Source organism: Juglans microcarpa x Juglans regia, chromosome 5D (genome assembly GCF_004785595.1).
Source record: "Juglans microcarpa x Juglans regia isolate MS1-56 chromosome 5D, Jm3101_v1.0, whole genome shotgun sequence".
Classification (NCBI taxonomy): domain Eukaryota; kingdom Viridiplantae; phylum Streptophyta; class Magnoliopsida; order Fagales; family Juglandaceae; genus Juglans; species Juglans microcarpa x Juglans regia.
In genome coordinates this window covers 19,190,720-19,262,808 of record NC_054602.1, presented here as the reverse complement: position 1 = coordinate 19,262,808, position 72,089 = coordinate 19,190,720, and the positions used below count along the sequence as shown (strand labels likewise).

Sequence of the window (72,089 nt, the reverse complement as noted above, 5' to 3'; positions counted from 1 at the left end):
TTGTGGAGTTTGGTTTTATTGGCATGCCAGCTCAATTTGATGATCTGACCTGACAAGTATGTGTTATGGGATTTTCGCAGATTTTAAGTCCTTATGGGGGGTCTAGGGGTAACGTTCCCTGAAAAAATTTTGGCATTGTTTGTGATCGAAAAAACATCAGGTAGAAAGTTCGCTCGACACTCACTCAACAGGTTGCTGGAGCGAAGCTCATAAAGAGAGTTCGCTCGACACTCACTCGACATGCCACTTGAGCAAAGCTCATACAGAGAGTTCGCTCGAAGTGCGCTAGACACTCTGCTCAAGCGAATAACTCAAAAAAGTGAAAATAAGGATTTATGCTATGTGACACTATAAATATGCACTTAATGAATAGTTTAGTAAGCTTTAAATGTTCTTAATAGTGGAATTTCGCCCCAAAGTATATTTTGTCATTCCTCAGCATAATAAAATCCTCTGCAGCTCTGTTCACATAGGCACATTATCGAACCATATTAATTTTGTGTCGTGTGATTGATTTGCATGTGTTTGCTTTACTTTATTTGTCATCGTTGTGTGGTTTTCACAACAAGAAGTGCGGCCCTGTAGTGAAACTAGAATGGGCCACCCAATGTGCCACCCAAAGCACCTATCCTTTCTAGCAAGAGGGAGCACTAGGATTCTTGGAGCCTACTATTCGGAGTTCATTTTTGGATTTGAGAATGATCTTCTAGGGCTCGTGATGGGAAACATAATTGAGTTTTCTTACATAAAGGAGACAATTATTTTCAATTTGTCAATCATCATCAATTAATATTTTGTTGCTCTGGATAAGTCAGTATCAATTTAGCAGTATTATGTGTAAGATGTCCCAAGTATCATCCCATGTTAAAGTTCAACCATAGTTTCCCCTTTTTACCATTCATTCTGTGGAAGAATCTGTGAGCTAGTTTGTGGTAATACTGATCATGGGTGCTTGAGTACTAATGCAGTGACACAGGTGGAACTCAGGCTTGTACAGAGATCAGTTTCCGTACTCAGGCCTTCAGTAATCGTCATTGGGAAGGTTTTGAAGTTTGTGTTAGGAGTCATCACCCCAAACCAGTTCTTGGTGTTGTGGTAATGCCAGTAATGCACACGAGCAACAGTGCCACATTAGATTGGACCTTTATACATACTAAACATCAAATGTATTTGAGGAAAGGGACACAATTTCCTGTATCTCAAATCTACATTAGCAAAGATACTGTCACATGCCATGCATTTCTGCTTCCATTGATAAATCGACCCAAAACTCATTATAGGAACTACATGGATGATATATGGGGTCTTGGAGCCACACTGCTGTAGTTGGACAGACAAATCCAGGATCTATCTCTGGCATGAATATGTCCTGCTCCTGAAATGATAGTGTCTGCTCCCATGAAGTTTGGAGCTCTTCAAATGTTTTAGATGAACCAAAATTCTCCTCTATCGGTTGTTTTCTATCGATTTCAACAGCAGGGTCAGTGCTTAAAGATGATAGATCATGATCTGTTGACAGCTGCGGTGACATCGGTATAATATCTCTAGTGCCATACAAGTTTGAAACTTTAGGGGCATCACAAAGTAAAAGATCTTGAATCCTAGATGAATTATTCTTGCTAACATCAACAACCGTTTGTGGTACAATCGTTGATAAGGAATTATTCTTGAGGCGCTTTTTCAAGTGCGTGTGCCAGTAATTTTTAATTTCATTGTCAGTTCTTCCAGGAAGCTTTGCAGCAATAGCAGACCATCTGAAACATATGAAACACAAGAAGGGCATTATAAACACCAAGTATAATCAAGAAGTTCCTGGCTATATGTTTCTTTCATCAAGGTTAAATGCTCTGAAATGATTCTACGATATCTTCATCATTAGCATTTCTTTAACAGGAATACAAGTCTAGAAGTTTTGATCTTGAACTACCTACCTGGAGAGAGAGAGAGAGAGAGAGAGAGAGAGAACTCAATCTCCTTTGCCTTACATCTATCTTTACTCCATGTATTAATCATTGTGTGTATAGGCTGGAAAATTCTTTGCTTGATCAACATTAGAGGCGCTATCTGAGTTCATATTACAAAAATAAAAGAGAAGTTTGAAGCTAGATCATCTACAGCCCCTCGGTTTTGTAAACAGTAGAACACCAAATAATGCTGCCACTTGCCATCTCAGAGAAGATGTAATTTTGTGAAAACTGTTTTGGGTGATTTTGCAAAATCTAATTTATAAAATTAAGTATTATCATCTCTGAAGTAGTTCTAAAGACATTGGAAATTACTTAAATGGCCAATGTCCTCCCAGGAATATATGACTTTTGTGGAATGGAATACGCAAATGTGCAATCAAAAAACACTGCTCCAATGAAGAAATCTTAAATACACCATTCGAGTACTCACCGGTTTCCCAGCACTTCATGCCACTTGAGTATAGTTTCCTCGTCTTCCTCGCTGAAGTTTCCACGCTTAATATCTGGCCTTAGGTAATTCACCCAATGGAGCCTGCAACTCTTCCCAGACCTTGCCAAACCTACAAGAAACGAAAGAAAGAAAGAAAAAGGATGATCAAAGTATCCTTCCCAGAATCATATTTACTCCAAAAAGCACATCCGGATGACAAAGTTCATTGAAATTGAATTATGTTCATCTTTTTCCAACCAGCAGGTTTTGGCATCCGACTCCAATTCCAAATGCCGTATCGCTCAATGTAAGTTTTCAGCTTCTGATCTTCTACAGGACTCCATGCACCTTTTCTGAATAGAATTTTCTCCCCGTCCGGAGACTTCACCATCTCTGTCATAAGTCTAGTTTTTTTGTTTTAACTTCCACGTTTTGAAACACTATAAATAGGTGCGTAATTAATGTGTATTTAATTCTCATAAAACTCTGGTTTCAAAGTAAAAGAACGTGTTCCGGGTTTAACTTTCAAGTGGCAATGATTTTCAAAGATTAAGAGCAAGCATATATTCAAAGTTACGTCCCTCCAGTACAAGAATACCTCTTAGGGGTACATTAAAAACTTGAGTCTCTTACTATTTTTGCTTTAGTTTTCCTTTAGTGTGATAGGCAAGCTTAAATGTTTTACTCGGTCGACAAGCAAACAGAATGATGTCAAGCCAATCACAATTGCTTTTGGCTATACATTCATACTGTTGGGATTAAGTGGTTATAGTGGCTAAGTTAAAGTGAAATAGCAGAAGCAAATCAAAAGAAGATAATGACAATCACACTCAGAACACCAAGATTTAAGTGGTTCGGCTCAGTGTGAGCCTACGTCCACTAGCGGGGTCAGTCTCAATGAATGTGAATCAACAAAGATGAAGTACAAGAGATTAATCACAAAATCTTCAATCTTAGAATCTCAATACACCTAATGAACTCTCAGGAATCTCATGAAATGATCTCTCTCTCTGTATTCTGGCTTCTCAAAGTCATAATACAATGAAAAATAACATATATTTATACTGTACAACACAGAAAATCCTAATTATGAACATTCGCTCCAACGACGTGTTAATCGAACAATTTGTCTAGGGTTTGCTCGAACGAAATGTCGAGCTATAGTTCACTCAGTCTCAAGTGATTGTTACTTATCAGAATAAAAATTCTAAATTTAAGCTATGACTTTACATGACTTCACTCAATTAATTACATATCACTTATTAAAGAGTATAGCCCACACCTGAGAGAGTATTAAGATAAATATAAATTATTAAATATACAGTTTTCCATTAACTTAAACTTTTGAAACAAGTGATAATTTGGTAAAATTCCATAAAACTTCTAGCAATTCTTTTATGTTTTAGTGTGCAGATCTTAATTATGGAATTCAGTTCACATTAGCGCATATATATATATATATGAAAAATTCTATACACCATATATACTACCATCCTACTTCCATCCCACTAAATATGATGTGGCACATTTATCATCATTAAATGATCATTTATTGCATACTTCTTTATCATGTAATAGTGATAAATGTGTCACATACTAGTTAGTATGATCAAAATAAGATGAAAGCGTAGTGTATAACATTACTCATATATATATATATATATATATTGGAAATGATAAGAAGACAGCTTCTAATTAATAACAAAACACCAATGGATCAATGTGATCATCCCTCCAAATTGGTCATTATTTAAAGGTTAAGATTGCAACATGCATGATTTACAATGTAATATGTGACATCTACTTGCTTTAGTCACCGAGTAGTTTTGGGCGGCGTATTAGAATATATAGGAAGATTACAAAATTTAGAAGAAAAAAATGCAGCATTTTGTGTTTCTTCCAACACTAACGATTTACATCAACCATGGTGCAATAAAGGAGACAGAGTACACCAAGTTTGAACTAAAACTTGCCTCTAGAGCCAGTCCAGATTTACTAGACAACTTCCTTAAAGAAAATGATTATTAAAAGCAAGCTGCAAGAAATATATATATTATATAGCCTGGCAATGTGAGATTGCAAAGAGGCATTCCAGGAGGCTATCATCATTAAAAATGTCCCATTTGGGATTGTTAAAAAGCTCACAATTAATTTGATCATTAAATGATTACAATAAAAGAAACCAAAGTCCTGATCCTGCTTCAGATTTTTATGACTAGTGGGGTAATATTTTTTTTACTTAAATTAATATTATAATTTCAACAAAGTAGAAGACGACTTTTAGGAACAAAAATGCAGAACAGGACAAGTCGAGGCGCATATCACGTGTTGATAAATAATCTGAAATAAAATTTAAGTATTTCAATTTTGGTTCATGAAGTTATCATGATATGAACAGCCAATTAGTCAAAGTCGCCCTCCTTGCTTTTTGTGTTCAATTCAACCCCTCATGTCTCCGTTTCATACTTCCATTTCAAAGTAATATTATACATTTGTAACTCCATCTCAGCTTTAGTCACTAATCACACTTCGATTTTTGTATGAAAGTCAAATTGAGACCGATGTAAATTGAGATGGAGTCTTTTTTTCTCCAAGTTATCCTTACAACAATTAAATTTGAAGTTAAGTTTGTCAAATAAATATAATACAATTTATTATAAGCAAAATCAAAATAATAAATTAAGAGCAATTACTGCTTCCAGATTGATCAAAATTCCTCGTAGCTCTCTATAAAGTCTACCACCTTCAAAACCTAAATTGAATTCTCTTTGATCCAATTCTGAGTACAAATCAAAGCATCTACAGTGCTATGAGACGATGAACTCTAAAATGGATCCAATATGCGTCCATCAATGCTAAATGCAGATTCTAAAGCTACAATAGAAATAGAGATGACCAAAATACTATAGGCTATCTTTTAAAGAATGAGATACTTGACGACATTGACCGTTCACCAAGCTAAGATATCAAATTGCACCGTATATGGCTATATATGGCTGCTGACAAGTATCTGTCTTAGACCGATTGGTTGTCTAAATTCTTTCAAAGCTTAAGGATATCGTGAAAACTCTCATCCCCACTTACGCTTTTTCGGTTTATTAGTTTTGGGAAGATGCAATGTGGTGGATGGTGGAAACTCTATATTAAGAATAATATAGAATAATAGCCACAAGTCAAATCCGTAATAGCCACATATAGAAAAACGTTGATCCTATTCAAATCTCCCCAATGTTTCTCATACTTGAACCTTATGCTCAATGTCATAATCCATAAGGTATGATCAACACTTTCAAACATTTTATCGAATTGCTCTTTCACTTGAAAGACTTGCTAATAGTATTCACTAGATGTTATATAAAAGATCTAAAATTGGTGCATGTCGCCTCATAAAAAAACCTTAAAATTTCTACAAAAACCTGGATATTTTTCCAATCATAATCATTGGGCCACCCCGATCCCCCTTTGTCCTCTTTAAAGTGGCAGACATATTGCTTATCCTCCTCACCCATGGCATCAAAGGTCTTTTTATACTCCTAAATCATTTCTAACATCAAAAAAGTTGAGTTCCATTTTGTAGGGATATCAAGACACAATATCTTCTTGCATTTAGTGCCTGCAGCATGAACAAAGATCTTGATCTTCTCAAGCCAAGTCGGTGAAGATCTCACAAACCTCACCGCGTTTCTTACTCTTGCAACTGACTCATGAACATCTTTCAAACATCGGTCACAATAAGATTAAGGATATGTGCACAACATCGAACATGAAAAAACTCACCACCCAATATTGACATAGAGTCATCTCTAACCTTGTTCTTCAAATACTCAAGTGCGATATCGTTAGTCGAGACATTGTCAACTGTTATTTTCACCACCTGCTCCAAACTCCATTCCTTTATTGTAGACTCCACTGCCTTCCCAATGGTATCACCTTTGTCATTGAAGATTAAATAAAACTTGAGAGCCTTTTTGTGTAAATACCAATCACTATTTACAAAATGAGAAGTTAAAGACATATAGTTCAAGTTTTGGACCAATCTCCTTGTATCAATGGTGAGGCAAACTTTTTAACCCTTCAATAAGTTTCTTAACAAAGCTCTTTGTACACTGTATAATTAAGAAGGAATGTTAAACCTAGGTTCCAAGTGCTTAGCAAAAGTTTGGAACCCTTCGCCCTTTACAAACTGAAATGATAGCTCATCTATTACAATCATTCTAGCTAAATGAGTCCTACACCTCTCCGGTTCATACTTCACAAACCCCTTCAATGTACTCCCCCACTACTCTTATCTGCCATCTTCTTAAGTTCAATCTCCTATCTAGGCTGACTCTTTTCAAGTAAAGAACATCTTATTAGACACTTTTTACACTATTATTCTTAATGGTTCTTCAACTGGAATGTACCCTATCGTTTATAGTGACATCCATAAACCTTACCACAATGATTACGCTTTACTTGTTGGTCATTAGGGTCACCACCCTCTAACTTGGTAAAGTGTTCTCACACAATAGAAACAGATTTTTTTTTTTTGGCGGCCCATGGGTGTAGGGGTAGGGCAGCTAGTATTTGGACTTGATGAACTATCCATGGATTGAAAGATTCGGAAAACAAGTAAACACCTAGCGATGACATGATGTAAAAATCATACAAAATTATAATAATACAAATCACACAAATTGTTTTGGGGTTTCACTTTTGAAACCCCAAAATAAATTAAGTTAATGGTTTCATAATCAACCCACATCCAAACGGTTAGTATTTCATCTATAAATTTTTAAACTCATCTCAAATATCTTAAACAAATCCTAAAAAGTCAAAACTATATCATCTCATTTTACTATCCAAACATATATTTTTTTACAAACTATCTCATCTTATCTTAACTCAAAAAATTTTACTACTATTCAAAATATTTTATCTCATCTCATATGAACTACCTATCCAAACTGGGCCTTAGGGTTACAATCCAAAAGCCTAACATAAATGGGGTTTCAATCATACAAAGTAAAAACTAATTTAGAGGTTCATTTTGAACCCCTAATTTTGGGTCCAATCTGAAACCTTAACATAATTTAGGGTTTCGGATTTAAACCCTAAACTAATTTAGGGTTTCGAAATGAAAATCTAAAATTCACATCATCCAACCTCAATTGAAACAAACATAAACGCAAAATAAACTCCACAGCATCCAAAATACAACCCCATCCTCTATTGAAACAATCACATCCTTTATAGTCCATTGCGGGAAAACAAATAATAATAAAGAAGAAGAAGAAGAAGAAGAAAAGGAGTTTCAAGAGATACTTACAAAGATGAAAAGAAAATGGCTTTTGGGCCTCAATGAAAGTGACGATGAAGGCGAGTGAGACAGTTGAGAAACAGATTGAGAGGGTCTAAGAGTGAGAGGCTGAGAGTGAGAGGCAGGGAGTGATAGGTGTTAAGATAAATATAATGTTTCACTAACTCTATAATGAAACAACGTCTTTTAGGGGTACTTGAAACAACGTTGCTTTGGGATACCCAAAAAAATGTTGTTTCATTACAAATCTATATATATATATATATATATATAAGCCTTTACAGCGTGCTGGCAGATGCTACCTACCCCATGTAGGGGCCGAACCGTGCAGCTGCAGGTGAGACAGATGTGGGGGTTCGCTGGCCACCCCTATTTGATGGTTTAAAATCACCCTTTTTTTTAACTCCAAGTTTTTTAATTTTTGTAATGGATTGACTCAATGATAATGTATTTTTCTATTCTTTAATAAAATACTTATGTTTTGGCTTTCCATTGAAGGTAGGTCTATTAGTTTTTTACATGACTGCAAATCCAACACAAACTCAACACATAATAATAGTGTTTAAATTGTACATAATCCTTTTGCAAGTCAATTTGAGTTTATCCAAATTTGACTCAATTAATAATCAAGTCGTGTCAGCTCAACCCAAGTTCATCGTTTACCCGATTGACCCGAGTAACCCAATTAACCCACCACATATATTTGTTTTCTAGAAATTAAGTTTTAGATTGAAAATATGGCACTTATTCTCTTTTTCTTTTTCTTTTTTGCTTAAAATTTATTGTATAGTCCTTTTCATGTATCTATTGCAAAAGGATAAAAGATATATGAATAGTTAAATTTTATTTTTTTATTGGTCAAGCACTTCATGTTGAGCCAACCCATAAAATAGGTGTGTTAGGCTCAGGTATAGGTTTAAATTTGGATGTAGATTTGGGTACCTAGCTATACCTAGATCCACATTCGGGTTTATAAAATGGTCTGGCTACCCGGCCAAGTAAACATGGCCAATACCCAGTTATAAAATGCAGGTATCTCGTTACCCTCGTTATAACCAAATACTTGGATTTGTGAAAAGAATATTTTAAAGAGAAGTGCAACAAACACAAAATGACATCGTTTGAAAATCAAAACGGCATCGTTTCATCTATAAGGTAAATGTTTTTTGAAATGTGAAACCCGATTACTGATATTGGATATTAACTTGGTACCCACATTATATAACTGAACCCCCATTTGAATAGGGAAAAGTATGAAATCTAGATACCCACCAAACATAAAACCCCTTTTGAACTTTTTATACAAATAGGTACTCCACTACAAAACCTTCAGGTGTGCGGGGCTACCTTGTGTCCACCCTTACAACTGCCATAAGCTCAAGTAACGTTCTTGCCTCAACCACAAATGCTCAACCACAAAGGGTATCATTGACTCAATCTCTTCAATGGACATATATACATCTCCTACAACGTCATCTTTGATGAGATGTGCTTTTCCTTCACCGAATCATCCTCCAACACTCTCCAAGACTCCGATTCAACCACTTTGCAATCATCTATTTGTTGACCTAAAATTTTTGTCACGTCTAATGCACATACCTCCTCAATCCCTCCTCACCCAACCTGTGTCAAGACCTCACCACAGCTCCCTCTCCCATTACCATCTTGAGACCAACTCACCAATGGGCTCCAATATCAACTGCCACCCAATGTAGACACGATCCAAAAATAATATTTTTCAACCTAAACAAATCACTCAAGACATGGTCTGCTATCCACATAAACCTCTACGAACATTATCTAATGTGTCACAAGTTGAGCCCACGTGTTTCTCCACAGTAGTCAAAAGCCAAGTCTGGTACAATATTTAGACTCATATGTAGGAGTATAATTTTACGAAATGAATTGCACCATCTGGTTTAAATAGATGTCAAATCAACATGTAGGATGCCCAAATCTATTTAGGATCACTAGAAAACTTTTGGACACATGGCATAATCTTAGCCATCTATTTGGAAATCCAATGGACACTTTTCATACGGAGTACAAGTGTGTAAGTGATGGAACGTAAGCCAACCCTTGTCATCATGCTCTCTTACACCATTTATTATTTTATCCACTCGAGTACTTTTTGGCCAACCAAAAAGAGAATTTCAACTCTAGTGAAACCCCAAAAATTGAGGGAAAACTGAAACCCTAAATCTCTAGGGTAACCAAAACCGCAAATGTTTCCAAATCTTAAATGTCACTCAATTTTGACAATGTGATCCCCCCTGGTTTAAGCCACTTCCACAAGCAACCAAGCACTCAATTTTTAGCCATGTCATGTCTTATTATGATTCTATATGATTCACTAATGTCATAGAATGAATTTTGAAAGATTAAATTTAAGGTTGAAAGCATGTCATGATAGGTATAAATTCATATCTTGTGTTGATCATCTAGCGTGCATTGGTTTTGGAAAAGCCTTGTAATTGGGATAAGAATGAAAATGCATAATTTAGTTAGGTTTTAAGCATCTCTTGGTAAAAGAAAACTAGAAACATCATGCATATGCTTAATGGATGGTTTAGTAGTAATTTGGTCTTAAGCCATGTTTAAGTATTCGGATGAACTTGTGTGACCTGAATCTAAGTTTTAAATTGTCCCTAAGGTAATATTCATGGTTGCCACTTGATGAAATTTGAGCACACATGCATCCATAGAAGTTTTAAAGTTGAAATCACATATAGGCCCATAAGAGATGCATGCCACAGGATGGTTAAGTTTGGCATAATTGTATTTTGATTTTGCAATTGTAAGGGCATAGATGACTTTAGAACATATAAAATATGAGGTTTGTGAAATTTGGTGGAATTTGGAGCCTAATTGCAAATAGTGAAAATTTAGGTTCTTAGTGGCAATTTTGGAAAGTTTAGGGCAATTTTGTGAATACTAATTTTTGAACCCTTTTAATTATGAGCATCTTCGTTAGTGATTCAAATCCTAACTTAGAATAATTTTTATTACAGTCACATACTAACTTACACTTTGATAATTTATTTTTGATTTATTGATAAATGCTACATTCAAGTTATAAATGTCATTTTGAGCATGAAACATCATGTTATATGATAAATTGAGTACTTGATTATTTGCGTACATGACATATGTAATTTCAACCATTTTAGCATATCATATGAAATTGTTATTTTCACATGAAGCTAAATTTACGAGCTCATATCATGAAAAATATTTTCAAGCATTGCATGAAAAGAAATTTTTGTCACAACCTAAAGGCTAGGATGAAGAATTATTCTAATGGAACTCCTCTATCCACTCTGGAGTGTAAGAATGGGGTGGAAACCCCTGAGTTGACAAATAAATGTCGAGGAGTTTCGAATATATATTTTTTAAAGAATACCAGAGCAAAAGTCATTTATGGCACTCAACGCTGGTGGGTGTATACGTTATAATGAATATTATGATATGATAAAATGATATATTATGTTACCAATGCATTGAGAACAAGTCTACAAATAACGTAGTTTTAACATAAGTTGTACTACGGTCACCAGCAAGTACTCACAGTGCATATGAGGAACTGTGAGGAACTGTGATGATACTATATGTTATGATATTAATGTTAATGTTAATATTAATGATGAAAAGTTATGTTTTTGGAAAGATGAATTGGAATATGTTCTCTGTAAGAAAATGTGCATCAAATTTTTTATGAAAATGTTGAGGAATCTGGATGGGAGACAAATACTGATTTTCTGCATGTTTATCATTTGTCATGTATAATTTATCTCTGTACACGTTGTTTGTTAACTTGCTGAGATTTCATCACTGTAGTAGTCTCACTACCATTCCTACCAGAATGATAGAAATTGTATTAGGTCCGGAGGAGACTAATCAGAATGGACTACTGGATACGATTGGTTGAAGATGAGCTGGACCTGGAGCGAAGATTAGACTTGATTTTGTTGTTCATAGCCCTAACTCTTCATGCTTTAGACCGTATAAAAGAGTTTATCTAACTATGGAGACTTGTTATATTAAGTCTTTTCTATTGCATACTGCTAATTGTATACTAGGATGTATCGCATATTAACTATCATGAATAGGGGTATGTAACCATGTGTTTCATGTCCCAACACTCCAAGTCTCTATTCCATCTCAAATAGAGGTTAGGGACGTCACACCAGATATGGATAGTCATCAGATGGTGGAGCTGAGAGGGAGAAGGAACTTGAAGTTTGACATATATAGGAACTGTAAAAATAGAAATTCACTCTATCTTCTCATTGACTCTGATACCATGCTATCTCACGGGATTTGAGATAGAGAGATGCTTTGTATTTCTTATATACGAAAGTCACAAAATATATGAAAGCTCATTACACAACTATACACCTTTTTTTTTTTTTTATACACTTGTTATTGCAGGGACGTCACACCAGATATGGATAGTCATCAGATGGTGGAGCTGAGAGGGAGAAGGAACTTGAAGTTTGACATATATAGGAACTGAAAAAATAGAAATTCACTCTATCTTCTCATTGACTCTGATACCATGCTATCTCACGGGATTTGAGATAGAGAGATGCTTTGTATTTCTTATATACGAAAGTCACAAAATATATGAAAGCTCATTACACAACTATACACCTTTTTTTTTTTTTTTTATACACTTGTTATTGCAGCAAGAAATTGACTTTTTGCCGCAACATGTTGTCGCCGTAAGATGGCTAGACTTTCTAAACATAATACTTGTTATTATTTCAACATTGTATCTTTCGGATATTGTGCTAGTGTCAGGGTGCATGATTTGAGGCAGAACTTCTGTTTTGCAAGAATTATGTTGCTCGATTTGTGGAGCCGGTTCAACCTTGCTAGAATCATGGTGCATGGCTGCGTCAGTTAAATTCTATGAATATATTGTTCGTTACAACGTCTATATTTACTAAACTATTTCAGCATAATGCATTGAATGGACATGTTTTTTACAAGAAAATTGATTGTACTATAGTAATTTAAATTATATAACTTCTTGTGAGGTCAAAGTATGGTCACACATAAATTCCCATGTTACATAACAATTAGCCTTACCTTACAGAAGATTACCCCCCAAAAAGGCAATCTCCCTTCAATTGCATGACCCAGAGTTTGTACAATCTTTCTTACTTGGCTAAGAGCAACCTGGACGCACCCCACTATTCAAAATGCTTTACCAGATACTAACAGGACACATGCATGAGGAGTTTGTGCCTGAAGTTATGGTACTTGTTGGCAAAATAACGAAAAACTTTCGGCATTCCTGGAGTATTAACACGTGATATTTTCATCTTTTCTTAAAATGTCATGTCAATTTAAATTGATGCTTATAACTAATAACCCAGCACCATATCCAATTTGAGCATCAGGTACAAGCACAACACCACAACCTCCAAGTCCGAAGAGTTTGGAAGAAAATAAATCTAATTAAGTTACTCTCAGGGGAATTTCCTAATATGCACGTGTGAGGGGTCCAAGTAGGCATTATTGCAAAGAATGCTACATGATCTAATGGTCCCAAATTCAACCATTCAACAAATCCGGACTAAATAAACCAAGTAGCAAATCAACCCAGCATGCTGGATGATCATGAACTCCATTTCACTAATAACAATCATATTTGTTACCACTGAAATAGTAGAGAATTGGGGAGACTGTAAGGCCCCCCACTAACATGTTTCCTTTATGTACATGCTTCTGTACCTGCAAGCACCTTCCTTGTGCAGGTCAATATTGTAGATCCACGGAGCCTGCACTCCCACGGTGGAGCAAAGCTTTAGTCTCCTATGCAAGCAACCACCAAATCCTGAAAACAAACTGGCTAACACCATGCAGCCTGCGTTACATCTCTCTATTAGCAAAGAAATTAAATAGGAAGCTGACATCATTCATAGGGCTGATAATTATTGGGGTCAGCACATCAATATATCTGAATGCCCAAGTTCTTAATTTGAAGCATGATCACTCCCATTTGCACTTTTTTGCATGCTGCAGGGTTCAGGGGACGTTTTTGATGCAGGAGAAGGTTGATTAAGTTCAAAGAACGCTTTGCTCCCTTCATGAAAGCCACCAACGCATATCGTGTCACCCCGACCATGCCAAATTCCATCTTGAACATTGTTCATCTCCAATGTTCTAGACTCCTATTGCAAATTAATAGAATACTAATAAATTTAAATAAATATAAAGGTTTTATCCAATTTGACTGAAGTCCAATTGTTCGTTGTGACTTCCACAAATTAAAGTTTAACATGAAGCATTTTCCAGACTTCAAATTAATTGAAACAGTCAAATTATGTAGACAAAATATTTGCAAGGAAAAGGACCTGGCATAACATGCAGCACGGGCAGATAAGATGGGAGATGCAATCATCCAAGGAACTATCACTGCCCTGAAAACAATAATGATTCCCACAAACTCAGTGACAGTCATTTAAATGGAGAATGAAACCAAAGAAATGGCATCAGATATACAGGGTAGAAAAAAAGTTGTTATTAGGTTATTAACACCCTTCGAACAATTCATCTTATAAAAGATGCTAAGCAAGCTTTGGCAAAACATGGGACTATATATGTTTGGAGAAACCACTGCAATAGAGTACATGATCGCAAAGTCAGAACAAAAATGTTGAGACAAACATTATTAAATATAGGAAGAAATAGATTGAGCCAAGACAATACCAAGCAGTGGCACTGAGGAACAAAACACAGTGATAGACAAAATGCTCACCCCGATGTTAAATCTCTTCTTTATCTGTGTGCGGATAAAGCCCAAATATGTCCCTAAACAAATGGTTAAAGCAAGTGCCAAATAGAGAAAGCAGTGCCGCTTGGTGACAATAAAGGCAATCCAGTTCAGAAGAGCACTAACAACGAGAATGAAGTAAACGGATCCCTGCAAAATTAAAAGAACAATTTTAGAATTTATTTTTTCTTTTGATAAGTAAGAATATAGTTAGAAGTTGAAATTTGAAAGTACAAACATATATAAGCAATTTAAATGCAGCGAAGTCAAAATATCACTGTTACTTACCTCACCCTACTTGTATCTTAAATTTCTTTTTTCTTTTTCTTTTTTTTTTTCTTTTATTCCATTTAACAGTACCAAAATTTACCTGAACAAAACAAGAACCAAAACCAGCTCTTCTCATGTTCTTTCCAAATCTGTAGCAGGGACAACTGCAACATCAAATACCTTGTCACGCACAAGCGTAGTACAAACATGAAAATTAGTTTGAGAGTGTAAAACAAGACCAGAAAAATACTCAACCTATCACCTATGGCAGCAAACTTCATTTTCAAAGCACGTATTCCATTCAAAGAAATCTTAGATGTATAACACATTACAACACATTTTTGTCCTTTGTCCTTTTATTCCTCTGCCTTACACAGCCAGAAACTCAAAGCAACCCACATCGGGCTTAGTAGTCACGCAAAGCATGTGCCAGTGCTATCAGCACCAGAAAAGAGGCAGAAAATGGGAAAACGGGAAAAAAATTGACTTTGAATTATAATTAGAACTATATGCGAATAGAGTTAATTCTTTATTCACCTAATTTAATCACAATAATTGAACGACCCAGAAAAGAAAGGGGAAAATCGAATCAGGATTAAAGTAAATTAGGCGTATTTATCATTGTTCAAGCCCAGCGAAGAAATGAAACTTCCAAAGATTCTGCATGTGTAAGGAAATACTAAAAAGTTGGAGCTAAAGACGAGAGGCCCCAAAAACAATCCCCGTTAATCAAATTTCAACGGAGGACAAAAAAAAAAAAAAAAAAACAGAATTTCTGAACTAGTTTTGTTCGGTGGAGGATCTAAACAAGTCAAGATATATTTGAAAAACAAACTTCTCGTGCCTGTAAAGTCAGTTTAGCTTCTTCACACCCAAAATTTATTTCTTTTTCTTCTTTGTCCAGAAAACGAGAAAATATCCCGGAAAAAGTTTTCTATAGAAACAAACAGCCCCTAATAAGATCATGCCAAAGAAAAATAAAAAAGAGGAAGAAAAACAAGGCACTCACCAAGCTGATTCGAGAGCGATACGACGGTCCTGGAAGCAGTCGAGGACCTCACCCTCCCACATCCTGAGGACCCCGCCTATCTCCACTCCTTCTTCTTGTTCGCCTTGTCCAACGCTCACGAAGCTACTCCATTTTCCCTGCCGAGTCTGCAAAGCCACCGTTGAGCAGAGCATGTCAAAGTCGAGCACCGCCATTCCCTCAATAAACCTTTCCTTCTCCTCATGGTCATCCTCCTTATCTCTCAGCTGCAGTTCCACCTTCTCTCCCTTCTCCAAGTCCGCCATTACCACCAAATACCTACGAAACACCCTCAACAAGAAGCAGAAGCAAATACAAAGAAACCGAATCTGGGGGTATCGTGTTGGTGATCGTTTTGTTTGGTTTATCCATTAAAACACGCCCTTTCCTTTCTTTACGGCCCTATGGGTGATATGCTGCAGAAGAAAGAAAATGACATTGTTGTCTTGTTTGGCTCGGTTCGGAAGTTGAGAATTTGTTGGACGATTGAAAGCGTGCGGTCGGCGTATAGTAATGATTAGTGTCACAGCTGTTGCCATCCAGTAATTTTGATTTATTAATTTTGTTTTTTTCGAATTTTAAAGCCTAAAATAAATGATAGTTAGATATCAATAAAATTTCTCACCAATTATCTTATGATATTTAGGCTGTTGAGTTCAGCTCGATTCGTTTAATTTTAAATTAAAGTTAATATTTAAATATTTAATTTTTAAATTATTAAATTGACAACAATTCAAAATTTCTTTATACGTGGAACTCACAATTTTTTTTAACTTATTATATCTTTCTACGTAGGAACCACAACTTTTGTTAACTTTCTATAAAAAATATTATATTCATCTTAAAATTTAAACATATTTTAAATTCAGTTTAGATGGATCCACATAACTCTTTTAACTACTCAACTAACTATTATTCATAAAAAATTAAACTCAGCTCAATATCTAAACACAATCTTAATGTGCAAAATTGCACATCTAAATATCATTTTTTGAAATTTAATAATCCAATTTTAAAGAAAAATAAAAATATTATCTAGATTTTAAAGCATTTAATGTTAATATAGAGTTTTTGAACAATATAGGCTAAAGACATATTTGGACATTTGGAATATTGTAAAATTTTATAAATATTAATGAAATTGTTTGAGTAAAAATATATAATTAAATCTTAAGAAGTGAGAGGAAAAAAGTTTAAGCAAAATATTATAAAGTTAAAAATTATTCAAATATATTAATATAATTTTTGTTTTGAAGTTTGTAAAAGTTGTATTAATTTTTTTGTTTTGTTTTAAAATTTGTAAAAATCGTATTGATTTTATTTTATTTGAGTAATGATTAGATGAAAAAGTTAAAAACTTAAAACTGAAAAATATTTTGTATTATAGTATTGTTTGTGAATGAAATTTCGAAACATCTTGAGAATTTTAAAATTTTTTAGAGTGTCCAGTAGGGGTGCAATTAGTCCGGTTTTGGACATATTTTAAAATTGAACTTGTCTACACTGGTTTTAAAATTTAAAAAACTGATACCACATCGGTTATACCCCTAAACTGGTACTTCCGGTTTTACCGATTCCGATCTCATTTTTTCATTATATATGCTATATATATTATACTATATAATAATATAGTTATAATATATTGTATTATATTATAATTGTATTATAAATTATAGTGATATATTATTATATATAATATAGTGATATATTACAGGATATCATAATATACAATGATATTGTATTAGTATAATTATTAATACTATAGACTATAGTGATAATATATAGTTATCTTAATTAGTAATTTAACATATAATACAATATTATTTTATATACAATTATATATATTAGATATAAAAATTATATATAATATAAAAAGTTATATAAAAAAATATTTTATATAATATAAAAAATTAAAATATATACACATATATTTAAATGAATTGATCTGGTCCGATTTTAGAAAAAAAAAATTAAAACCGGACTATTTTGAAAAAAATAGAATCATAGACTGATATAAAAATTATATGTCATTAAATTATTTATATAAGTTTTTTTTTAATAATATACCATGCATATGGAGTCATGGACTGCCGTGTATTCCTAATTTCCTACATTATCTGGCATAAATATCAATTATTAAGTTATAGAAAAGGATAGACACACAATTTTTAATTTTTTTTAAAATAATTATATTTTAAATGAAACTAAAAATATCTTATTTTAAAATATGCTGATATAAAAGTAAAAAGATCTTATCAGTTAATTTTAAGTTATGAAAAATAATAAACACAAGACACTTTTCATAATATTTTATGCAATAATAGTTTAAAATCAGAAATATTTAATAAAATACTAATATTATTTTAAATTTTTTCTTTTTAAATATCCTTATTTTACATCTTATATTTTAAAATATCATTACTCTTTTTTAGTTATACCATTGATGCGTGATGCCGTGTTTGGGGTTGGGACTGGGAATTGGGATAAGAATCGAGAACAAATTACACAATCATCAGCGGCAGACCCAACAGGAGTGGAATGCTGTGCTGTCATTTGGCTCGGATAATTCTTTGATTCCTGCAGAATCTACACCATTTCTAAATTCTAAGGCATCCCACCTGAAAAAATATATTTTTAGGAATAGTATTTACAGTCATAAAATATATAAATAATTTAAAAGAAATTAAATATAAAAACTATAACAATAAATATAAATATAAATAATAATATATTTCAATTTTTAAAAAATAAGAAATTAAATATAAAAACTATAACAATAAATATAAATATAAATAATAATATATTTCAATTTTTAAAAAATAAATATAATACATTTACATAATCCATAATTATATCTAACCTTGTTGTTTTCTATTACAAGCTCACTCCGTAAACAATATATCTTGGTGATTGTTATTTTTATTGATGCTTGTGTATCTTGGAGATTGTAAATTCTTATGTAAATTTTATTGAGTCATTGTTTGGATTCGAAACTCACCTCAACTTATCTTATCTCATCATTACAACTTTCTCAAATTTTCACACAAAATATAATAAACAATTCAATTTTTTTAAATTTCAAAACAATAATAATATTAAAAATAATATTCTAATAATATTTTATTCAACTCATCTAAAACCATCTCAAATCATCTCTGAATCCAAACGGGATTGTCTGTCTGACTTCAAACCTAGGATCCATGTCTGTAGCATTAATTATCTTTCAATCCATCTAAATCCATGAATGATTCGCAGACTAGTCTGAAATGAATAATTTTGTTTATCATCCTTACACATCACATCACATATATTTTAATTTTTTTCATTTCTTTTATAATAAGTATGTAGTATATGGATAATAAGTAGAGCAACTCAATTAAGTTAACAAGAATAAAATAAAAAATAAAAAATAAAAAAAAATTTAAAATATGTAAAGTGTGGGATGTGGGATGATGAGTAGCATCCCTCTATTTATAATATCATGCTATAACACCTCAAGTTACTTAAAGAGAAATACAGAGAAATTACTCACTTCGAGGGGAGCACCTCCATTGAAGAAATGAAGAAAATGATAAGAGAAAGAAAAATATAATTTACATTAACTTTCTGAATAGTTGAACCCCAAAGCCATTGGCTCATACATAAAGAATATGACCCCTACATGGGTCTAGCTAACACAATTAAAGGCATACAAAAAAATAAAACTAAGGGCCCAAGCCCACTAGTTACGTTGTAGTCTAAATAACCTGCTAAATCACAATAAAAATAATTGTAAATGGAATTAAAATGACTAAAGGTCTATGGCCCAAGCACTTCATTCATGAATTGTGACAAATGCATGGAATATTTATCTATCCATTTACAAACATATCTTTTTATTTTATTATAATATATATATTTATAAAATATGTAACAATTAGGCATAAAATATTTAAAAATAACTTAGGGTACAATTTAGTAATGATATCATAGCAAAAAATTTTAAATTCTCATAATTTCATTCACAAATATTACTCAAATATAAAGTAATTTTAAATTTTAAATATTCAATTTTTTTATCTAATAATTATCTAATCATTATAACTTTTACAAACTTTAAAATAAACATAAAAAATAATACAGCATTTTCAAACATCAAAATAAAAATTATATTTGAACAAGATTTTTATCTTTATAATAGTTTTATTTGAATTTTTCTTTCTCTTTTTTCAAAACCTAATAAAAATCTTAATTTAAACCTTTTAAGTACTATTTATAAAATCTTAAGATACTCTAAAATATCCCAAAACAACCTTAGAGCATAGCATTCTGCAAAAAATGCAGCATAGACATGAGCTTTTGGAGCAGACAAAACAACCTTAGCCTCACCTCTACTGTTTCTTAGCACAATACCAATTCCCATTGTCTTCTTTCCAGAATCGAAAGCAGCATCAAAGTTAAAAGCTTGTAGAATGGATCCATTGGTAGACTCCACCCCATATCAGTAACTTGTTGAGCCTTCCTGTCTGCAGCATTAAGTGAATACTGATGCACCTCATGAAAAGCTTCAATGTCACTTAAAGCTGACCTTAGAAGAACAGAAGGACTCATGAAATTGTTAAGACTATTCCTCCTAGCCCAAATTTTGTGTAGAACAACAGCCACTTGATTCAACTTCTGAGCATCTAGTCTGCTATATAAAGCATACCACAAGAAGGTAAAATCATTATAATTATAATGCCATTTCTTAACAGGCTATCATTCTCCCCCCACACATCCATTGGAGCATGACAGTTCCAAAGGACATGAATAGCTGTATCATTATGCCTTTTGCAAACTAGGCACAGACCATCCTCAATAATCTATTTTTTTCTTCAGAATACGTTTTGTAGGTAAGATATTATTAAGTGCTTCCAAACAAATTGTTTAATCTTACCAGGAACTTGCAACTGCCATAGCTTCCTCCACTACACATCAACTTCCTCTCCATTCGAGGCCTCTCCATGAGACTAATTCCTCATCAAACAGTCCAAAAAATAAGCACTCTTTACTGTAAATACACCATTTTCAATCCTTACCCAAAAAAATTTGTCATTAACATCCCTCAAACTGATAGGAATACTGCAAATTAACTTGGCCTCTTCTGAACTTAAAATTTCCTCCACCAAGTCAGACTTCCACCTATGATTAACAGCATCAATTAAATCTGCAACTTTAATTTCTAGCTCCAACTGATGCATAAGAGTTTGTACTCTATAAGTGGAGGGTTGTGGTAGCCATTTATCATGCCAAACTCTTATACTCTTGACATCTCCCACCCTCCAAACAACTCCTTCCTTAACCAAATCTAATGAGGACCAATACTTCTCCAAATATGAGAAGGAGAGGATCCTACCTTAGACTCCATCAGCTCACAGCTTTGGAAATACTTGTGTTTAAAAGCCTGTGCCACCAAAGAGGAAGGTTCTTGAATCAACCTCCATACTTGTTTTGCCAACAAAGCTCTATTAAAACTGATTAAATCCCTAAACCCTAATCCTCATTTGTTTCTCACTTTGCCTAGTATCTCCCACCTCCTCCAATGAATACCTTTTTCAGATTTCTTATGGCTCCACCAAAACCGAGATAACATAACCTCAATTTCATTCGATAACATAGAAGGCAATCGAAAAAAACTCATGGTGTAAGCTGGTATGGCTTGTAGCACACTCTTGATGAGAATTTCCTTACCTGTTGATGATAACAATTCAGACTTCCAGCTACTAATCCTCCTCCAAATCTTCTCCTTTAAGCTCTTGAAAGTGTTGTACTTAGACCTTCCTACCACAATAGGCAGGCCCAAATACCTGTTGTAATTACCACATACCACTCCATTAGTAGATAAAGTGATCAACTCCCTTATAGCAGGATCTATATTCGAACTAAACAAAATAGAAGTCTTTTGCTTGTTCATAGCCTTTTGCTTGTTTTGATGTTTATTAATACTCTATATTCTACTCTATAAATATAATACAAAATGCTCTCTCTCAATAAAGGAGAGTTTCCAAACAATACACCTCATTGAAGTGTTTTGTATTGGTACCAGAGCCCCTATAGACTCACATCACCTTCTACTATGGCCACCTCTGATTCATCTTCCTCAATCTCTCCTCCCCCACCTCATCCACAATCCTTGTCTTCTTCCCCTGTCACTCTCTCCCAACTTATTACCATTAAACTCACAAAAGACAACTTCCTACTGTGAAAGGCTAAGATAATTCCATACTTTCGTGGTTAGCAACTCTTTGGCTACCTTGATGGCTGTACATCTACTCCTACTCCTTTATTGTCCAATTCCCTCCCCAACCGTGCCTATCATATGTGGTGTTAACAAGACCAACTCATACTTAGCACCCTCCCCTCCTCCCAATCTAAAAATATTCTCTTTCAAGTACACACTCATAATACTTCCCATGCCCTCTGGACTGTTCTAGAAAAATTTTTGACGTAGCATTCCCGTGCTAATATTGTCCACACCCACTTACAACTTGCCACAACCAAGAAAAGCTTTGCCGACCTTCTCGCTATTGTTGGACAACCTCTTCAAAAGCATGAGGTTATCTCATATCATCTTGTAGGTCTTAGTCCTGATTACGATCCTTTTGTCACATTTGTTACAACTCGAGTTGATCCACTGACCTTAAATGAGATTTATCCCCTCTGAATTAACAAAGTAGCCAACGATCTGATCAACAAGCAAAAGACCTCCCAATGATTCCACCAAGTAAGATTGAGTGAAAAATTTATTTCGTGGAAAGTTCTTGTAGTGATCATCTTCCAAAACTGGTGCAGAATGTCTGATGATTTTTGTGGGAAAAGGACTACGAAAATCCCATACTGCAATCGAATCGTCGGCTACAAGTGCAGAAAGTTGATTCTCGTAGCATATGATATCACAGTAACCTTCGCCACCAAGGTAGGTCCAAATGTTGTCTTCGAGCATGTAGAATGCAAGCCATGATTGGATTAATCTATAGATTACCACTACCATGCAAGACTGGTTCACGAACAACACGACAGCCTTGATGATGGAAACCTTCTGCAACAGTTCGACAAAGTAAGTTTCACCAATGCTGGGTTTTAGTGCACGAGGAAATGCTAGAAGGGATTAATAAACAAACGCGGGTTTCCTCTTTGATCCAAAACCACCATCCAAGCGTGAGAAGAGCCCAAGCACCAAGCCTCAGGAAGCCCGTCGAACACAATCTTGATCTTGTTAGTCTTTACTCTCTAAGAGGCTGAAGAAGCAGCGAGTATTAGTACTATATCGTCTTCATGGTCAGTGGGAAGCATGAGCCATGGAGTCTGAGATAGTGAAGTGCATGACAAGGAAGACACAATATGGGAAGCACGAGCCATGAGATTTGGAGACCAAAGGTTTTGCTTTTGCTATGCAGAGGCAGGAGTCTTGATAAAAAGAAAACATACACGGTGAAGGAAGAACAATGAGAATTTATATGGCGAGCGAAGGGAGAACAAATCTATGCAAATTAGGAATTAGGGGTGTAAAAAAAAAATAGGAAACCAGACCGGACAGGCCCAAATCGGTCAAAGCGGTCCAGTCCGAAATCGGATTCCGTAATAGCAAAACAGGCTAGAACAGGTCCAATTTCAGTTCTAAGCTTTTTAGGCCCGGACCAGATCGGACCTATATGATATATATTTTAAATTATTTTTTAATATTATATATAATAATTTTTGTATATAATATACATAATAATATAAATTAATTTAAAAATAAATTGAAATTATAAAACATTAAACTGAAATTGATAAATCACATCAATTGAACAAAACAAATCCTAAATATCAAAAGATTTGAATTTATATACCAAAATTGTAAATAAATCACTAAAATATTATTTACCAAAAGAGAAAGAAATCACTCAAATATTATTACCAAATTTTTATGGCCTAATAAATTTTCAATATATTCCTTTTGATAAGTAAATAATACATTAGTAAATTAGTAATACTAATATATATTATTATATTAATTATAATTTACATTTTATGGGCTAATACTATTAGACTATTAGTTGATTGTTTAAAGAGAACGTTTCCTTATTAAAAACATGAGCAATGTTATGTACAGTCTCTAAATGGAGACTACAATGCAAGGTTAGGCTATTTTAACTATAAAATTTTTTAAAATTATAAAATTATTTCTCCTAAAATGATGTTTTCTCTCATTTAATAATGTACCTGCACATGCAGTTTTTAAGTGGAGACTGCAAATATAATTTCTCTGAAAACATGTCAAGAGGTGTTAAGGCAGTTTTTTTTTTTTTTTATTATTAATAGTAACAGATTTTGGAATAATAGTATAAAACATATTTTTTTAAAGAAGTTTTTTTTAACAGATTATTTTTTTTTACAAATTTGCATTTTATTAAAATTGAAAAAAGAGACCGAACTAGATCGGAACTAGTAAAATCGGATGTATCGATTTATAGAAGTAATCAATGCATAATTAATTTTTAAAATTTTAAAATCGATACATATCGGTTCAATCCTAAATTTTATTCAAAATCGAATTGGAACGGATCAGTTTCACCGCTATTAGCTATACAAAGCTTAGTTGGAAACTTTTTCCGATTTCTTTTTTTAAGAACAAAAGTCCATACATATTATATTCATGGGCTCGTTTGGGCCTGCTGAAGCCCAACTGATTTCGCGCGCTCAGCTTCCAAAGAGAGGGAGTTTCGTCGACTCTACCGCAACCGCCAGGTAACCCCAACTCCCAAACTCTAAAACCCAACAAGGACAAATTCTATGACTTTTCCCAATCACCCAAAGGATACAGCCACCGCCATTACGGTGCAACCGTCATCGCCGAGATTCCTGATCAGCGGAACCTCCAACCCTGGTGACCAACGCAAGATCGGGATAGCCGTCGATCTTAGCGACGAAAGCGCCTTTGCCGTCAAATGGGCCGTCCATAACTATCTGCGTCCCGGTGACTCCGTCATCCTCCTCCACGTCCGACCCACCGGTGTCCTCTATGGCGCCGACTGGGGTGCCATCGACCTCTCCCGCCACGACGAGCTTTCCCAGCAGAAGCTCGAGCACGACTTCGACGCCTTCACCGTCACCAAGGCCAACGACCTCGCCCAGCCCTTCGTCCACGCCCAAATCCCCTTCAAGATTCACATCGTCAAGGACCACGACATGAAGGAGCGCCTCTGTCTTGAGGTCGAGCGCCTCGGCCTCAGCACCGTCATCATGGGTAGCCAAGGTTTCGGCGCCTCACGCCGCGCCACCAAGGGCAGGCTCGGTAGTGTCAGCGATTATTGCGTGCACCACTGCGTCTGTCCCGTCGTCGTTGTCCGCTTCCCGGACGAGAAGGATGGGGCCGAGACAAATCACGGTCTAGTAGCAAAGGCTTGTGTGGACGATGAGCTGGAGTACCATAATGCATTGGATAAGCAAACTGGTAATCCTGTTTATTTCCTTAGTTAAACTTAATTTTTTTTAAAGGATTGAACCCTTTTTTTATAGTCATTAAAAAAAAATGAGATTTTTTTTTTTTAAATAAAAAATAAATTCTGGAGGTTTACTCTCTTATTATTCATTGCTATATTTGCGTATGATTCTTTATTTTTTTTTTAAGTAGTTGCATATGATTCTCTATGATATAATTTGGAGATAATATGTAGATCCTGCTCGTGGAAGAAACTAATTAGTTTGCTCTATGTTTTTTATCATATACATTTGATAGAAGACTGTGCCTGTTATTTGACATTGGGTGCAGTTATCCTGATGCCAAAGTATTGTGCAGATTATTATACTTATGCTTTCTCCTTCAGCTTTGTTTTTTTCTAATTTATTTATCATCCTTCGTAATTGCAAAGAAAAAAAAAAGGACTTTTCTGACTAGTAGTTTTAGCATGCATTCTTTTGGTTTTAGATCTAATTTCACACTGAACTTCAAACCCTAAGGGTTGGCTCAAGTGGTAAAGGCCTTGGTGTAACACCCCAATGAAAGGTCCAAACCACATGACTTATACTCTAAAAGGACTAGTTAAGGATATAATTGGAACCTCTATTAAAACCTTATAAAGAGCAAGAACTTCTCTTTCCCAAGCAATGTGAGATCTCATACACTACTTACCCTTATCCTTATCATATGGGGTATCACAATCTCAACCCTTAAATTCCCGACGTCCTCTCGTTGTGCCAGTCCATCGTAGGTAGTATGACTCAAGTCCCACAATTCTGGTCGGAATAAGCTCTGATATCATTTGTAACACCCTAATGGAAGGCCCAAACCACATGACCTATACTCTAAAAGAACTAGTCAATGATATAATTGGAGCCATATTGGAACCTTATAAAGAGCAAGAACTTCTCATTCCCAAGCAAATATGTGATCTCATACCCCACCTGCCATTATCCTTATCATATGGGGTATTACACTTGGACTTGGGGGTATGCTTTCCCTAGGTCTAAGATTCAAATTCCTTTGGATGCAAACAATCTCTAGGGGTCATCGGATTGTGAGATTCTCTCCTTGAATTACCCGATGTGCACTTGCGGGAAACTCTTTACCAAGAGCCTCTGCACCCCCGGGATTAGTCGGGACACTGTTCCGGAAACCTGGTGCCAATAAAAAAAAAAAAAAAAATTCACACTGAACTTCAGCTTGTTTCAATGTTGTTAAAACATGGTGCAATTGCAATTGGTGTTTATTTCTGACAGGTTTATTGATCTTGTTTCCCCCTAAGCATTGAATCTTTTATTTTATTTTTGTTCTGGCACTAGAAACCCTAAGCGCCAATAGCAATTTGAACTCCAAGAATTCAGTTTGAATTTTAGCAAAAAACAATTGTTGTATTGTGCTTTGTATAACTTACATGTTTTGGGTAATAGATGTTGTTTGTGATTTATTTAATTAAAATATCCTTTTTTTTCCCTATAAAAAAATCCTTTATCTAGCAAGAAAAAAAAAATTAAAACGTCCTTTTGTCTCAACAATTACACATAACTTTTTATTTTATTTTATTTTTTATTTTTTTAATGACAGGGAACCACCCCATGGCAGAGCCCTTAGGACTCACCCATGGGACCTAAACAATTACACGTAATTGTGCCCAATTAATACTTTCCACTTCATAGCTTCTTTTTCTTTGAACTTTATAGTAAATCTTTAATTTTTTAAAGTGTTGCGTTACTTATCAGACAAAAAATTTAAATGTCTCCTTCAGCAAAAAAATAGATTCTTGTTGCAATCACTTTTGCTGAAGTGTATATTTTTTTTTTGATAAATAAAAAAAATGTATTGATCAAAGAAAGGCAAAGCCAATACACAACTCTGATGCCCTAACTAGGTAGGCACATTAGAGGCAAGAAAATCATGAAGGGCCATGCCATTAAAATCCACAGCAATAGCCCAACTCCATAGAGTTCTAAAAAATAAAACTTTACGCTCCTCCGACGATCTTTCCTGGTCTTCGAAAGTCCGCTCATTCCGCTCTTACCATAAGCACCACATAATGCAAAGAGGGATCATCTTCCAAATTGCTTTAATTGGTTGCTTGCCTCTTATGTTTGACCAACTAGCCATAGCTGCCTCCACGGTCTTCGGCATAACCCAGGCCATATCCAGTCGAGCGAATACCACATTCCAGAGAATCCTTGCTGTATCACAATGCAGGAGGAGATGCTCTACCGACTCTCCCCCTCCTCTACACATGCAACACCAGTCTGCAATAATAATCCTCCTTTTCCTCAAGTTATCAGTTGTGAGTATTTTACCCAAAGAAGCAGTCCATATAAAGAAAGAAACTTTAGGAGGTGCTTTGTGTCTCCAGATCTTTCTCCAAGGGAACTGAGTATTAGACTCTTGAGAAAGGGCCTTATAGAAAGAAAGAACGAACGGAAAAAGTACCTTTGCCTGCGAGAGTCCACACATAACATCCTCTTGCCACTTGTTTTGTCTCATAGAATATATGAGGCCATAGAAATCTTCAAGTGTGCTTATTTCCCAATCCTGTGCTGCCCTACTAAAATTAATGTTCCAAAGGATCTGTCCCCCGATATCTCCATAACTTCCGCCACTGAAGCATCCTTAGCACTTGCAATCTGGAAAGAGAAGGATACAAATCTTGTAAATCCCTATTGCCACACCAAACGTCTCTCTAGAATTTGATCCTCGAGCCCACACCCAACTGAAACTTAACATAACAGCTAAACACCCCCCATCCTCTTCTTATGTATTTCCACAAACCAACTCCATATGCCCCACTTACTTCTCTAGTACACCAATCCCCCCATAAACCACCATATTTCTTCTCAATCATCAATTTCCATAAACTGTCTGGTTCCCTGGCAAATCTCCACAGCCACTTGCCTAATAACGCTCGATTAAATACCCTTAGATTTCTAACCCCCAAACCTCCACCAGAGATAGGGCGACAGACCTGCTCCCACTTTACCAGGTGAAACTTGAACTCCTCCCCAATACCCCCCCCCCCCACAAGAAATCATGCTGGAGCTTCTCAATACGGTCCCGCAAAAAGGTTTTTCGTTGTTCCCGTCATTGATGGTGCTAAGTTAATAGCATAGTAGTCTTGTGGTGGCGATGGGCCATACTAAGGAGTTGTCCATAGACTCCAAACGTTTCACACTTGTGAAGGAGGGGGGTAGTTTGATTATTACGAAGAGGGGTTGGAGGGTGGTGGCTAACGTGGTGTTGGGTCCTTCAGCGATACAATGGCTGGCGAAAGCGATGGAGGTGTGCACAAACCTCCACCGCCACAGTCCGGGAAGGCAGCCGTAGTTTCATAGCCCAACGCTGTTCGAATGCTTGAAGATGATATTTGACGGCGGTGGAATATGGTAGTGGAGGGAGGAAGAACTTCATTTTTGTTCCTGAGGAAGAGGGTAGGGGCTGGAACAGGATGGGAGAGGCTTTGCGGGACTGTTTCTTGGATAGAAGTCCCCATGGTGATGGGCAAGGGAAAGAGAAGGTAGCCAAGGTAGCCATGGTTCAGCCATTGCAGCACTCATGCAGGGAGGCGTTGAGGTTGGAACAGCCGCCTGTGTCTCAGTTTGGGTACGTTGGCACACTGGGTCAGAGTGGCACGTTTTCAGGACGAGACTGACTGAGTGGTGCATCCAGTATAGTGGCAGGGTGGTGGTAGCAAAGGGGGCGTGGCAGAGGGAGAGAATATGAAGATCTTATTGGAAGCAAAGACACAACTTGAAGATTTGCAAAACAAAATAGAGTGGTTAATTAGGAAGGAGATGGCGTCTAATAACAAGGGACCAAGAGGGGCTTCTCCTACAGGGGGTGGGTTTGTGGGTGTCGGGCCTCAAATAGCTGGGTTTGAGCCCAGACTTCCATCGCCCTTTTCTAAGGATAGCAGGCATGTGGTCGTATTGGGCCATAGTGGAAGTGGGCCTAGTAAGCCCATTTCGGAAGTAAAAAACAATTGGAGGGTCTGTTTGGAGGGTTACCCGAGACCCATCTCCAACGGTACCTCCACTTGCGTGTCAAGACCAGTATCGGAAGCAGCGAGGCTCACGGTGGGAACTTTGCCGGTGGCCCAGACGGTGCCGGTGATGGTGGTGGAGCAGATTCTCCCTTCGCGTGAACCGGAAAAAGAAATATTGAAGGTGGGTCATGGAGAAAGAGATATTGATGGAGGAGAATCTCCCCTCACAGCTAGGTTCACAGTGGGTCCTTCGCCGGTGGCCCAGACAGTGCCGGCGAGGGTGGTGGAGCAAATTCTCTCTTCGCGTGAACCGGAAAAATTGATGTAGCCAGTCAATTTTTTTTCCAAATGAAGGACTTGTCGGAAGACAGAACATACCAATAGAGACTTTGGATTTGTCATCGGCACAATTTGAATAGTGTCGAGGGAAAGGCAGTGCAGAGGGGTTTTCGTAGAGGTTTACAGGGCCCAGTGAGAAGGTACTGGAAGGAGGGACTTTGAGGATTGTAGAACTTGGGGAAGACAGTGTAGAGGGGTTATCGTAGAGTTTCACAGAGCCCAGTGCTGACATAGTTTTGGTTCCTGAAACCCAGGTGAGCACTTTCCCTACTGAAAACGTGGTGGTCAATATGGGTAAGGAGGTTGATTAGGAAGGACAGAATCTGTTTGGAGGGGAGGGAGAAACAGGTGATAGAGAGCCATTCCTGTTAACTTGTTTGTTTCCTAATGAGTTTGAAATCTCTGAATGGGTATTCAAAATGGTTAAGGATATTCAACATGTGGTGGGAATGGAGAGTGTGGGTTATGAAGAGCAGTTTATGGCCCTTCTCACAACCATTGAGGTAGGTCATTCTTAGTCCAAGAAAACTGGTTCCAAGAAGCAGAGGGAACTTAACAGACTTAAATGGTCTCTGAATGAGGGTAGCTCAAGTTGAGATAGGAGCAAAGGGAAGGGTACGCATGTTTCTTTATGAAGCCAAAAATTTTGGAATGTACGCGGGTTGAACGAGGTTAATAAACGCTTTCTTATAAAGAATTTGCTACGGGATTGGAAAGTGGATATTGTGTGTTTACAAGAGACCAAGTTGAAACTGGTGTCTAGCAAAATAGTGAGAAGTGTGTGGTGTTGTCCATACACGGGTTGGATATATTTGGCTTCAAATGGGGCATCAGGTGGGATTCTAGTGATGTGGGATAAAAGGGTGGTGGAAAAAATGGAGGAGTTTGTAGGGGAATACACAGTGGCTTGCTCCTTTAAGATGTTGGAGGATAATTTCTTATGGGCGTTTGCATGTATTTATGGACCAAATGCTGACAATATCAGACATTATCTGTGGGAAGAACTTGCGGGAGTGTACAGCTGGTGGGACCTCCCCTAGTGCATAGGTGGGGACTTTAATGTGGTAAGATTTCCTATCGAGAGGTCTGGTAATAGTCGGATTTGTCCAGCCATGACAGAATTTTCATACTGCATTTTTTATTTGAATCTGGTGGATTTGCCACTGATAGGTGGGCCTTTTACCTGGTCGAATAGTCAGACGTGGTCTCAACTGGATAGATTCTTATTATCGCCAGGTTGGGAAATTCATTATCCAGAGGAATGCCAAAAGAGATTACCACGACTATTTTCGGATCACTTCCCCATTTTATTGGATGGAGGTGGTATCCAAAGAGGTTGTCGCTATTTCAAGTTCAAAAACATGTGGCTCAAAAGCGAAGGCTTCGTGGTAAGGGTAAGGCAGTGGTGGTCCTCTTATCAGTTTTTTGGCACCCCCTCTCATATACTTGCAGGCAAACTAAAAGCTCTAAAAAATGATTTAAAGCTTTGGAATCTCCAATCTTTTAGAGATATAGGGGTGCAAAAGAGATCCAGGATGGAGGAATTACAGAACATTGAGAGGATCATTGAAGATAGAGCTCTCACCGCAGAGGAAGTTTCACGTAAGGCAGAACTTGTCTCAGAGTTGGAAAAGGTATTATCCTTGGAGGAAATCTCGTGGCGTCAGAAGTCAAGGGCACTTTGGTTGAAAGAAGGGGATCGAAGCACAAAATTTTTCCATAGAGTGGCTAACTCTCATAGGAGAAATAATACCATTGAAATGCTTAAAATCAATGATAGTGAAAGCACGAAGGCTTCAGAGATTCGGGAACATGTGGTGTCTTTTTATGAAAATCTATTTAGAGAAGGCGAGGGGTGGAGGCCAAAATTTGATGGACTTGGTTTTGATTCTATTGAGCCACAGACAGCGTCTTGGTTGGAAAGATCTTTTGAGAAAGAGGAGGTGTATGAAGTGGTTAGAGGAATGGCGAAAGATAAAGCTCCAGGTCCAGACGGCTTCTCAGTGGGTTTCTTCTAAACTTGTTGGGAGGTTGTGAAAGAAGACATTATGAATGTGTTCAAGGAATTATTTATGGCGGGGATGTTCAAGAAAAGTCTGAATGCTACATTTCTTGTATTGATCCCGAAGAAGATTGGTGCATTGGAACTAAAGGACTTTAGGCCCATTAGCCTCATAAATGGGGTATACAAAATTATCTCCGAGGCGTTTGCAAACAGTTTAGGGATGGCCATTGGTAAGATAATCTCAAAGCCACAGAATGCTTTTGTAAGGGGTTGTCAAATTCTAGATTCTATCCTAATTGCCAATGAATGTCTGGATAGTAAGTTAAAGTCTGGTCATGCAGGGATTATCTGTAAACTAGATATGGAGAAGGCATATGACCATGTAAATTGGGACTTTCTCTTGTATTTATTGAAGAGATGTGGCTTTGGGGACAAATGGTGTAGGTGGATCAAATGGTGCATTTCAACGGCAAAATTTTCAGTTTTAATCAATGGCAACCCAAAGGACTTTTTCAACAGCTCATGAGGTCTAAGACAGGGAGATCCCTGTCCCCTATTTTATTTGTTATCATCATGGAGGCTCTGAGTAGGATGTTATCGGCGGTGGTCAGTCATGGGTTTTTGTCCGGATTCGTAGTGGGTGATTCGTATAGGGTCTTGATCTCGGTTTCACACCTATTATTTGCAGATGAGACACTAATTTTCTGTGAAGCAAAGCAAGACTAACTCCGGGCTTTGAAGGCGCTTCTCTTTTGTTTTGAAGCAACGTCAGGGCTAAGAGTGAATTTTGATAAAGCAGAGTTAGTGGCAGTTGGGAACGTCAGTAATTCTCGACAGTTGGCTAACACACTTGGTTGTAAGGTTGCTTCTTTGCCTATGACATATTTGGGGCTACCGTTGGGGGCAAAATCACGGGCTTCAGCTATTTGGGATACATTTATTGAGAAAATAGAACGAAGATTGGCAGGGTGGAAGAGACTGTATCTGTCGAAAGGAGGCCGGATGACCCTTATCAATAGCACTCTTTCTAACTTACCAATGTATTTTTTGTCTTTATTTCCAATCCCAGCTTCTGGCGGAGATTGAAAAACTATATCGTGACTTTCTATGAAGTGGACTGGGAGATGAATTCAAGTTCCACCTAGTCAGTAGGGATAAGGTGTGTAGACCAATTTCCTCAGGTGGGTTGGGATTAAAGAATTTGAGAACATTTAACCGGCCACTTCTTGGGAAATGGCTTTGGAGGTACAATATGGAACCGGAAGTTCTCTGGAAACTTGTGGTTGATTGCAAATATGGCAGGGTATGTTGGGGGGGGGGGGGGGGGGGGGGTTGGTGTTCTAGTGAAGGGAATGGGTCTTCTGGTGTGGGGATGTGGAAATACATAAGAGAGGGTGGGGGGTGTTTTCTCGATATACTAAATTTATGGTGGGGAAGGATACTCGTATAAAATTTGGGAGGGACATTTGGTGTGGGGAAGAGGCACTCATGGACTTGTTCCCTTTGGTTTTCCGAGTGGCACGTGACCAAGAAGCTTCCATGGCGAATCTCATGATTCGTTCAGGGGACCAAATCCAATGGAATATATTCTTTAATAGAGCAGCCCAAGACTGGGAACTAGATAGTTTCGAGGCTTTTTTCAGTTTAGTGTATACTACAAAGTTGAATGGAAGGTGCAGTGATAAGCTGTGGTGGATGCCAGCAAGTAAGGGTATCTTCTCGGTGCGTTCCTTCTATAAGTCCCTTACCTTACTTCCAAATACTCATTTCCCTTGGAGAAAAACTGTGGAGGAATAAGGCAGCTCCCAAGGCACTCTACGACAATCTACGAAAGCCTAGGATAATTATTCCTGGTTGGTGTTGTATGTGCAAGAAAGCTGGGGAGATAGTGGATCATTTTCTGCTACATTGTGAGATAGCTAGAGCCGTGTGGAGCGAAGTGTTCAGTCATATAGGGTTAAACTGGGTGATGCCTGCTACAATGGTGGAATTATTGGCTAGTTGGGTGATACCGGGTGGAGTTCCACAAATCAAAGTTGTGTGGAAGATGGTTCCTAGCTGCATTATGTGGTGTATTTGGCGAGAGCGTAATGAGCGGACATTCGAAGATAAGGAGCGGACCTTAGAGGAGCTTCGAGCTTTATTTTTCCGCACCTTATTTCTTTGGGCTATAGCTGTAGATTTTAATGGTCTAAATATACATGATTTTCTTGTTTCTTTTATAGCAACTTAGATAGGTCTTACCTCTAGTATAACTTCTTGTGTACTTGGACTATGCCTATTCTTATTAATACTATCGTTTACCTATAAAAAAAAAATATAGATGGAGGATTAGTTTTTTCTCTCCCCTTTTTCCTTGTTCAAATAACATTTTTTTAATGGTTCAAATCTTTAAAGTGATTTTATCCTTACGGTTCAATGCCATATTCGAATTGTCTTAGAATTTTGCCTGCCCAAGATCTCCTATCACCTTTTCAAGTTTGGCAGTGACAACTTTTCCTCAACCTTTCCTCATCCGAAAGAATCCTAATCTCCTCCCTACACCTCAAGGAGAGGCTTCTTCTAACAATCAACATTCTCAAAGATTTTTACATTCCACTTCTTCAGGTTATCCTTCAAAACTTTAAACTTACGTGTCAACATAAAACTTGGGGAGCCGGAAATTTGATAAGATGAACACCACTGTCTCACCATGTCTACAAATCTATCAGCTTTTATCCTCATATTTTCAACCTCGAAATATTTGTGACCCTCATGGATTCTCCCACAATCCATCAAAGTGTGAAAGTGATCCGAACATACCCTCAGTAATCTCTTTTGACACAAATCAGGAAAATGAGCCTCCCAGGGAAGTGAGACATCACAATGTTCTCTATTTCACATCGAGTTCAGTTACTCTCTGTTTCAGGGTAGAACTGTTTTACAGTGTTGTGCTGTTTGTCAGAACTACTATATTTTAACAGCATGGTATATGGATTATTGTATTACTGAAAGGGTATAAAAGGTCATAGTGGTAAGAACAGAGGCCATTCTCCCTTTCTTCTCTTCATTTGTCCAATTTCTCTTGAAACATGACTCTAAGTTGAAGTTTTCAAATACGACTGCCATTTCTGTGCTTATGGGTTCTAATCCAATCTTGATTTTTAATACAATCACCATCTAACTTTCATATTTCTAGGCTAAGCCAATTCATCTTCTGAAGCTTTTAATTACCATTCTTCGGGTGGTACTTGAATTCACCTATCTACTCTTTAGGAATGAATTCACTTTTTCCTCTCGTCGACTCCAAAGAGTGATGCATGCGCACACACGCACAGGCGCGCACGCGTGCACACAGAGATCAATAAAGCGCCTCTTTTGGGTGACATTTCAAATGCTTTAGTTGATATCCCTTTGATTGGATCCTGTAGGTTGCATGGCCTGTACTAGTTTAACTTGGCATTAATGTAAATGGAAGATTCCTCTTTGTTGTTGAGATCTTGTATGTAAGCAATTGTCTATAAACATCATTCCTTAACTTATTACCCATTGTTACTTCTTTGGTGTGGGGTGGGAGTGTGAGGGGCATAAAAGTTCACATTCTAATGTTATTATGCATGTGCCTAAAAGTTGACGGAACCAATTACATAGAAAGGGGAGTCTCTCTTAAATAGAAGAAAACAAAAGCCACTGATCTCTCACTGAATTTACCTTACCCCATTTTGCTTTCACATACTTCCTTGTATTTGGGCTATGCCTATTTACTTGTTTCAATAAGAGTTTTTCTTACTTATAAAAAAACATTACCTTATTCCATAAAAACAAGATGGAAGGTGTTGTCATAGATTAATATCCACAAAAATATTAATAAAAAAAGCAATTCATATACAAAATCATGGAAGAACGCATATTCTTTTCTGTTGTAAAACCTGAAGATTCAGAATGCAGAAGAAGAGATTGCTGAGGTGGAGGAGTGATAAATGTAGGATGTTGTATACTTTGCACCATATGAGGTTGCTGTTTGTCTGGTAAGAACCTCAGAAAGAGATTTATCTCAGGAAAGATTGTTGGCAGTGCTGTTGGTGTTCCTGTTCATTCATAGCAATGCAGGATTGACTAGCTGTCATGAGGATGGATAGATCATATGGCTCATTTCTGTATTTTATGAGTTAAAGTTGGATGGAGTTCTTTAGGAGTTCTACGGTTGTATTTTTAATTAGCCAGTGGGGAGGACTTCCGCTACATGCACAGTTATACCATCTGGATGAAAGTTAATGTGTGCTTGCTCTCTGTGATAAAATGGCTGTTTAATGTGGGAGGCTTTCATTTCGTAGTCCTTAATCATCTGATCACCTTGCTACCGGTGACCTAAGAATTTTGCAGTATGCTTGTCGTAGTTCATTTTGTGATAAAAATATTATTACTTTATACGTTTTATACGATAATTAACTGTTGTTCAATTTTTATATATTTTGTTAGTTATATTCTTTGATATTTTTTATCTTTTTTCTTTCAACACCCTTTTAATCTTTTCTGCAATCAAAATCTCTACTCCACCACTGGTTGGTTTATATGTGATTGTTGATGTTGAGACTCACTTTCATGACTTGTAGATGTGGACAAAGCCTCGTGAATAGATATGGTGGGGATGCTAATGTGTTCCTCGGAAGATGTTTGACTGTTGAAACTTGAAATACTCCTGCTTGATGTGTAGTCTAGTCTTGTGAAAAAGTTTGGTACTGGTCTCTGCTTTTACATCTTTATCACTGCCTTTTAATATCTATGAAGTTTGGAATGAAGCGTGACGAACGACTTTTTCTTTTGCTTTTAGGTCTTCCAGAATGATAGGCTGCACTCTATTCTTGTTATATAGAATTTTCCTTTTGGAGCCCTTTTGCTGGTTACCGCATGCTTTCAGTTTTACAACATCGAGAAGAAAATATAATTTTGATATGGCTATTTCTATACATGATGGTTGTACTTGTCGCTGCTCCTTTTTGAACAAATAGCAAGATGTGGAGACAAACTTCCTTATGGTGGTAATATTTGATGCAATTTCATGGGAAAAGAAAGAGGTTTTCATAAACTGTTACATGTTTTGGTCACGGAATGACAATTCCTAGGAATGGAATAGCCATTCTTATTCCTTAGTTTGGTTGTAACATTAGAATAGAGCATAGAATATATATTATTACTTTGTTGGGTATACAATTTGATGGAGAATGGAATCATATTGTAACCAAGTTTTGTACTTATAAAATACCCTTGAGGGAAAAAATCAGGAATATGCCTACCGTGGCAATGATAAATGTCACATAAATTTGGTTTATTCTTTAAGGTAAATATGAAAAGTAAAATGTTGTAGAGACTTGAATTTTCAATTTTGCAAAGACTTTTTTACATGCAACTTAGATTTTACGATAGAAAAAAGAGCCAGTATGTGGTGGTTAATTTCTAGAGCTCTTTCCTTTGTCTTGTACATCTAGTGCATTACGATGGATGGGGGTGTCTATCTCAAGAAGTCCGAAGGTCAAGGATCACAGAGTTCATTACTATGATAAACTATTTTTGGAACAATTCTCTTGAAGCTCGAAGTTAGATGGGCTTGCTTTAGACGCTCTTGATTCACAAGAAGCGGGGTAGGTAGAGATTTACAAAGTGGTAATGGATATGGGGGGCAACAAAGTTCCATGCTCGGACGACTTCTCTATGGCTTTATTTTAAACTGGTTTGGAAGTGAATCAAAGATGATACCATGAGGGGTTCTATGAGTTCTATGAAAATTGAAAGTTTGGAAAAGGCCTCAACACAACCTTCATTGCAATCATTCCAAAAGAAATCAAAGATTATAATCCTATTAGCTTGGTGAGTGGCTTGGTGTGTGGGATGTAAAATGTCCTCTCAAAATTCATGGCAAACAGATTGATCATAGTGGTGGAGAAATATTATATCAAAACCCCAAAATCCTTCTCTTAGAGCATTAGCATTGATTTATCTATATGCAAATGCAAACACGTATTTGCATAATTAGACCATTAAATTTACTACAGTAGATGCACTATTCACTCCTCATGCTATTTTATTAATTTTTTTTCTCCTTCCACTCTCTCTCTCTCTCTCTCTCTCTCTCTCCTCTTCTACCTTCCTCAACAACACAACCTTCACCTTCATTTTATTTTTATAATATATTATATTTTTTATCATTTTATTATATTTTTAATATAATATATAAAAAATGATATTTTATTATTATTATATTTGTATTATTAATGCCAAATGTATGTAGCGGGTGCTAATTACAAAAAATATATATATAAAAATAATTTTAGAAAAAAAAAATTAATAATAATATACAAATAATATTTTTTTTATTATTATTTTGACTTAAATATTGCAAATGAAGCTTGGGTAATGGGCACAAGTTAGGAGAGCCGAGGATTTTATGTAACTAGCTAGATATGGAAAAGACCTACGACCAAGTTGAAGATTTTTGCTCAATATGCTATTGTGATGTGGATTTGGAATAAAATGGTGCTCGTTAATCAAACATTGCATCTCTACTGCAGGCTTCTCTATTTTGGTGAATGACACGCCAATGAGCTTTTTTAAAGCTCCTTGGGACAAGGTGATTCTCTATCTTTATTATTGTTTTTCTTATAATGAAATGTTTTAGCAAACTAACCTCAGGTGTTGTGTACGATAAATTTTTATTAGGATTCTCATACTCTAGGTGGGGGAGCCAAATTTTGGACCTCTCAACATATCTCATCTAGGGGTGAAACATTTTCAGTCCAGACCGGAAAAATCGATCGGATCGAACCGAAAATATGTGTGGTCTGTTTTGGTCCACAATTTGTGGGGCCGAAGGGGTTCAGTCCGGTCTTGGGGTCTGTAAGTTTTGGACTGGACCGGACCCAAACTGACCGATTGAAATATGTATTTTTTTAAATATTATATATATAATATATTATTTTATATAGTAGTTGTATAAGTTAATTATGTAATTTTCATCTAATCTATTATCATTAACAATATAAAATGTTAAATAATATATGCTATCAATTAATAATGTATCATAAATCATATGATAATATATGTAGATATATAATACATTCATTCATACTCTACTATTTACACTTAATCACTTAATTAAAGTAATTAGGTAATTTTTTTTTTAAATACCTAATTTGCAAGCAAGCATGAATAATCTATATACAATACAATTATTTGATATTCATTAACTATATATAAAATGTAAGACATTATTACTAATTAGTGGCAAAACTAGAAATTTGTTATTTATTAGTGGTATGCATTTTGTTATTTATAGTGGAATATATATATATATATATATATATATATATATAAGTTATATATAAAATTCCGTTTGATGTTAACAAATAACTTTTATCAAAATTGATAATTAGGCATTTAAAAATGTTCAAGTTGGATAATACAAAAAATCACATCATATTTTCTGTTCACGTAGTTTTTTTGTGGAGAAAAACAAAATGAGGGGACTTAAGAAATGATATAACAATAAAAGCTTTTCAGGATGTATAGAAAAATATATCTTTTAACTTAAAAAATAAATATTTTGAGTTTAAATGAAAACTATACATCGCCATATCTTTGAGTTTTTTTTTTATATATTTAGATTTTGGTGGGAAATTTTTGGATTTTAAAAAGCCTAGATACTTTTTTTTTTAAAATATATTTTTGTGGAGCTAGAAGATCATAGATATATTTTTTTAACTAAATGAGGAGTTTAAGATTTTGTAGGAAGCTGGGGAGGGGGGACTGGGGAGAAGGGGATATGGCCCTCTCGAGGCTCTATGTAATTCCACCATAATGATGAACGCTCAAGCAAACACGATCTTGTATTGGGCTCATCGACTTCAACTCAATGAAGTCGGGGTATACTTCCTTGGCCATCTATGCTAGATACAGTTGCCATTTGCATTTTGCAGACGCCACATACCTCGAACACGCATGGATTCCTAAAGCCCAGGGGTACGCCATGAGTCCTCTACGCCAACCAAAAATATGAAGTTTTCATGAAGAGCGTATAATATGTACCTTGTGTGTGTATCTTATAAACGTCAAGACGAATAACATGTATTGGACTCTCGGCTTCTATAAGGCAATATCAAAGCATTAAAGTGAGCAAGCAGGAATGAGAATATGAAAAAGCTATTTATTTGTTCACCGGTCTCAACCTGTGACACCCAATGTTGATTGGACAAAAGTTTCATGGTTGAGCCATTCAACTTGGGTTTGTATTTCTTACTATGTAAATTACTTTGTGTATACTGATAAAGTGCTAAAATTGCATGATTAAGCTGCTTAAGTGAATAAATTGTTTAACCAAAAATTGAGTTAAGCACTTAATTATGCAATAGATTATAATACTTGAGTCAATTGATAAATTCTGATATTTTGAACTTGAAAAGAGTTACAATGCAACTCTTCCACACCAAAATTAATACCCCAAATTTTACTTGTCTCATATCTTACTTATATGTTGCAAGGCATTATTGGAAAAGAGTTGTTGACATCTCAATTGTAGAAGGATATTGAAGCACAAGGGTATTCTTGAAAATACCCAACTAGAACGTGCAACACCTAAAAGGAAGATTCTGGAACTTGGCTAAGGATTTGAAATACAAGAAAAAGAAGAATATAAAAAAGAGAGTGCAATGGACGCAGCAGACTCACGCACGCAACACAAGATCGTGGTCTACGGTAGCATAGGATTGTGGTCTAATGGGGAGGAAAGCAGTAATTCAGAAAAAAAAAAAAACAAGAGAGGAGAAAAAGGCGCATAGATATAAAAGGGAGTTGCGATTTTCGTTTGGGGGGTTGTTCTGTTTTTACGTTTTTCAGACTTTTGTTTGGCCAAGTTTTATTCATCAGTGGCTGTTTGGGAAAACTCTGAGGGTGGATAGAATATTTTTCTACCGCAGCTTTGTTTTTGCGCCTAGCAACCCTTCTATGAGTTTTAGTTCTACTTGTTTTAATTTCTATATTTTGAAAATATGATGTTAGGCTAACTTTGTAGCTTGAGTTGTGGGGAGTGTCTCGGTTTGATTTGGGCTTTCGGTTAATGAAATTTCTGTTGGTACGAACTTTTCTTTACTTTGTTGCAAATCAGATTTTGATTTGAGAATTGAAGGACTCTCTTGCTCTTGCTCTGTTGTAGACATAAAGGCACAACAGAGGCTTGAATTTATCAAGGTTTCCTTCGATCAGTTGCTATTGTGATTTTGCTTGGTAATACAAGGAAGGCTTTTAAAGAAATGGTGCATGTCCAAACATAAACTTTTCATTTTCCATAATCGATTCCTTGACTGGATTGATGATTGAGATATAGTACTCCTAAAATTAACTAAAGGTTGGATAAAAAAGAGGCCCTATCCGCAGCTCAAGTGTTTGATATGTTGTCTTTTAGGTGTTAATTTTTCTACAATTTCTAATTCCTTGCATCCATTTCTTTTTTCTTTTCTTTTAGTTTACAAGCATTCAAAAAATCATTCTTTAAAAAAATAGAAAAAAGATCTAAATCATTCTTCATTAATACACTCCATATTAGTACACAAACATACTTGTCATGTTTCTCTTATTAGTTGTGTAAATAACTCTTTCACAAACAAGTTACTCACACAAATGCAACTCATTGCATGCTTGCTCTTCATGAACATTGTTGTCCCTGTAGAAATGAGCATGTAACTCATTCATGTATTACTTTGATAGCTTCTATACTTAGAAGACAGATTTAGAAGACCATCAAGTTTTTGGTGCCGTTGTCAGAGACAACTGATGCTTATCAAAGCATTCCCTTACTGTTAAGAAAACGTTTGCAGTGCTGTGAACCTCTTCACAACTTGGGTGACATTTTTTATTTTTTATTTTTTTCTGATTGTCTTACGTTTTCCTCTATTTTTTGTTCTTGTTTGTATGACTGGTTAGACCAGAGACCAAACTTCTCGTTGGTTAGGACAGACTCACTAGCATCTTTTTACTCAACATCCCTTTCTCTTGAATCATATTCTAACACTCATAGCAGCATGGCTGAAAATGAGAATCATGATTGGAAAGTAGTAAATCAGAACAGGACACTTATAGATTATTTACAACCTGTCAGAACTAGCGCACCCTCATGCATAATCCAACCTTTAAATGCAAACGCCTTTAATTTCAAACCTGAAATGATTCCATTGATCCCACATTTTCATGGCATGGAATCCGAGAACTCTTACCTGCATATCAAAGAGTTTGAAGAGGTTTGTTTTACATTTATGGACCGGATCTGCACTGAGGAGGTTATTAGACTAAAGTTGTTTCCATTTTCCTTGAAAGATAAAACTAAAACGTGGTTGAATTCATTAAGACCTAGAACCATAGGCACATGACAGCAAAAGCAAACTAAATTTTTGAAGAAATTCTTCCCAATACATAGGACAAATACACTTAAAAGACAAATCATGAACTTTACCCAAAAAGATCCCGAAACTTTTTATCAAAGTTGGGAAAGGTTCAAGGATCTTTTAAATGTCTGTCCTCATCATCGTTATGAAAATTGGCGAGTGATAAGTTTTTTTTATGAAAGTTTGACACTTAAAATACGCCAATTTGTACAAACCATGTGTAATGGAGAATTTTTCGACAAAGAGCCTGAGGGAGCATTCAAATATTTTGATTACCTTGCTAAAAATGTTCAATCTTGGGACACAACTGATGTGCCTGATAGGTCTAGGCAAGTTGAGTTTGGTCATGGAAAATATACTTTAAAGGAAGACAATGATTTGCGTGCTGAATTAACCTTGTTGTCTAGAAAAATGGAAGTCATGGAATTGAAAAAAGTAAATGAAGTGCATGCTGTCCCTAAAATTTCTTAGAAGTGTGGCATATATGAGGATCATGGGCATTCAACTAATGAATGTCTCACGATCCCCGTTTTCAAAGAAGTATTGTTTGACCAATCTAATGTTATAAATATGCTATATAAACCATATTCTGATTCTTCTTCTAATTCTTATAACTTAGGATGGAGGAGCCACCCAAATTTCAGCTGGAGGAGTGACCAGAAGGTGGCTCTAGTAACTTTGGCTCCAGGAACCTCTCAACTCACAACTCAAGCACCTTCAATGCAAAAGAAAGGATTTGAGGAGACGGTGCATCAACTGTCAAACACCTTGCAGCAGTTTATGCAAGGTCAAACAACAATCAACAATCAAAATTCTCAAGCAATAAATTACATTCGGAGCACACTTACAAAAATGACTACTGCCTAGAGCTCCCAAGAAAAAGAAAAATTTCTTGCACAACCTCAACCCAATCCACACAATCAGCCACTTCAAGAAGCAGTTGAGAGTTCAAATGTAAGGCAAGTGAAGGCAGTCACTACTTTCAGAAATGGTAGGGTGGTGAACATTCCAACTCAAGGTTCAGATAAGGCTGGTAAGGTCTCTAAACCTGTATAAAATGAGGCTAAAAAGAGTGAGGTTGAACAAATTGAAACTGAAAAGATTTCATGTCCTGTACCTGCTCATTTTCCTCAAAGATTGGTTCCCCTACACAAAGACAAACACCAATATGAAATTTTAGAAATATTCAAGCAAGTTAGGATTAACATCCATTTGTTGGATGCTATTCAACAAATTCTCTCATATGCTAAGTTTCTAAAAAATTTGTGTACTGTTAAAAGGAAATTAAATATGTAAAAGAAAGTCTTTCTTACTGAGCAAGTCAGTGCCATAATTCAGAGTAATACCCCACCAAAGCATAAAGACCCCGGTTCACCTACAATTGCTTGTGTTATAGGAAGTTCAAAAATTGATCAAGCATTGTTAGATCTTGGTTCAAGTATGAATTTACTACCTTATAATGTATATGAGCAACTTGGTTGGGGGAATTAAAACCAACTCCAATAATTTTATAACTAGTTTATAGATCAATCAAAATGCCAAGAGGGGTTGTTGAGGATGTCTTAGTTCAAGTGGACAAATTTTTTTACCCTGTAGATTTTGTAGTGTTGGATATTCACTTGACACCAAAATCTTCTTTTCAAGCACCTATGATTCTTGGGAGGCCTTTTCTTGCTACTTCAAATGTATTGATTAACTGTAGGAGTGGTGTTTTAAAGCTACGTTTTAGGAACATGACCCTCGAACTAAACATTTTTAATATTTGTAGGCAACCTCAAGATTTGGAAGATGTACAAGAAGTCAATTTGCTGGAAAGTATCCTTGAGGAAGAGGCCTATTTGGCATATCAACCCATTGACCTGTTGTTTGAATTAGAAAATATTTTTGATCTCTCATATTTGGAGGAGGATGAAGAGATCCCTTTGATACCGGGCCAACCATTCCTTGTGATGGAGAGAACTTTAATTGATGTTCAGCAAGAGAAACTCATTTTGATGGTCAACAAGGAGCAGGTCACTTTTGATGTATTTAAATCTATGGAATTCTCTTCCGAGATATATTCTTATTTTCAAATAAACGACCTAGAAGTGGTCAAGACCCATGAGACTTATGGAGCTGAATTTCCAAAGCTACCACTTGAGGTATGTCTTACTCACTCTACACCTATTAAATCCAAAGACGAAGAGGTTAAGGAGTGTGAGAGATATTTGGAAGCTACACTATCATTTCCTCCTTCAATAAAACCGAAAGTGGAAGAGCTAAACTCATTTTAGCCAACATCTCAAAAAAAGGAACCACCCAAGCCTGAATTCAAACCACTTCCATCAAATTTAATGTATGCTTTCTTAGGTCAGGATTCTACTTTTTCAGTTATTATTAACAGTTCTTTGAGTGATGTAGAGGAAGAGAAGTTACTGAGAGTCTTGCAGGAACACAAAATGGTCTTAAGTTGGACCATCTCGAACATTAAAGGAATTAGTCCTTCAGTTTGCATGCACAAGATGGTAATGGAAGATAATTTTAAACTGATCATCCAACCCTAGAGGAGATGGAATCCATCGATGCAAGAAGTGGTGCATAAAGAGGTATTAAAGCTTTTAGATGTCAGGATCATTTATCCAATTTCAAATAGTGCATGGGTAAATCCAGTGCAAGTCATCCCAAAGAAAGGGGGGATAGCCATGATCAAGAATAATAACAATAAACTCATACCGACGAGGACGGTAATGGGATGGCGAGTATGCATAGACTATCAAAGACTGAATGATGCAACTCGAAAAGACCATTTTCCCTTACCTTTTATTGATCAAATGCTAGAAAGACTTGCCGGCCACGCTTACTACTGTTTTTTATATGGATATTCAGGTTACAATCAAATAGTCATTGTACCGAGGATCAAGAGAATACCACTTTCACCTGTCCTTACGACACTTTTGCATATAGGCGCATGCCTTTTGATTTTTGCAATGCGCCAACCACTTTCCAAATGTGCATGATGTCCATCTTCTCAGACATAGTGGAAAAAGTTTTGGAAGTCTTCATGGATGACTTCTTGATTTTTTGTCACTCTTTTGATAATTACTTATTTAATTTATCTTTGGTTTTGCAGAGATGTAAGGAGACAAATCATGTTTTGAATTAGTAAAAATGCCACTTCATGGTCAAGGAAGGAATAGTGCTCGGCCAGCGCATTTCCTTCAAGGGACTTGAGGTCGATCGGGCAAAGATAGAAGTTATTGACAAACTTCCACCACCGACCAATGTGAAGGGCGTGAGGAGCTTCTTGGGTCACGCTGAGTTCTATCATCGGTTTATCAAGGATTTTTTTCAAATTACTAAACCTCTCTGCAATTTGTTGATTAAAGATTCTTAGTTTGAATTTTCTGATGAATGCTTTCATGCTTTTAAAACATTGAAAAAAAAATTAATTTCAGTACCTATCATTGTATCACCGGAATGGAATTTACCTTTTGAATTAATGTGTGATGCTAGCGACTATGCTAGAGGGGTTGTTTTGGGGCAGAGAAAAGATAAAATTTTTCATGTTATTTTTATGCAAGTTGGACCTTAACAGAAACTTAACTTAATTATGCTACTACTGAAAAAGAATTGTTAGCAATTGTGTTTGCCTTTGACAAATTTCATTTTTATCTTATAGGTTGGTTCAAAGGTGGTCGTCTACACTGGTCACTCAGCTTTTAAATACTTGTTGTTGAAGAGAGATGCAAAAACAAGACTGTTAAGATGGATTGTGCTATTACCTAAGTTTGATTTGGAAATAAAAGATAATAAAGGTATTAAGAATGTAGTGGCCGACCACTTATCTCGTCTTGAGCTTAAAGAGGCGATTGACGAGGAGAAATTTTCAATTAATGAGACCTTCCCAAAAGAGAAATTAATGACTATATAAGTTGTTTCATGGTATGCCGACATGGTAAATTATTTGGTGTTTAGAATTCTATTGGCCAAGATGATATATCAACAAAAGAATAAGTTCTTCTCCAACTTGAAATATTATTTTTTGGAGGAACCTTTTCTATACCGGTATTGCATGGACCAGATAATCAGGAGATGTGTGCTCAAGGAGGAGATTGAGAGCATACTCAGACATTGCCACTCATTGGAAGCGGGCGGTCACTTTGGTGGAGCAAAAACAACAACGAAAGTTTTACAATGCGACTTTTATTGGCCGACTATTTTTAAAAAAAAATTTAATTTTGTTAATTTATGTGATCATTCTCAAAGGGTTGGCAACATTTCTAGGAAACATGAGATGCCTTTAAACAATATTTTAGTAATTGAATTATTTGATATTTGGGGTATAGATTTCATGGGTCTTTTTCCATCCTTATGTTCTAACAAATTTATTTTGGTTGCTATAGATTATGTCTCCAAATGAGTGGAAGCGGTCTCCTCACCGACCAATGATGCGAGGGTCGTAGTGAATTTCCTGTGGAAGAACATCTTTTCCATATTCGGCTCGCCGATGGCCATAATTAGTACTGGCGGGAAGCATTTTTTGTAATCGTAAATTTGAAGCGCTACTGACTAAGTATGGTGTTACCTATCATGTGGCGACACCATACCATCCTCAAACGAGCGGCCAGGTTGATGTTTCTAATCGGGAGTTGAAGTGCATACTGGAGAAGACCGTGAGTATCTCTGGGACAGACTGGGCGAGAAGGTTAAATCATGCGCTATAGGCATATCGGACACCATTCAAAACATTGATTGGGGTGTCACCTTATCAGCAAGTTTATGAAAAAGCTTTCCATCTCTCCGTGGATTTAGAACACATAGCCTATTGGGCGATGAGAACACTGAACTTTGGTTTACAAACGGTTAACGAGAAGAGAATACTGCAGATCAACGAAATGGATGAGTTCCACAATAATGCTTATGAGAATACTCGGATTTACAAAGATAAAACTAAAATATGACACAATAAGCATATTTTGAGAAGGAAATTCGAAATCAAATAGAAAGTTCTATTATTTAACTCAAGACTTTGATTCTTTCTCGAAAAGTTACGCTCCCAATGGTCAAGACCGTTTGGAGGAGAACTGTGGTAGCCCCTCAAAATTTTTTAAAAACATTAATATAGTACGTAAATAATTATAATTTTTGTTTATATAATTAAAATTACTCTTAATACTTACTAACTTCACTCTTACTTTTCACTTACCTCACATCACCTGACACCCAAATCTGCTTGTTACCAATAAAAGCCATAAACCTTGTCTTTCTCTCTCTCTCATTGGGTAATGCTTCAGTCTCCAGTTCCTTCATCTTTCTGACTTCTGAGTTTCTCTTTTTCTCCCTTTCTGCTATTTCAGTTCGCAACTTTCTCTTTCTCTCTCTTGCTGGGTAATGCTTCAGTTCCTTCATCTTTGTGCGGCAACCTCTCTCTTCCTATTTCTCTCTCTCACTGGGTAATGCTTCAGAAGAACTAAGAAGCCAGCCAGAGGCCAGAAGATAATCATAGACAGTTTGACAGTGACTCTCATTTATTCATTCACTTATTTTGTTGTTAGAGACATTTGTATGCTTTTTTTTTAAACGAAGTAAGCTCAGTTTTATTTGGCTTTTTTGTTTGTAGAAAAATGAGTTCTAATGTTTGGACTCTGTTACTGCCTATTGGATAACTCTGCGGCTCCGCCCGTACTGGTATTGGCAAGAGGCTAAAGGAGTTGAAAGGTCACTGACACACTGCTATACGCTTGTCCAAAAGAAACAAAAAGCCTTAACTCAAATTTAAGATACATGCTACTTGAATACCCTATGTAGCTATGCTGCTATTCATTTATGGCAAATTTTTGCTTTTGACTTTTGACTTTACTTTTGACTTTTGCTATGCGTTTTGTCTAGAACACACCTACTTTGCTTTTGAGTTTTCATTTTGCCATAAATTCCTACCGTGTACCATCTATGTTTTTGCTTTGAATCTGATCTAGTGATCTGGTATGAATTTTCCAATTCTACCGTGATGATTATTTTGTTGCTTTGCTGATAGCTTGATAGAACATTTGCATCTAACTTTTTTGTTCGCTTAGTAATAAATATAAATTATATAAAAAAAATCTAACAATTTTATATCATTACTTATTAGGTATTTTTCGAATTTACTCTTGATCTATAAATTTTTTTTAAACTATCGAAAAATATAAACAAGCCAAGAACAATTGATTCTTTTTTTAAAAAGAAAGACGAGGACAATTTGGAGAGTAATAAATATTTAGAGAGCGCAGTAACAACGGAACATGATGCTTCTATTATTGATGAGCATCCCTCTAAAACTTCAAGAATCCAACCTGAAGATATATATGCTACCTCTTTGGGAAGTGATCTAGGATTACGTCCAAAAATATAAAAGTTTCCTACTAATCTACAAGATGAGATCCAACGTGCTTATATTAAATTTAGTCTATATCAACTTAAACTTTCAGAATATCCATTTTCAAGAATAGGCAATCAACATAGCTGATTTTAATTTTCTTGGTTACAAATATATTTAAATTAGTTGGAGTACTCACCATCGAAAAATGCTGTATTTTGTCTTCCATGTTACGTTTTTTCTAAGAAATCAACGGGCCGTTCAGGATTAGATACATTAACTAATAAAAGGTTTTGACAATTTGGAAAAAGTGAATGATAAAATGAATTGTCCTTTAATAGGACATATGGGGAGAGATCCAAATTCACCACATAAAAATGCTGTAAAATGTTGTGAGGATCTAATGAATCAGTCAAGACATATTGACAAGTTAGTTGAAAAACAAGTATCATAAGAGATAGAGAATAATCGGTTGTGGCTCAAAACTTCGATAGATAGAGTTCGATGGCTTACGTTCCAAGCTTGTGCATTTAGAGGTCATAATGAAAAGTCAAACTCAAAAACTCAAGGTAACTTCATTGAACTGATAAAAATTCTGGTAAATTATAATGATAAAGTTAATGGAGTTTTTATAAAAAATGCTTCACAGAATGTCAAATATACTTCACCCAAAATTCAAAAGAAAATTTTGCATATATTTACAAATAAAGTGCAAAATGTGATTCCGGAAGAAATTGAGGATGTCAAATTTTGTATTCTTGTTGACGAAACTCGAGATGAGTCTAAAAAAGAACAAATGGCTATCATTTTCAGGTTTGTTAATAAAGATAGTTTTATTAGAGAGCGGTTTTTTCATATTGTGCATGTCAAAGATATTATGGCTCTAACTCTAAAAAATGAGATATATGTTCTTCTTTCTCGTTACAACTTTCAAATTGAGAATATTCGAGGTTAGGGATATGATGGAGGAAGTAATATGCGTAGTGAATGGAATGGATTACAAGTTTTATTTCTTAAATATTGTCTCTATGCATATTATGTGCATTGTTGGGCTCGTAAACTACAATTAGCTTTAATTGCAGCCTCTAGAGAAGCCAAACATGTTCATCAGTTCTTTGTTCATTTGATATCTATTATCAATATTATTGTTGGTTCTTCTAAACGTTATGATGAATTACCATCTGCTCAAGCTGCTGAAATTAAAAGTTTGATTGCTTCCAATGAGACTGAGATTGAAAAATGGGCAAAATCAAATTGGTACGCTACAACGAGCTGGAGATACTAGATGGTGATCTCCTTTTCAATCTGTTTGTAGTTTGATGAGAATGTTTAGTGCTACTTGCTCAGTTATCAATACTATCTCAAATGAGGGATCAAATTATTCTCAATGTGGTGATGCTGAAGTGGCTTATATGGTATTAACGTATTTTGTATTTATTCTGATATTACATATGATGAAAAAAATCATAGGAATCACTAGTGCACTTTGTCAATCTTTGCAATAAAATTTTCAAGATATTGTGAATTTCATTAGCCTAGTTTCAACCACAAAAATACTCATTCAAAAGCTAAGAGATGATGGGTGAGATTCTTTACTTACTATGTTAAATCTTTTTGTGAAAAACATCAAATTGATATTCCTGATATGAATGGTCAATATACTAGAGCTCGAAGCAAATCTCGTCGTCAAGTTGACAAGTCATTGACAACAATGGAGCGTCATTTTAGGATTGATATATTTACTGCTACAATAGACTTCTAGTTGCAAGAATTGAACAATAGATTTAACGACATACAATGAAACTTCTCATTCTTAGTGCTGCTTTAAGCCCTAAATGTGCATATAAACCATTTAAAATTGATGATATATGCAAATTGATTGGGAAGTTTTATCCACATGATTTTACTGAGCAAGAAAGACTCATTTTGAGAATTCAATTGCAACATTATGAACTTGATGTGTTGACGTATCTAGATTTTCAAGATATGTCTATATTATTTTATTGACATGTTAATTCGTCTAGTATTAGCTCTTCCAGTTTCTACTGCTACTACTGAGCGAGCATTTTCTGCCATGAAACTTATAAAAACTAGATTGCATACTCAAATGGAAGATGAGTTTCTTGCAGATCATTTGCTAGTTTATATTGAGAAAGAAATTGCCAAGAACTTTACTTCAAAAATGATAATAGATGAATTTTATTTTATGAAAGATCGTCTTCAAGCTTAATTTGAAGGGAAAATCCTAAATTGATATTTCATTTTCTTTTCTTTTTGTAATGGTTTCTAGTAAACTACGCAAATCCTAAGCAAAATTATCTTACAAGATGATTTCTGGACATGTATTTTTTGTATATAATTTTATACAAAATTGTATACAAACATCCCCCCAAACACCAAATTCTAGTTCCGCCCCTATTTGTGGTGACCCGTGTCTTTCCCTATGGGGTGGTTGAAGTCCATCATGAGACAAAAGACACATTTAAAGTAAATGAACAGAGATTAAAACCCTATATGGATAGAGACTTCAACTCGAAAAAATGTTTCATCGATCTCACCAGTAATAAATAATGAGAGGATAATGTCTAGCTATAGACTTTAAATAAAGTGCTTTTGGGAGGCAACCCAATTTTTTATTTTATTTGATTTTTGCTTATTCTTTTACTTTCATTTTGCAGGAACGAAGAGACGAGGAGATCTCCAAGGAGTACATGGCTGCAACTCCAAGGAAAATATTCAATTGGTAGAACTGGAAAAAATCATGGGAGCATCTCTTACCTTCTTTCATTCTTTACTTTAGTTTTTCTTCATTTTTTCCATTGAGGATAATGCGATATTTAAGTTTGGGGAGAAATGATATTATTTTATTTATAAAATAATAATAATAATAATAATAATAATAATAATAATGATAAAAATAGTATGGTTTGATGAATAAAAAGTATATGATAAGAATATGATTGAAATAGATTATAATTTTTAGAAAAAATTCTCATTGCTTAAGTTTAGTTGTTAATTCTTTACTTGATCTTACTTAATTTGATATTTTCTATGTTCAATAAATGTTTCTTATGATCATTAATTGTTTTGAGTACCTAGAGAAATTTTATATGAATTTGTATAGTCTCAACTTACCCTAGAACTTATTTGATTACACTCGAGGCAAAATCATAGACAGAATATTACTAAGGAAATGATTAAGGCATTATTTGGACCGATTGAGCCTTTCAAGCTTACCTGTTTATTATCTTTATCTCTAGTCACCCCTTTTAGCTTTATTGGAATATTTTCTGGCCTTATTTTTCTTTCTTGTAAACCTCATATTCCCTACCCTATTTGAGCTTAAATACTGATTTCTTTACCTTTTAAGAGAACTAAATTTACACAAAATCACAGACTCACAAGAGCATGAAAGGCAAGAAAGGTAGAAGGTCTACAAGTAAAGTTAATTATAGCAATATTATCAAAATCATAAGTTTAAGGGTGTGAAGAGTCAACTCATCTACTGTGTGGCCAACAAGAAAAGGTTGACGAGAGTCATCCACAAAGGCAATCAAAAAAGTATGGAATATTTCTCAAAAAAACAAATGTCCGGCCTACCGAATAGAGGGGTAAAGAGAGAGATACTTGAAAGTGCAATAAAGAGATGTATGTTGAGAGATTTACAATAATTGAGAAGATATGTTTGCGTTAGAAGTGTGAATGCTCTATTTATTCAGTTGGTATTCAAACTTAAGTTCTCTTGTTTTATTTGAATCCTACATTTTCATTGTAGCCCTCACCCTAGCCTTACATTACAAGTTTAATAAGGACCTATTGATCCCTGGAGATAGTTTATGTTTTACATTAGTAGAGATTGATTTGAAAAGTAAGCCTATGGAATGTTTAAAGATCCATTATTTATTTACTTGTTTGCATAAAACTATACGGGGAGCTAATGATGAAGTAAGAATGATGGGTATGCATGAATGTGGGATGGATAATGCGGTGTAATTGAGTTTTGAATTAACTTTTGGATTTGATTGATCTTGAATGATTCTTTTAAATTATAAACTTTAGGCAATCTTTTTGAGGTAATAAATTTTATGAATCAAACCAATACTTTTTTTAATTATCTTTATTTTCTTCTTTGCTCGAGAGCAAGCAAAGCTTAAGTTTTGGGTATTTGATAAGTGTTATTTTTATATAATTTTTATCACTATTTTATTTATGAAAAGTATCATTTTTCCTTCAATACTATTGATTTTATTTTATTTTTATATATTTTTCTTTATTTTCTTGGATTTGGAATGAGAAGATTTAGTGTAAAATGAGAGTATTTTAGTGCAAAAGAAAAGATTACAGATTCAGACCAATGAGAGGCAACGAGATCTGAAGAGAGCCGATGAGATTTGGGCTAGGAGCCTTATCTCGTGGACAGTAAAGAGATTTCTCTCGTCCAAATGTGAGAAGACTTACCTTTCAGTACGCAAGAAGACTCGCGACCAGAAGGTGCGAAGACTTGGCGAAAAGGCTCTAGGAAGTTAGATTGGGCGACTAGTCTGAACGACTAACTTAAAAGACCAACCTAAATAACATCTTGAAGTCCATCACAAGACAAAAGGCGAGCAGTTTTACCGCTCAGTAGGTTGGCGAGAGGGTTCTATCATCCTGATCGGGAGTCTTTCAACTCGGTAGGCGAGGAGACCAGTTAAAATGGCATCTACTCGGTGAGATAATTCCTCCCGACTGGAATCAATCTGCTGCTGACTACCAAATCCAAGTTCCGCAATCAATCTGTTGGCGACCAAATCCTCCCAAACTCTGCAATTCAAACTACATATTACTAAATCTTCAATTTTGGATAATCCCGTCATTCTTGGGATAATCCTTTTATGTTAACATTTATCTTTATAAACTATTTTCTAGATTTTCAGGTTAGATTGTAGCCACATTTATCATGTTTCCAGATTTGAGTTTTGACATCTATTTAATCTCGTCTTATGGGATGAATAGGGAGTTTTTGAGTTTTTAGAGTCTAAGTTTTAAAGTAAAAATATTCTAAAATTTATTATTTTATGTTTCTTTGAAGGGTTCAGATATGGGAGAGTAGAGGTGAGAGTCGCATGCTTCATCAATTAACTCCAACGAAGAACACCAGTTTTATTATTTTTCTTTAATTTCATTATGAACTAATTTTATTTTCTAGAGCTTTGATGAGCCTAGCAGTGAACACAAAATTTATATTCTAAGTTATTTTATTTTCAATATTTCCATGATTGAGTGTTTATTCCTTGTTCTTAATGCTTGTAATTTTCTAACTAACTATTTGTAACGCCCCAAACTCGGGTGGCTTGGAGAATTACTACATGTGACTTATAAACACAAATTCCGACACAACTAAAATAAATCTCCATCAAAACTTTATTATCAAAACTCAAACTCAAGTCTTCCAAATAAACACCTTGAAAACTCCATAAAACCAATATTTCAACAGAACAAAAAATAAACTAAGGAGTCCACAATCTCCCGGTAGTCATAACAAACCAAACTGATAACTTAACGAGTCTTACTAACCCAAGATAAAATTAAATCTAAGAGATATTAAATCTGAAGGACATCAGAATTCCTTCTCTTAACATCCCTTCCTCGGCTTAATCATGCTCACCAAACTAAACCCGATCCTCAGTTGGATTATCCACATCATCTGAAAATATTATGAAGATAAGGAGGTGAGTTATCAACAACTCAGTAAGCAAAAGACATATGCTAGCGTGCAAACATGAGCATTTACCAAGTCCAATATGCAGAATAAAATATTTTACAGAGTTATCTTGCAGAACAAAAAAAAACATATTTTTCCAAATGTAACAGAGCGATAGTTTTAAGACAAGTAAAACCCGTAATACTTTGGCATAACATAAACTAAGTATCATTATCACATCAAAACAGAGCATCACACAGAGCAGAGATCATGTTTCACCTCCGTGGTAGGGTTGTGCTAATCAGGTGGCTAAACCAGGCAGAGACAGAGGTGAATCTTTCCTTTATTCTTCTTGGAGTCCCGAGTGTGCACACAAGAAAGACCATAATAAAACCACTTTGTTTCCAAAGTGGGTGCACTCAGAGACAGAGAAGTTGGTACCAATCCAAAACAGAGTAGAGCATAATAGAGCAGAGTAGAGCAAAGCAGAGACAGAGTCAGATACAAAATCCAGTACACCATGCCAAAGGTTTTCAGATGTTATATCAAAATAATACAGAATACCAAAACAGAATCAGCCAGTTTACACACACTGAAAACAAAAGCCAGAACATCTTTCTAAATAAATGAACAATTTTTCAGATTCTCAATATCGCTCCTTTTTCAGATTTCAGAAACCACATGACAGAATTTAGCTCATGTCTATACAATGCATGTCAGAAAGTATTTTTCCTTTTTCACACAGATTTCATGAATAATGCAAATAAGCGACCGAGGTTGATCTTTGGTTTTCCAAGTTCTCATCTCATCACAAAATATGCAAGTTTTCATAAAGTCAACCTCAGTCTTATTAACTTGTATAAAACCTAGCATAGGAACCCCACTTACCTGACTCCTGCAGCGTATTATCTAAGCCTTGAAAACGATCTCTATCAATCTCGTCACCTATTCATAAAAAATAATATAAACACTGAGTATCAAACAACAATTGACATAACGTCCATCTAATAATTAAAACCCATAATATAGCAAAAAACCACTCACTAATACGACCATATAGTAATCTGAACAGCCCGATCATCAACCCAAAAAAAACAAATTCTAATTTTAATATTGTCCTATAAACCCATCAAAACCAATGCCAACTCAAATAATCAATAATTCACCCTCATTTCAGCAGCTATAATCCCGAGCAATCACCAACAATTTAACCAAAACAACACTACACATTGCACGTTTTCCCTCCGTTCAACCTCAACAACAGAAAAATCCCAACACTTCTAGATGTTAATTGGCACCCAACAAAACCCCCTTCTATTTATTTCTAAAACACCAAACCAACAAACCAAAATAATAACATACTCAACGAAGTGAAAACTTACGGTGAAGGCTCAACATTTAAACGAAACCAGGTAGAATTTAGAATTCACTGCACTACAGCACACAAGCGCACAGAACGAAAATCCCCAATTCACGAGCTGCACAAGAATGAAAAAATTTATTTTCAATAACTATTTCAAGAAAGAGTAGGAAATATGTGAACTCTTAAAGAGGAAGAGAAAAGAGAACAACAATTACCCACTAGAGAAACTCTCAGCGACCAAGGCTGAAAATAATGTTTCTTGCTCAACACAGTAGTGCCTCCACCACTGAGCAATAGAGGAGAACGCGAGAGGGAGAGACGCACCGAACAGCAGCAATAGAGGGACGCGAGAAAGAGGAGCTCAGTGGTCTGCAGCAATGGGGGAATGTGACAGAGTGAGAAATCGATTTTGAGGGAAAAACCGAAAGTGGGGAAAAAGAAAATGGAGAAAATGCTAGGGCATTACATTCGGACTCACGAATAGACCCAACAAAAAGGAAGAGATGAAATCGGGAAGGAAATTGGGTAACGTGTGAGAGAGAGACGGGGAAAACCAGAAAACCGAAAGAGTAAGGGAGGTAGAAGGAATCAGGAGGCAGCTGAAGAAGGCAATACTTACCCAAAACGGCGTCGTTTCGCACTCCTCCAAAGAAAGGGGCCAGGCCCTTGCGCATGATCCGGGCTTCACAAAGAAGAATAAAACTGGGCCTTACACTATTGTTCAATCTATTGAATCATAGTGAGATCAAGAGGTGAGTTGTGATTAAAGCTCTATGAATAAGCACTATTAGTTGAGCAAAAGTAGAGATATTTTATCGCGATTAGTGTGATTTTCAAGAAAAATACAAAAAATGTAATGAGTTTTCAATTAGTCAAATTCACATAGAGATATGAAGTCATTAGTTGGAGATATTTTTAGTATTGTTGGGGAGAAAATATTGAATAGTTAAGAGATTTTTATCATCAACTTAGAATAGTTGGAATTCTATGACAAGAAATAATAAATTGTGTGGGATTTGCTAGGTGAAATCAAATGCTCTAGATATTTTCTTATTATCTTTAAAAATCTTAATTTTAATGCTTTTGTCTTCAGTTTAATTTAGATAATCTATTCTTTAAATTTTAATTTTCTAAATAGTAATTAATTTAATCAATTTCAATACTCAATGGTATAATTATTTCATGTAGATTTAATATCCAATTTCTTTAAAATACTTTATTATTTATTACGACGTTGTTCACTTGTAAATTTATTTTTAATTAGGACAACATCTCCCACTCTCCTTTAGCGTCACTCGTAGGTGTGATGAGACGGAAAGACCGTGAGCGGAGGAGTCTTATGTAGGTCATATAGAACATCAACACGGAAAAATGGCTGAACCTATCCATGAATTAACATTGACTCAGATAAAAAAGAAATATAAAATAGTCGTCTGCCGGAATGGAAGAAAGTTGTTGAAAACTTTAGTACGGGTTCCTCCAAAAAAACAAGCCCTCGAGCTCCATGACCACCTAGTGCCTAGTGCAAGTCTCCCTGAGAATGTGCTCATGCGCTTTGCAATCACATAGTATGGGTCCCTGAGGGAATGAGCTGGCAGGCTCCGCAATTGCCTAGTGTGGGTCTTCTATTGGAAAGAGCCTATGGGCTTTACAACTGTCTAGTGGAAAGGAAGAACTAGATGACAGTCTCTACAACTACCGAGCGTGGGGCCGACAAGCTCCATGGTTACAACTGCTCGGCATGGATCTTATTGTTGGGGTATATGTGGAGACTGGTTTGGAGCTGAAAAAGTGTTTGCTGAAAGTTGGCTCGACAGTTGGCTCGAGCCAAGTTCGCTCGACTTCGCTCGACAGACCGCTCGAGCGAAGGCAAGTCAGAGAGGTTCGCTCGAGTCTCGCTCGACACTCCGCTCGAGCGAGACACAAACCCTAGTGTTCGCTTGACACTCCGCTTGAGCCAATGTTCATTTGGCTGTTCGCTCGAGTCGCGCTCGACACTCCGCTCGAGCGAAGTATGCAGATTTTGCCATATTAGGGTTTCCAGCGCCACTCACTATATATATGTCATATTAGACTTGTGTTGTACGGCCAGAAGTATATTTTGAGAGAGACCAATTGTCTTGTGAGTGCATATTGTGTGAGAGAGCAAAAGCCCTAGAGAGTGTGAGTTGAGATTGAGTGATTGTAATCTCCTCTGGTTAATAAGATTTCTGCAGCTCCTGTGGACGTAGGCAATTTGCCGAACCACGTAAATACTGTGTCGTGTTCTTGATTGTGTTGCTTTTACTTTATTTGTCATCGTTGGTGTGTGTACTTTGCATAGTATTTCACAACAACTGGTATCAAGAGCCAAGGTTGGATCTGAAGGAGAATGATGGCTGGAGATAAAGTGAACGCACCTGGGATTGAGAAGTTTGACGGCACTGATTTTGGATACTGGAAGATGCAGATTGAGGATTATCTCTATGGGAAGAGGCTCCACCTTCCACTGTTGGGAAAGAAGCCAGAGAGCATGACTGATGCTGAGTGGACCCTGTTAGATCGACAGGTTCTAGGTCTTGTTCGGCTGACCTTGTCCAGAACAGTGGCACACAATGTCAGTAAGGAGAGAACCACGGCGGATCTCATGGCGACTTTGTCAGGTATGTATGAAAAGCCGTCTGCGAACAATAAGGTGCACTTGATGAAGAAATTGTTCAATCTGAAGATGTCTGAAGGTATGTCTGTAGCCCAACACTTGAATGAATTCAATACGATCACAAATCAACTGTCTTCTGTAGAGATTGAGTTTGATGATGAGATCAGAGCATTGATTTTGTTAGCATCGTTGCCAAATAGTTGGGAGGCCATGAGGATGGCTGTGAGTAGTTCAGCCGGCAAGTCAAAACTGAACTATGATGACATACGTGACATGGTACTTGCTGAAGAAGTACGTAGGAGAGACTTTGGAGAGTCCTCGGGTTCAGGATCTGCCCTGATTGTTGACAATAGGGGCAGAGGACATGGCAGGTCAAGCTCTAAGAGCAGGGGAAATAGCAAGATGAGATCTGGGCAGCAGATCACATGCTGGAGTTGTGGCAAGCCGGGTCACATCAAGAGAAACTGCAGGAATCAAGAAAGTTCTGATGATGATGCTATGAATGTAGTGGCAGAAGAAATTCATGACGCCTTACTTCTTGCAGTGCACAGTCCGATTGATGATTGGGTGTTAGATTCAGGGTCTTCGTTCCATAGTACTTCACATCGAGAAATCATGCAGAATTATGTTGCTGGTGATTTTGGGAAGATGTATACGGCTGATGGAAAGGCACTGGATGTAGTAGGAGTGGGTGATGTGCATATCACACTTCCAAACAAGAGCGTGTGAACTTTACAGCAAGTCAGACATGTTCCAAATTTGAAGAAAAACCTGATCTCTGTGGGACAGATTGATGACAGCGGTTTTGCAGTAGCGTTCTCTGGAGGGGCTTGGAAGATCACTAAGGGTGCGCTGGTCTTAGCGCATGGTAAGAGATCTAATTCTTTGTATTTGACATCAAGATCCAGTGATGTGCAGGGAAATACAATAGTGCAAAAAGGCAGGCTTGATCGAGCGAAACATGTGAGGAAGCCAAAGGGAGTCAGCTTTGTCGTTCCTCATGAAAGCCTGGGAAAGTTGGCTAAGGTTGCCAAGATCGGTTCGAGACCGGATACTCCTAGTGCAGTGGGAGTTGTGAATCGCCCTAAGGGCGATGTATGTGGAAGACTGAAGTCGGGCTTGACTTCAGTGCGTCTTCTAGCTTGAAGACGGGAGCTATGAGCTGCAGAGATGATAGGGCTTGGCTGGAAACAATGGCTGGCATGTGGAGACCCAGTCTCCAAGTGAGAGATTGTTGGGGTATATGTGGAGACTGGTTTGGAGCTGAAAAAGTGTTTGCTGAAAGTTGGCTCGACAGTTGGCTCGAGCCAAGTTCGCTTGACTTCGCTCGACAGACCGCTCGAGCGAAGGCAAGTCAGAGAGGTTCGCTCGAGTCTCGCTCGACACTCCGCTCGAGCGAGACACAAACCCTAGTGTTCGCTTGACACTCCGCTTGAGCCAATGTTCATTTGGCTGTTCGCTCGAGTCGCGCTCGACACTCCGCTCGAGCGAAGTATGCAGATTTTGCCATATTAGGGTTTCCAGCGCCACTCACTATATATATGTCATATTAGACTTGTGTTGTACGGCCAGAAGTATATTTTGAGAGAGAATAATTGTCTTGTGAGTGCATATTGTGTGAGAGAGCAAAAGCCCTAGAGAGTGTGAGTTGAGATTGAGTGATTGTAATCTCCTCTGGTTAATAAGATTTCTGCAGCTCCTGTGGACGTAGGCAATTTGCCGAACCACGTAAATACTGTGTTGTGTTCTTGATTGTGTTGCTTTTACTTTATTTGTCATCGTTGGTGTGTGTACTTTGCATAGTATTTCACAACACTTATTTAGGACGTCAATGACTCCACCACCATCATTTGGAGTCACTTAAAGGAGAAAACCCAAGCATCGTAGTTTTCAATCATGCTTATAGACTTTGGCTCAGTTAAGCCAGAGATACATGCCATTTGTGAATCCCACATTGCTGCAACTAGAATGGATTTCCAAAGCCCAGGGTATACACTCCCCAATAACTTTGTGTTGGTTGCAGACGCCACTACACCTCCACCCACCAATATTCCCAAAACACCCAGGGAGTACTCTTCTAATGCAATCTACTCCAGTCGTAGATGACACATCCTTACTACCCACATGGATGAGTCTTCATGAGGGCTATCCTCGAAGACTCCTACTATGTTCACGTATTAGTGAATGATGATTCCCCTCAAGGCCCGTACTCGACGGCCATACAACATCATACGTCAAGAGTCTCCATGAGGACCATCCTCAAAGACACCTATAACAGCACACGTCAAGAGTCTCCTCAAGGACCATCCTTAATTGAAGACCCTTACAACATCACATGTAAAGAGTCTCCTAGAGTCCCACCTTTGTAGGCCTCTAAACACTCACGTAGCAACGAAGGGCGAGTCTCCTGAAGGCCCCATCCTTGGAGACGACGATCACCCAGGCATGATAGGCACTAGACGTTGGCAACACAATAAAACAACAAATATTCATGACAAAGTTCTCGATATTCAAGAAAAGAGGGCAGCACTGAAAGACAAGAACAACAATCTGTTGGGTATTTGGAGTCTGGTTCACACCACTCGAGTAGAACGTCTAGCAGCTTGAGCGAATACAAGTCAGAGAGGTTCGCTCAAAGACAGCTCAACAAACCGCTCGAGCAAAGGCAAGTCAGAGAGTTTCGCTCTACACTGCTCGACATCGCTCGACACACAACTCGAGTGAAAGGAAGTCAGAGAGCTTCGCTTGAGGAGCCGCTCGACACATGGCTCGAGCAATTGCAGGAAACAGGTTCGCTCGATGCAGGCTCGACACACCGCTCAAGCGAACATCACTAATTCTGTTGAATTTAGGGTTTCCGTCGCATGACATATATATATGATTTTATTTGACTTGTATTGTAACAGAGTGAACAGTAGCCGTCCTACATACATTGTATTGTGATTCCTCAAGTAATAGAAATCTTCTGCAGCCCTCCGTGGACGTAGGCAATTTGCCGAACCACATAAATACTATGTCGTGTGTGATTGCTTGTTTTTCCGTATTTTAATTTACTTTATTGTCATAGTTTTTCACAACACAATCGTGATTATCATTTTAGATTCTTGGTTGCCTCATGAGTGTAGGAAGTCAACCACGAGAATTAGTAGTAATTGTGGGGGGAAAACCTGATTTCAAGCCCCAATTTAATGAAATGTTGTAAAAGGCTTTGATATGGCAAGACAAGCATGGAGCTCAAGGGAATAAAGGCAAGGAAAAAAGTGAGGCGTGAAGGGATTACGACTCAACAAAAAAAGGGATGGCTAGCAAAAGCTAGGGAATTCTTCCTCTCTTATACTTCTTAACTCTTTTTCTCCTTAATTTTACCCATTGTAACAAAACAAAAGGAGGGCTTGAGAGCTTTCGTTAAATCTTCGGTATATCATTTATTTTTTATATATTTAACTTTCGAGCTATTGGTATACACTACCGACAACACGACCACCACACCAGAGTCATATATACCGATAACCTTTGGCAACGGTATGGAAAAAAAGACACCAACAATCACTATTTCACAAAACATCCTAAATTTTACAATAAATGAATGTTATATCTTTGAGAAGCATCCCCTGCCTTTGCATTTGATTTGGTTTGGATTGACTTGGTTAAAGGTTGATGGAAAGAACATATAAAAATGTTATTGGGCTGTGCAAGCCTTTACATTTATAGATAAAAATAAAATCAATAAAAGAAGAGATAAGCACATCTCACCATACCTCATGTTATATTTTACATAACATGATCTTGTTCTTTTCTTTTAAGATTTGGCCAGATGCTCCTTAATTTCTCCTTTCAGATCTCTCAAAGTCTCTGTGTTTCCGGACACTTTCACTACTTCCACCTTGTGTATATAACCAAAAATACTCCAAGGGCTCTTTTTTGGTAGAAAAGAAACCACTCTATCTGTCACGACATCAATTGATCACATGAATTCAAAATAGGTGGGCTAGCCTTCAGTCAATAAAGAAAAATATTACAGCTTATTTCCATTAATTCAGAGTGGGAATGATTATGAATCGTGTTCATAACTGTGAAGGCAATTTATTAAAAACCTCAAAAAGGCAAAACACATTTTTGACATGTTACCTAATTGATTGACAATCAAATGTGGTGTGCGATCGCTGGAAATCCAATTCATAGGATGGAAATGATGGGAGATCAGGTGTTTTTCTCCTACTTCGAAAAATAGGGTTTACCTTACATCCTGTTAAAAATTCATTGGATACAACTTGTTTGAAAAATGAATGGACAAAATTGTTTTATCTGAAAAAATAAGTTGACTTTTTTCATAATTTTTCAATTTTATTTATTCACCTTTTAAAAAATATTAAGAGGATGTAAGTACGAAGTTGATAATTTTCTGTACCCAGGTGGAAAAGAATGTCACACCCAAAGCCATAGTGACACCTACTTTGCAATTTCATCGTGCCATGGAATTCTCTTCACGATTTTGTTTTAAATGAAAGAAAATGTTAGTATGCCTTCTTACTTTGTGACTTACTCATTTTGATCGTTTTTGTATTTAATTTTTTTACTTAATGATTAAGAGAGTAATTTTTAATATATTGATGTATTTTTTTATTTTTTAAAAATATTAAAAAAATATGAAAAAAAAAAAGAAAAGGCAAAATTGGCCTAGCGGTCACCGCTCTTAAATGAATGATAACAATGTCACAGCCAAAAGCATAGCGACAGTAGTTGTGTGGGTTTTCATTATGTCATGGAATTATTAAAAAACAAACGTACCAATTCTGTTTCAAAGAAAAAAAAAATGTACCAATTCTCAACAGTTTATTTTAGTGGAGAATAGTAATTATAAATGTAAAATATATTTTGTGCAGAAAGAAGCATACTTTTAAATTTCATTCCGTTTCGGTACAGTATTTGGTACACTATACTTCTTCATTTCATTTTGTTTCAAATTCTAGCCCATTCTGGTCTGCTCCGGCCATTCTGGTCATTTTGGCTAGAATTGACATTTCGGTCCCTATTCTGTTTCGAATTATTTTTGTGATTTTCTTGTATTTGAATGGCATTTTTGTAAATTTTAAATCTAGATGGTATTTAATTAATTCTAGAATATAAAATGTATTTATATAATTTTAAATTTTCTGTAACTTTAAATATGTCCCCTCATTCTTTTTTTTTTAAATATCATTATTTTTAATAATTTCTCTATTTTTTTTTCTTTATTTTTGTATTTCAACTTAAGTTTGTGATTTTATTAACGTATATTCATTTTATAAATCTTCAAGTTTTCCATATATATACACACATATATATATGTACTTATTCTATTAATTTGTTGTTAGTTTATATATACATATAAATATTTATATATAATATATAATTAATTCCGAAAGTACATTAGAATATACTGGTACTTAAATATTTCGTTTTAGTAGTTAAATCGAAATGATCATTGGAACAGAATTTAAAACATTGGATAGAAGACTAAAATCATAAATTTATTTCAAAAATTTAAATTAATAAAAAGAGGTAAATTTAATTATTTATATTATATTTTTATCATTCTCTTTTACGTGTGAACTAGACTCTCACTTAATAAATGAGACCAATATGTATAATATTTAATTAAAAGGATACAATGTAGAAATATGATTCAGTGATCCCTAGTCTAATATCATACCAAATTATCATTTATCTTAAAATTTAAAATTAATAAAAGTAAATAAATTTAACTATTTATATTATATTTAAAGACATTCAATGAAAAAAAAAATCTTTTAACGTGCGTACGTAATAAGTGGCTGTCATTTCAGGTGGCAAAAGGCTATGTACATGGAGACAATAAAAATATTATTTGTGATGAATTATATACGATGAGAATGATTATTTACGATTAAAATATATTTATTTTAACAGAAAATTATCATTTTTGTAAAAAATAACTCACTATCAATTAAGCAATTTTCTTGTAACGAGAACAACATCAAATGTGAGAAAAAAAGAAAGTAGAATCTAAAGATAAAAGAAAGGTAACCAAAATGTCACCAATCTTGATGCAAGGATGAAGGTGAAAGTATCAAATTAGGGACAAACCACAGCCACACAAAGCTTTCCCTCTCTACAAGCAACATTAAATTTCAACCACAAAATCCTCGTATGTATACCCCAGATCTCAAACCTCTTTCTTGATTCCTTCCTTCCTTTCCTTTACCAACCATCCTTGATCAACTTGCAATTTTAATACTAATTCAGGACTTATGGCTGGCACGTGGGTTTTGTCTCAAAAGCTTGATCCTGTTCCCCTTGTTTCTCTTGAGGTTCCAATAATATATGCCTTTACTTCTTATCTTAATATCGTGTGATTATTTGTGGACCTCCCCAAATTAGATGCGATAATCAGTCATATCATGGTTCCTGCAAATGTATAAACTCTATATTGTAATTTTAAATACAGTCTTAAGGATATAAGTCTTGCATACTCTCTTTAAAATCTACTATTAAAAAAATAATTTTTCATATAAATATCAAATTTAACCATTGTTTTCAAAAAGGGTAGGTGAAACTTATATTTTTTACAATTGTAACTATCATTTTTATAATATTAAATATTGCCGTGCGAATAGCATAGACTCTAATATTAAATGAATAATAATATTTACATAATATATTTTATAATATATTTTACATATTTTAATATGAAAAAATAATTTTATAAAGTGATGTTATTTTTATCTCTCGTTTAAAATATAATTGAATAAATTACTGTGTTTAAATATTTTTCTTATGGAATTATGCGCATTCGTTCGTTTCAGGCTATTTCAGCTTTTCAAGTTATTTGTAAGAGCATTTTTATTGGATTATCTAAAAGTTAAATCTAATGAATATTTAACTATTAGAGAGTAAAATATATTTACATTGGATTAGCTAAATTCTAAATAATTAGAATTTAGCTACAGTGACTGTCAAAATTTTTTTCAAATTTGAAGGTTACTGTACATATATCAAATATATATTTTATTAATTATTTCTCTCTTCCTTTCTTTCTATCACATATTTTATCACAATTGATATATTAATTTGAATTATTGATATATTAATTTAATAAGAATATAGTTATTAATTAATATATAATAGGTAGAATAGTAAAATATGATAAAATTAAATAAAATAATAATTAAAAAAATTAAATATTTTTGAAATTATTAGTTATTCATTACTATATAATGAATAAATGTATAATCTAATGTGGAGATTTGATGTGAATAACTAAAATCAAATTCATCTTATATTATTTTATTATTATATAATAAAAAAATAATTATTTCAATGTAGAGATTTATATAAATGAAATAGTCAAAAATTAAATTTTTCTTACATTTATAAAAAATATCATTTAATTTTGACTAATCTAATAAGAGTGTATTAGGAGATGAGCAAAGTCTACACTGATCGTACAGCCACGGTACAGGCACAATGATCACTGTTTAAAAAGTGAAAAATTTGAATTAATAACAACTAAAAATCATGATTTTTTTTTAATATTTTTTTATGTCCATATTGGACAATCACATGTAAATTATATAATATTTAATATCAAAAATAATTTACACACAATATTTTCTTTATAATATTTTATACAATTATATTCTATATGAGATGTATTTTTGTAAAATAATTTATAAAAAAAACATCATCTTAAAACATAATTATAAAATATATTGTGTAAATATCGTTATTCTTCTCTATGTTGTATTGAAAAAATTCGAATTTAAGCTAAAGCAAATAAATTAATCAAAACTATATCTGTTCAACGAAGTACATTCCATTGACACATGAGTGAGCAGAGACTTCTAAGTTCCCAATCCAAGATCAAACGGTAATGATCATAATTACAAAAATTGCTTCCAAGACCTCCATTATTATAAGAAAAAAAATAAAAATAAAAATAAATAAATAAATTTGCCTGATATCTGATGGAAGTGGTGCTATAAACCGTGTTTCCATAGAATTTCTCCAGCAAGTCTCTTGGTCTTGGCTTGCTTCAGCATTCCCAAATCTGCTGGTCACCACTGTTTTGCTATCCTTGTGGCTCAGCAGAGAGAACTGGCAACCCTGATCATCCTACTTCTGTTAAGAAATTGATAGAAGTTTGAAAGCAAAATCATAGAAAAAAAAAAAAACTAAAAATATATAACATATATAACCCAGAAGAAAAAGGAAAAGGAAAAACAAATCTCAAAGAGTTAAGAGTTTATCTGGAAAAGGAAAAGAGAAGAAAGGCATACTTGAGTTTGAAACCCTGCATTAATCTAATGTATACCCCTCCATGAAGAACTTGAAGTTGGTGGAGGCGGCGTAGAAGACCATGGAACTACTTGATTTTCTTCTTCATCTTCATCATTATCTCCTTGATCATCATCCCCATGACCATCATCATCTTCTTCTTCTTCAAAGTTGTCATCGCTATCGGGATCATCATCATCGCTGTCGCCGCCGCCATCTGCACCGTTATGATCATGGTCGTTTCCTTCATTTCCTGCCTCGTTTTTAACATTGCTATCCACACAGCTTTCACAGACCGAAATAGTAGCACCGAGCTTTGGTCCGGAGCCATTCCAGGGCGTTGAAGACTGGCAGACATGGCAAAGAAGTGTTCTTGAATGCTTGGCCACCAGGAAGTTCGCACCATGAACTCGAGCATCGCAGTCCCAACAAAGGCTAGCTTGATCGGACTCGCAGTACAAGTTTGCTGGAGAGTCACAGAGCTCGCACTTCTTCATGATCTCTCTCTTTCTATTTCAAGAAAAGAGTACTGCTCAAGTCTTGAACCTCTGGTCACATCTAGTGCTTATTTTCTGGGCCAGCTTTTATTTCTCTTACAAAGCACCTCGGAGTCTAAAATAGAAATAAAGGGGCCACACGCTGCAGGGCAACTTGCAACTGTTTATAATTAAAACTCTCTCTCTCTCTCTCTCTCTCTCTCTCTCCAAAGAGTTTTTAAGAAGTTGACCCATTAGCTGGTAATCAAGTACACAGGACAGAAAATTCACTTGAGGTGTTACAGTTGGCCATATGGATCCTTTGCAGGGAGAAGCATATGGAAGGTAGAAGCTTGTCAAAAGAGGGCTTCTTGTACTTAACCAGGTTGATACTCAAGATATAAACTCAACTAACCCTGCAGTGCAGAATTCAAGCCTTACTTCCAACCAGAGGATATCACGAGATCCAAGCCATATCAGTCCTCAAGATCAGCACAAGTATACAATCGACTCTCCATACTGTCCAGAGTCTATTGTTGACGAAAATTACATTTAGTTCTTTTTTAACTTTTATAGATTATTTGTTTAGTTGTACAAAGATCATTGTATTTATTTTACTCATGTAATCTCTTATGAACTCTGTATATTGAAACATCATAATAATATTAATGGAGTCATTGAGTTCTGACATCCTTCATTCTGAATACTTACATGGCTTAGGTCTATACCACACACGACCCTTATGCTAACCAACTTGCTGCAATTGGTAAAGAAAGGAGATGAAGATGATCTCATGTTTTATATTGTGAGTGGTCTCCACCCTTCTTACACACCATTTGTGACCATTTTCTCATTTGCCTTGAGAAACTTCTGTAAACTCAGAGTTGCTCAACATTGAAGCCTTGCGGGCATCTCATCATCATGTTGTTCAACCTGAATCTGGCACCTATGCCATGTTTTCCAACAAACACGGCAAATCCTTTCCTCCTCGAAAGAACCCGCCAGGAGTTTCCAACAAAAAGTTCCTTCAGTTTCTTCAGATCTCCAACGGCCAACCTCGTCCTCTCCTGGACAATAGTAGCTATCTTGGTTTCCACCGTCAAATTCTCAACAAACATCCAAAACCTTTAGCAAGCAAGGACGAGTCCCTTGCCAGTTTTGCGGCAAAACTAACCATCAGCTCTTGATTGTTGTTACTATGGAATGGGTTTTTCAAACTAAGGGCATCAACCACTTTCCCAACTTGCTGGTGTGGTTGCTCAAATCAATCCCGCTTAGAGCATCCTTATTGGTTTGGCTAAATGAGAAGGATAATCAAAATTTGGATAATTTGTGCCAAAAAGACCTCACATTGGATTGAACATATTTAAAATAATTTAGATTCAAGAGCTACAGTGCTTGGCTAAAGATAGAAGACTACTGTTGGTTTGTCAAATATTAAAATACTAGTTTCTCTCTCCAATCAAGCATTAAAATAATAGTTTTTCACTCCAAGCAAATATACCATTTAGTTTGTAATTAAGAAATTTAGATAGAAATTTAGATGAGTTTAGTCAAATATTTTTTGTTATTAGCATTAAATGACTTTTGAAAATATGATTTTTTTAATATTAATTTAATTAAAATATAATTATTATTAACATTTAATTGGTACAATTACAAAATGTGATAAAAATAAATTAAACAAAAATATTATTAAATTAATAATATTTTATTATTATATAGAGAGTGAATGGATAATCCATTGTGGGAATTGAATTTAAATGGAATAGAAAAATGTAAATAAGAAGTATGATATTGACTAAATTTTAAAGATAAATTTGGCCAAGCCAACGAAGATACTCTTATGTTGAAGAAAATTATCAACCTTGATATGTAGGCAGCTCTTGACAATGTCACAATCAACTAACCATCTCAAGGCTCCACTCGTGGGAAATGGCTCCACTCGTCCAATTGCTAGTACGGGTTCTTCTACTTTACTCTCTAATGGTTCTTCTTTACACTTAAAACAAGTTGTCACTGCCCTCAAGCTTTTGCCAACCTTCTATCTATTCAAAATTTTTGTTTTGATGACAATTGCCATTTTGTTTTAACAGTTTATTCATTCATTATGTTAGACAACCAAGCGAAGAAAGCTCTTTAGCAAGTATGAAATTATCATTTGTCTCAAAAATTTAAGCTGAGGGGAAGAAATAAATTTTATTATTTATTTCATATCTTAACTGTAATGTCTCGGTTCCAAAAGGGTCGGAGAATTACTACCTTTCACTTAAAATCATATCTCACATTACAAATTTAAACTCTAATTTCTCAATTACACATATATCTCATTGCTTTAAACCGACTACCTTAATATAATCTCAAAACTCGCGATCGTGGTCGTATTTCATCTACTTCATCTTAACCTTCAGGTTCCCACACAAGGAACTCAAACCAAAACTATCCACGTTCAAGAGGGCACGAACGTGGGAATGGAAGAAGTAATTCTACTTCAAATGGGAATTGCCCAACCTGTCAAGTCTGCAATCGAGCAGGACACACTGCACTGCAGTGTTATAATTGTTTTGACCATGCTTATCAAACGAAACAATCAACTCAGCATCAAGCTTTTATGACTTCCAATAGTGGAACCACTGATCAGGCTTGGTATCCTGCCACAACTGCAACTCATCACCTCACTTTTGAGTTGTCCAATTTAAATATCAAAGTTGATGAATATACTGGTACTAATAAGATCCGTGTAGGCAACGACGCAACTTTGCCTATTTATCACATGGGTGTATCTTGTATTTCTTCTCCTTCCAAATCCTTATTCTTACGACAACTTTTACATGTCCATTCAATTAAAAAAAAAATCTTATATCTGTCAATAAATTTACTTCAGATAATAATGTCGTTTTTGAATTTCACCCTCTTTTTTGGTCCAAGGTTTTTTTTACTTTTGTTTCACGTATTTCTTGTTTCCAGCGTACCCAAAGAGCACATGCATGTTCATGTTTTTTTTTTTCCATAACGCCCTTGTCATTTTAGATGGTTTCATATTGGACTAATTTTTACATTAAACTTGTATTAAGTGGGTTTTGTTTGAAGTATAAGAATTTACATTTATGGATTCAAATTAAATTACTAAATATTTTACAACTAAATTCAGTAGTAAATAATAAGATTTTAATTCTAAATGCTTTAAAACCGATTTAAGTCTATCTTACTAAATGAGTTTTCAGCTATTTATATTATTTAAACTTGATATAATTATTTTGCTAGGTTTTAAATTAAAAGAATAGATTGGCTATTATAATTTAGAAACTATTGAAATATTTTAAATGAGCTTGATGTTCATTGTATTTTTCAAAAGCTATGTTAACGATTTTTAATGAACTTTATTCTATTGTATTAAGAGATTAATGTATTATTTTAATTTAGGTTGTGCTTGGTACTTTTAAATTAGGCATGATCTTATTCTAATAAAAATATTAGCCGTAACTTGATTTCACAGAAAATATTTAAAGACTTTAATTATATTACTTAGTATTAATTTTATAATTTGATTTTGATAGTGAATTGTAAGTATTTAATCTTTTATTGTAAACACTTTAAGCCGAGTATATGATATAAGTTCTTGATGGTTTTAAATTAGATATGATTAATAATTTGCAATGATTTTTAATATAAGTATGATTAAATCTATTTCCGTAGTATGAATTTAAGTAAATGGATAATTTTAACCATCATTTTAGAAGTTTAGAAATGTTTAGTATTCCGTATAGATGACGATTAGTATTCATTCGGCATGATTGTGAAAAGATTTTGAAAAGTTAAAAAATCCAGCTAAGTGGGGTTCCTATATTAGATTTTCATAAAAAAAAAAAAAAAAAAATTGAGGTTGGTTTGTAAAAATATGCATGTTGTTTTAAAAAGAAAATGTGAAAAATAACCTTAGTATATGTTTTGCATTCACTCATAAAATATGTATGAAATAGAAAAGAAATGCTTTTAACATGAATAGTGTAGACATGATCAATATTTGGCATGTTTATGAAATGTACAAAAAAGTGAATATGATATCTGTGAATTTTTGCACATGTGATATGAAAATGATTTGGATTTATTTTTTATGATATAGAAATGATATGAATATGTTCAGCACTTGGTTTGATATGATATGCATATGAAAAACCTTTGGCATGACTTATCTGGTTTTACTCTAATTCTGATATAATGATATTGATTCACGTAACATGGTTAGTACCAAAATGATATGATATGATATGAGTGCACCCACTTTTGAAACAAAGTGGTATTTTATGTGTTCTTTCCTGTGTACACACTCTGGATTCCGAGAATAAATAACAAAAAGTTTCACAATATGATACTGCTTGGTTTGGCCACCGAGGATAGCACAACCCTACCATGGGGGTTAAACATGGTATATGATATGATATGGTGACATGACATGATATGAAATGATACGATATGATAAGATAGAGATGTTCAGTTATGTTATGCCAAAGTGTTTTTGAATATGAATAGTTGATTTTTAAATATGAACAAAGTGTTTTTGAATATTTGTTTCTGCATACCGAATTTTTTGAAAGGACTCATGTTTACATACTAGTATATGTTCTCTGCTTACTGAGTTGTTGACAACTCACCCCTTATCTCTACAATATTTTCAGATGTTTTGAAAGTTTCAACTAAGGGTCAAGAATAAAAAGCATGGGTAAGACCGTGTGAGCATAGCAGATTAAGTACAAAGAGGGTATTTTTTTATTATTGGACAGTTTATTTAATTGATTTGTTTTCCTCTGTCGATTTGATATTTTGAAAGGTTGACGTTTATTTTGAGGTTTGGTGGTGCCTGTGAGATATGATATTAACTGAAGCAGTAGCCAAGTCAAGGGCTTCATGATGTTTCTCCAGACGGAGCTCATAGTTTAGAAGATGACCATACACCTATTGAAGAGTCATTAGATCAAGACGAGTGGTAAGGGACGTGATCAGTGGATAATATTCAGGACCCACACTTGCAAGAATATAGTTGACAAGTTTACAGTCAGCAAGTGGTTGTCCAATGGCAGCCAAGGTATTCCATAGCTTTTCATTTTCTGAAAAATAAGCAACAACCGAAAGATTGTCTTTCTTCGACGAAGCAAGACTAAGCCATGAGTTCATGACATTGGCTTGAGACTGAAGAGAGAAGGTTTGCTCCAAAGCAGCCCATACTTCACAAGAAGTGTGTAATCCAACGACCTGAGCCAACACTTCTTTGGAAAAGGAAGAAACAATTGTAGAGAGCAAGAGTTGATCTTGTTGATA

At 35.5% G+C, this 72,089-nt stretch overlaps 4 protein-coding genes and 1 non-coding gene across 10 annotated transcripts; 1 reads left to right on the top strand and 4 right to left on the bottom strand.

The window, feature by feature from the left end:
• Positions 1-1,063: 1,063 nt before the first annotated feature.
• LOC121266063 (transcription factor MYB4-like) lies at positions 1,064-2,789 on the bottom strand. Its single transcript, XM_041169766.1, has 3 exons — positions 2,656-2,789; positions 2,398-2,527; positions 1,064-1,754 (listed from the first exon to the last, which is right to left on the bottom strand). The coding sequence occupies exons 1-3, from the start codon at positions 2,786-2,788 to the stop codon at positions 1,226-1,228; spliced, it is 792 nt and encodes a 263-aa protein (XP_041025700.1). The 5' UTR covers position 2,789; the 3' UTR covers positions 1,064-1,225.
• Positions 2,790-13,204: 10,415 nt separating this feature from the next.
• LOC121266416 lies at positions 13,205-16,254 on the bottom strand. Its single transcript, XM_041170229.1, has 5 exons — positions 15,760-16,254; positions 14,851-14,914; positions 14,466-14,630; positions 14,062-14,127; positions 13,205-13,878 (listed from the first exon to the last, which is right to left on the bottom strand). The coding sequence occupies exons 1-5, from the start codon at positions 16,041-16,043 to the stop codon at positions 13,681-13,683; spliced, it is 777 nt and encodes a 258-aa protein (XP_041026163.1). The 5' UTR covers positions 16,044-16,254; the 3' UTR covers positions 13,205-13,680.
• Positions 16,255-24,504: 8,250 nt separating this feature from the next.
• On the top strand, positions 24,505-36,448 carry LOC121264776 (universal stress protein PHOS32-like). Of its 5 annotated transcripts, none has more exons than XR_005940561.1 (3): positions 24,505-25,231; positions 36,171-36,263; positions 36,389-36,448. XR_005940561.1 is itself a non-coding variant. In XM_041168076.1 (2 exons), exons 1-2 carry the CDS (start codon positions 24,571-24,573, stop codon positions 36,400-36,402), a joined length of 675 nt encoding a protein of 224 aa, XP_041024010.1. In that variant the 5' UTR covers positions 24,505-24,570; the 3' UTR covers positions 36,403-36,448. The 5 variants fall into 5 exon arrangements, 2 of the variants coding, with proteins under 2 accessions (XP_041024010.1, XP_041024009.1); XR_005940560.1 differs by having other exon boundaries at positions 36,171-36,288; XR_005940559.1 differs by having other exon boundaries at positions 36,171-36,293.
• A 5,575-nt stretch (positions 36,449-42,023) lies between these two features.
• On the bottom strand, positions 42,024-42,130 carry LOC121266655. Its single transcript, XR_005940876.1, has one exon. It is a non-coding gene; the product is annotated as a small nucleolar RNA R71 (small nucleolar RNA).
• A 23,651-nt stretch (positions 42,131-65,781) lies between these two features.
• On the bottom strand, positions 65,782-68,044 carry LOC121266571 (zinc finger protein CONSTANS-LIKE 4-like). 2 transcript variants are annotated; one of them, XM_041170441.1, is made up of 2 exons: positions 66,300-68,044; positions 65,782-66,141 (listed from the first exon to the last, which is right to left on the bottom strand). In XM_041170441.1, the coding sequence occupies exon 1, from the start codon at positions 66,792-66,794 to the stop codon at positions 66,324-66,326; it is 471 nt and encodes a 156-aa protein (XP_041026375.1). In that variant the 5' UTR covers positions 66,795-68,044; the 3' UTR covers positions 65,782-66,141; positions 66,300-66,323. The 2 variants fall into 2 exon arrangements, with proteins under 2 accessions (XP_041026375.1, XP_041026376.1); XM_041170442.1 differs by having other exon boundaries at positions 65,782-66,126.
• Between the last annotated feature and the right edge of the window lie 4,045 nt (positions 68,045-72,089).

Bases quoted from the DNA above. Each gene is read 5' to 3' on its own strand.
- LOC121266416 (XM_041170229.1), bottom strand. From the start codon at position 16,043: ATGGCGGACTTGGAGAAGGGAGAGAAGGTGGAACTGCAGCTGAGAGAT. The intron at 14,631-14,850 runs GTAAATTTTGGT...TTAATTTTGCAG, and splicing joins TTGGTTCTTGTTTTGTTCAG to GGATCCGTTTACTTCATTCT. The intron at 14,128-14,465 runs GTGAGCATTTTG...TATTGTTTTCAG, and splicing joins AGAAGAGATTTAACATCGGG to GGCAGTGATAGTTCCTTGGA.
- LOC121266063 (XM_041169766.1), bottom strand. From the start codon at position 2,788: ATGGTGAAGTCTCCGGACGGGGAGAAAATTCTATTCAGAAAAGGTGCA. The intron at 2,528-2,655 runs GTTGGAAAAAGA...CGTTTCTTGTAG, and splicing joins TCGGATGCCAAAACCTGCTG to GTTTGGCAAGGTCTGGGAAG. The intron at 1,755-2,397 runs GTGAGTACTCGA...CATATGTTTCAG, and splicing joins CATGAAGTGCTGGGAAACCG to ATGGTCTGCTATTGCTGCAA.
- LOC121266571 (XM_041170441.1), bottom strand. From the start codon at position 66,794: ATGAAGAAGTGCGAGCTCTGTGACTCTCCAGCAAACTTGTACTGCGAG.
- LOC121264776 (XM_041168075.1), top strand. From the start codon at position 24,571: ATGACTTTTCCCAATCACCCAAAGGATACAGCCACCGCCATTACGGTG. The intron at 25,232-36,170 runs GTAATCCTGTTT...CATGACTTGTAG, and splicing joins TGCATTGGATAAGCAAACTG to ATGTGGACAAAGCCTCGTGA.